This window comes from Melanostigma gelatinosum (genome assembly GCF_949748355.1).
Source record: "Melanostigma gelatinosum genome assembly, chromosome: 8".
Taxonomy (NCBI): Eukaryota; Metazoa; Chordata; class Actinopteri; order Perciformes; family Zoarcidae; genus Melanostigma; species Melanostigma gelatinosum.
In genome coordinates this window covers 20,393,548-20,447,757 of record NC_136641.1, presented here as the reverse complement: position 1 = coordinate 20,447,757, position 54,210 = coordinate 20,393,548, and the positions used below count along the sequence as shown (strand labels likewise).

Sequence of the window (54,210 nt, the reverse complement as noted above, 5' to 3'; positions counted from 1 at the left end):
GTTTTTTCAGCTGAACAGTGAAAAGGCGTTCCTGAAGCACAGAAGCAGAGTGGCCTACATGAGTTTGTACTATTAACTCTGAAGCTGATGGATGTAAACCCATTGTGACAGTGACGTGACCTGTGCCTTTAATGTCAATTTACTGGACTGATACTGAAATGTTTGATACCTCAATTAAAATAAAAAGAGAAATTTATTTTTCTTTATTCTCAAAATGACTATATTCCTGTAGGGCTTGTATATTACACCATTATGTTTCTCACAAAGCGACATTACACAATATTTTAGCAAAATGAGTGCTCGCTGAAGAAATGATGATAGTTAACAAAACAAGGGAAAGTTCTCGCTTCAATAGAAGTCAGCTTACAAAATGCAAACGGCAGTGCTGGTCCCGGCTCGCACAGCAGGTTTCTGCGCTGCTCTCCGTGGAGGGAATCGCTGACTGAACTGCGTAAAGCACCAACCACTGTGACAAATGTCAGTCTGTTGGTCCATATTGGACTCATTTCTTCCTCCTCACTTTGGGTTTCTTGACTGGCCGAAGATACGGGTTGTCGATCACATTGTCCTCGGTGGCCTTTGCGGAAGGAACAACTCCGCCAGGAGGAAGCATGGAGTTCTCTTTGTCAGCTCCTGGATCATCCTGAGTGAGGGGGGGAAATAAATGATTGTTGAACATGCTACCATACAACTTGAACACTGGTATGTCTGTGGGTGTAGCAGCGAGCTAGAGCACAGTGTAAAAATACTAATAAAATACCCTGCATTGAAAATGTTACTTAGGTAAAAGTAAGCAAGTTCCCCTTCAATGTCATGTAGAGCCTCCAAAAGCATTGCACGGAGGCAGAATAAAACTGGATCAACCTTTCAGCTGCTGTGGTTTCTGCTCATCAGTTTAATTAATAATGGAACGGTCGGCAGTACGCAATTGCACCTTCCGTTAATTGTTCTGCTGAAGGAGCGCAGAGGCTCATGGGACTGTGTTATGGACTGTTCTAGTGTGTTTTAAGGATGTTCTACTCATGTTTTGGGTGTGCATGTTGGATTATTGTGTGTTGTTAGTTTAGTGGCCATGACTGACCTGCGTGGAGAATGATAGCTTATGTGCAGTGTATTTGCTAAGCTGTTCAAAAACACGCTTGGAAACTTCAAAACTCTGAAGATTAAATTCTTCCACGGAGCTCACCACAACAAGGAAGTAACTATTTTAAAATCTCTGGAAGTCTGGGAACTTCTAGAGACACTGATGGTAGGAAAACGCAGACCACATCGGACACTGGGCAAGTTCCTGTAGTGGTTAAGACTTACGCTGATAATGTTTCCTGCTGCGTTCTCGCTGTCTGTCTGGTCGTCCTGCTCAGAGGAGTCCGTCTCCTCCAGAGTCTGCAATTCCAGCTCTGAGGGCAGGAGGGCGCTGAGATATGGGATAGTGCTCGGTTGTGCTGCGATCACTGAAAAACACATTCACAGGTATTAGAACTTGCGTAAATACTAGGGGTGTCACGGATCACAAACCTCACGGTTCGGTTCAGGAGTCACGGTTCGGATCATTTTTCGGATCAACAAAGAAAAGGGGAGGAAACAAATATAACTTTGCTTTCCATTTATTAATTAAAGAACTTCAAGAACACTTAGAGCAAAGAACTTTGGGCTATAGTCTTACATGAAAACAAAAATATTGAAGATGTCCAATTTGAAACTAAATGAAATAAATAAATAAAAATACATTCAAGAATTCTGTTAAGTTTAAGTACAACATGGGGTATGTTGATATCCTCGTCCTTTCATCAATATTGAAAGAAATAAACAGCCAGTGAGCTAGCTTCCACTGTTTACACTGAACTGAACTGCTCGGCAACAACTTGGGTCTGTGTTTACTTCCTGTCAGGTTATGCCATTCAAATACACAATAATGTTACATTACTGTGACATTATTTTCAAAAAGATGAGAATATCTCCATTGTCTGGGGAGAGGGTCGACCTTTCTGTGGTGACTGGAATATTATTGGGCCTGTCTAGCTTCACTCTGACACTTCTGTCAGCACCTGAACCAGGTGTGTGTCTGTGTAACTCTCACAGAGGGGGCGTGTCTACAGCACCGGACTAAAAATCACTCCGCCGTGGTGTAAGCGGTCTCTACAGTCTTTTCCTTCTCATAGAGGCCTGGAACAGCTTCACACTGAAGTGGGTGCGTGAGTGGATTTCGTAGCGTGGCTCAAGCATTTTAACCAGATTTAGAAATCCTTTGTTTTCTACAACGGAGTGTCCCCGTCACTGACAGACGGGATGGTGTCTCTTCATATGTGTGGACATGCCCGATGTTTTGCCGTTGTCGTGTGTCTCTCTTTAAATAACGGCTACATACCGTAACGCTTTGTCCACCACCCTCATCCGTCATTATACGTTACAGGGAAGACAAAATGTTCCCAAACTTGCGACTTAAATGACGCCGCGGCTTCTGACGTTCCTCCGCTCGCCATGACTTCACCGTTAAATGCTTCTAACCTGCTCCGTTCACGTGAACACCCTGCTGCTTTATATCTGTTCACTGACACTCTGCATTGATATTCGGGGACTTGTTACTTGAAAAGGAACAGCAGCAGTAGAGCTTTACACACTATGATGATTACACTGTAAAAATAAAATTGAAAAAAATACTCTATTGATCACGAGTGATCCGAACCGTGATCGATCCGTGATCCGTGACACCACTAGTAAATACGACATGCTTTCGGTAGCAAAACAGACATGCAGGCATACAGAGAACAAGACAGACTTGAATGTGTAAACAACGTATTACAAACGGTTTTGGAAATACAGGACCACTTGGTGGACTCGCTCACATGGGAAGGCAGTGATGTCGTCTTTGAAGAGGCTCTGAGTTTCTCCGGTCTTGGCCATGAAGCGCGTGAGCGCTCGCTCCACGTCTCTCCTCTGACTTGCTGCCTTTTCTCTCACCACTTGGTAGTCTGACACAGGCTCCCTGAACGTCTGAGCGGGAAGACACACGGCACACAGTTCACCATCTGAACTTAACCTGTTACACATAATGAAGGGCTTCCTGATTGATGCCCTGATCGCAATGGTAAAAACGGAAAGGTGTTTCCTTGTCATTAATTTAGACAGAGTCCACATTGTACATAATGGTTTATATTCTATCTTCATATATAATATTACGAAAGGAAAATGAGTTCGGGGTTTGTCTCAGGATCTCTGTCACTGCTAGGTTTGGTTACCATTCACATATGAACAGATACTTGTACCCATTGCTACCTTTTTTTGGTACTCTAATAACAAAAACGTAATTTTATTTGGAACATGTTTCACTCCCCTTCCTCCCCTCCATCTCCATCTCCCCTCCCAAACCTGTCCCAGCCTGTTACTCAGGCATAATGTGAGAGCGCTGGACTCACGGGTGTTTTGATGTAGGTGTGAGGGTCAGGAAACTCCGGGAAGTGGCTGGGGATGTGAGCCGGATGTGTGCGTTTTTGGCCGGCTGACAGTGCTTTGGGAGTCACGGGTGGGTTCGTCACTGGAGCTGAAATTCATAAAAACAAAACAAAAAAGAGAAAGTTCACATCTATGTACATTTTTTTTAGTTAGAATATTAGAATTGATGTAGAAAGTGAAAATACCGTCACCAATAAATGACATAATCCACAGTAACGGTTGAAAGTAAAGCGCCTACTCACGGGCAGTTATAACCATCCTCTGGGATCGCTTGGCATACACAGGCAGGGTGTCTGCTTTGAAACCTGCAGAGAAACAAAACAGATTAAATTATGTTCTCTATGTTACCTTGTGATATCAATGCGTAATTGATACGACGGCGTCCTCCAGTACCTACCCATTTCAATGAGTGTGACCACTGTGTCTGACAGGGTTGGAATGCTTCTGGCTGTGTGTTCACAATAAGCTTTAGCACACCGACCTATTTCAGATATATCTAGAAAAGGGACCAAACACATCGGGGTTTAGAAAAGTCTCTCCTCAGGAAGATTAAACATTTTGCAGGTACAACAAAAAGATGGGTCATAAGAGATGAGATTTAACGTCTGATAGTAGGATTCATCAACAAATGCATTCAACCTTTTTTTGTGCTGACTGTGCGAACGGCACAGTCTCACCATAAAGGTCTGCCACTGCTTACACATTAAAACGCATTCATTGATCGATGCATATGCAGGACGTGATGCAGCAGCTGCAGCATATCAGTCACATCTGGATGATGGCCAACACGCATAATACGGTCTGCATTATACTGATCCAATAAATTCCTACAACTAAGAAGTTCAGCCAATTTTCATTCCCCTGCTGATATGATCGCTAAAGATCTGCCAACTGTCAGCAGAGAAAAGAGCTACAAAGGAAATTTAAATGATTTCTACTGCGCAATGCGGACGTGGAGGATTCTGCATTGATGCAGTTAGAGAATATAATGGTGAGTCTGGTGTTTCAGTTCAGCACAGTTGCTTCTCCTTTCATCTCTGTGTTTCACTGTTGTTGCTCTCGCTACCATTAGCTGCTCTGTTTCAAATATATTAGGCTGAAAAACGTTAGAATTCAACCGTGGCGTTGTTCTGTTGGGAGATGCAGTGACTTAAACTGAGTAAGAGAAGAATCGCCACGAGAAAGGAAAAGTCAGCTAGCAGCTGGGCTCAGTCACTCAGTGTAAAATGCAACAGGCATTCAGGAAGTGGCCTGTCTGAGAGCGATACATCGAGATGCATCGGGAATAGTTCTGTATTCAAATCATTGACGGGTGAATTGTAAGCGAATCGTGAGGTCACTGAAGCTTCACACCTCGAATAAATATAGCAGCGAAAAAACTGTTTTGTATGTGAAGATATAGTCTAAATAATATCTACATTTGCATTTATTTAGTCATGACTTTTGACTTGCCTTGATCGAGGATGCTGGGATGGTTGATGCAGCGTGTTGTAATTTATGCCGTTTTAAATTTGTTCTATGTAGTTTTTGTTAGGTTTCTGCCTGGCTGTACTATATGCTGTAACACAAACTTTGAGGTTACTCAAGACTAAACTGATGAAGGCAACTTAGCGGAAAACATTTGGTGAATAAAGCAGGGTACCCTGGAGAAGAACTATGCTGCGCTTAGGAAAATGAACACGGGCGCATCTACTTTAGGATTCATACATACAGCTTTGCATCATCTCAGTGAGCGTCTCCACTGCTGCCTTCTCGGCGCTCTCAAAGCCACACTCTGTCAGGAGGGCACTGACGACAACCTGCAGGGTGCGGCGTCGGGCCAGGTGGTAGCTCTCTGCAGGGCTGGTAGCTGCTTTACTGCCACTCCCACGCTGAAAAACATACATGAAATAACACATATGGTGGGCGAGAAAAAAAAAATACACACACTTAAAAGATCCCCATGAAGAAAGTGCCTCGTCACAGCATGACAGAAAGAAACGAATACAACAACCAAATAGACGCAAGTTTAAAAACATTAACACAGCATTACCATTTTAGGTATATGGGTTGTATCTTTAGGCTGTGAGGAGAAACTCCTAAATATTAATTTAAGGCTGGGTGATAATTCAATATGCAAAAAAAACATCTTCTGAGGGTGATAAAATCACCAAAGATCTTTTGCAACTTATTTTGGAATCAGCAGGCGCATGTCCCACACATGCGTCGACAACTTGATATTGACATGTCTGACTGACCAACAATAAAAAGCCTCATTTATGTAACAAGCAACTATGTTGGAAGAAACATCACAGCAAAAAAAAAAAAAAAAAAAAAAGTTTACTTAAATGGTACGTGGGCTTAGTGATATTTATTGTCAGTAAAGCTGTCACAAAAATATAGTGGTGTAAATAGTACAATGTCAGTCACAATTAAAAAATATTTATATGGCGACGTGGCACATGTTCGTGCTGTGGCTGGAAGCTCTCATCAATGCTGCTACATTTTTCAAGGATTCAAGGATATTATTAAGGATTTATTGTCGTTATGCAACACAGGGATGTACAACAGCATGCAGATGGAGCCCATTTGCAACACAAGAAAAACATGAAAAACAAAACAAAAACAGTAGTGCATTTTTTGAATTTGCATCATGAGGAATGTAAAAAGCAGCAATAAAAAAAAAAAAAAAGTATATATATATATATATATATATATATATATATATATATATATATATATATTTTTTTTTTTTTTTTCATTCATTCTCTGGTCAGATAATAATATGGCCGACATTTAAAATTCAACATCAATTCAATTCATTTTTGTATAGCCCAAAATCACAAATTTGTCTCAGAGGGCAAACATATTTTTTGGAAAACATATTTCATCGACTTTGACTGCGTTTGAGCATCATTGACATAAACGCCTCCTCTAGTCCCACCGCAGTCCGGCTCTCTGCCCGTTAAGTGCAGCTTGATGCAACGATGGAGTCAGATCTCTGTAAGGATGTGGGCTCAACAGTCACCAACCTCCCATTGTTGAGTTTGCCTGAAGTTTTTATTTCTTTCATCTTTTTTTTTCTGCGACCAGACATCAGACACGACAGCCAGGAGTAGGCTAGGTGGTGGAGTATCCTTAGGTCCTAGCTGGGTTAGCTTAGCGTTCACAGAGGCTCTCCTACCTCGGGCAGTTTGGTGGCGTTTGGTCCGGATACACGGCTGGTTGCTCGGCTGTAATTCCACCACCCAATCTGATCCTGGCTAATGTCGGGTCGAAAGAGAATTCAGGCTAACCCAGCAAAGAGCGGTCGTGACTGTTGTGTGCACATCTTTATAGAGACCTGGCTCCATCGTGGCATCCCGGGGTCAAGCGGCCCTCGACAGGCGGACCGCAGGAGAGAGCAGGACTCTGGAGAGACAATAGGTCTCTGTTTACATCAATTATGCTTGGGGCTCAAACATAGTAAATATTGATGGACAATGTTTACCTGATTTCTAATGTTTAATGTCGGCCATATTGCCCAGAAAATGTTTTTTTGTTGATGCAGTGTATATTCCTCCTAAAACAAATGTAAAAATACACAGGAATGTATTCTGTTTTGTGGGTTACAGCCTGTGTTGCATAATGCCAAAAAATGTATCCTTGAATATTTGTAATAGAAGTAAGTTGCATAAAACGGAGACACTCAGTACAGGTATCTTGAATAATGGCAGTGCTTGAGTATGTACATATTTCAGTAAATTTACTCAACACTAGTTACATTCCACCGTTCCTAGTATTTCATCAAATAAATTATTATATTATTCTGTTTTCATCAAGTGCATTTTAATGTAGTTCGTCAAAGAGGTGCCAATTTTAGATCAGACTTTTTATAGTATTGGGTAAATTACTTGAGTGTTATATAACGTTAGCTCACAGGTGCACACGTAGCTACACATTAGCAGGTGTAACGTTGAAGGATAACAAATAAAGACAAATGAACCAAGACCTACAAACGTACCGTAGATACCATGCTAATGTTAGTAACACTTGTTTCGAAACACATTCGGCACAGTTGCGTCTCTTCCAACAGACTGCTAACAGTTAGCTAACAACTAGCTAGCTTAACATTACAACCTAACGTTAATTAAATTAGCTACATTCTGCTAATGACAGTGAGTATAAACGTCGTCTCTTACCCCTCCTGCATTCAGTGAACCTCCCGATGCCACCGCAGGATCTGCCATATGTAATTATTTGTACTCTGCTCGTATTAAAATAAAATAACTGTATAGTGAGAAAAACGTTACTTGTCCGACAGCCGTTTAGCCTAGCCGCAGTTGGTAAACACACTGTGAATTTATGGCGTCATTTCCTGTTACGCAGACGAAAGATGAAATCAACTCGTAGTGCACTCACTTCCATCTAGTGGTTGTTTGTAGAATTACAACAAATCTACAGCAGTTAAATGCAGCATACGCATTAATGCAGCAGTAATATTAATTTCAAAACCATCATATATAATAGTAGAACAGTGACGAGGACCGTTTTTACCTGTGATACATTATGTAAACCTACATTTTGCTGATAATATACATACTTTATTTAAGTATAGTTCTGAATGCAGCATTTTTACTTGTAATGGAATATGTTCACAGTGCTGTGTTGCTACTTTTACTTCAGTAAAAGATTATAATACTTCTTCCCAACACTGCTTGCCAACAATGCTGTTGCTAAAATCCAGCATACAATAAAGGCGGGAAAAATGCATATTGCACAGATCTGAATGTGGGGATGCCTTACCTCTCATTAGTAACATACACAGTGACAACAAAGATGCAAAATGTGTGTACTCAGCATACATTTGTCACACAGAAGGTAAAATTGATCATGGTAAAATGTAGTTTAGTTCATCTTCTCTTTAAATATGTCATGTCATGTGTCAATATGTATGTCATGTCATAAATACGTCTATTTGATCATCTTGCAACATGTGCAAAGGGCTTTATTACTCAAAAAAAAGACCTGAATCAGTTGCTAGCTGAAAAATAGCTTTATTAGAGTGCAAAATGAATTAAATCACACACATTCCATTTTTCCTCCAACACATTCATCAAGTCACATCCAAAGGTATCTGCTGCCCAGCAGCGAGACATTACGGTACCCTCCAGTTTTCAGTCTATTTACTAGTTCTTTTGCCAGTCAAAAGGGAATGTTTAACCAAATCTGAAATAAAAGAATGAGTACAAAGTGACCAGTTCAACGTGGTGTTTTAATTTACCACCATCACCATCAACATTGCAAGTGTCGAGGCCATTTACACCAGGATGGGAGGGTTTCTTTAAGAAGCATGTAAGCGGTTAGAGCTCCTCTGCCCAGCAGTCACCAGATGTTTGGCCTTGACCTCAATCACTACCATATTTAGCACGTCCACAACTTCGGGGCGAACCAAGGTGGTGTGTGACTTCAGCACCTGCTTCTTCTCCTTCTTCACGATCAGCTCTGCCGGTGCGTCCTCAACAGTCTCCTGCTCCGCAAATGGCAGGAAAACTGTTTTCACCAGTCCACCAACAACTCCCAGCACTGCCATAGTTGAGCCAAGCATGTAGATCTTCAGCATGCCTCGGCTTGGCCTCTGGTTTAGCATCTCCTTAGCGAAGGGGATGATCTCGCCAATGGTTTCCATAGTGTGGTGTTTGAGACTGTTGAAGGAAAAAACTGTCAGAGAACTCCTTTGATTTACTGTTTAAAAACAAAGTGTTTAAAAAAAAACTTAAATCAATCTTTCCACTATACACATACAATGTTGTTACTGATAGGCAGATACTCACTTTGAAGCACACCCCAACTCTCAAGTGTTCGGCCCAGTCAAGGATTCGCAAGCAAACAGACGAGGGCAGATCCTGTGATTTAAACACAAGTGGAGTCTGGTCAACTCCCACAGTGGCGATGGAATGCATATTCATGAGGCTATCGCAATTGCTTTTAGGAGCAGGGCCCTTTTTGGGTAAAAGGCCATGGGTTTCTCGGACAAGAAGTGAAGCAAATATTCCCTCTAAACCGTGCATATGACATCACATGAGGTCGATATGTGTTGCAGCAGATGCATCTGAAATACTTTCCATGTTGCTGAACATTGAACCACATGAGTCATTGGTTGGTGTTACTTGGCTTGTCGCTGTAAATATTGATCCTTATCAGGAGAGCTTAGTGTCCAATCACAGTATGTGCAACTATGTTAAGCCAGTCCCATTTATTGGCGGGAAAGGCATTGTGATCATGCCGTCTTGAGCTTCTCTGGCTCATGCTCGCTGTCTGACCATAGAGCTGACCATGAAGCAGCGAGAGATGGCAGAGTGTGCCTTTGTCTGAAATTCTCTGACCTTAGACCTCGTGCACTCACTGCAAGATAGGAGGGAGTGAAGTTGGGCAAGTAAGTTGTGAAATGTGTCTGATCTTTGTCACAGAGAGAAGTGTGATCAAATCTCAGTGAAAATGGCAAACGGCCGAAGTCATGAGATGTCTGCATGTGGGTTCAACATCTGCACACCAGATGTTAGAGACACCAAAACAAATCATCCAGTTGGGTTTTAGCCATGCTGTGGCTCAAGAAATGATGTGTCAGATTGTCTGTAGGTTTACCACTTTGATTCAGACTGAAATACCTCAACAACTATTGAATGGATTGCCATTTTATACACACATTCATGGTTCCCAAATGACATCTCCCACTAATTTTGGTGATCTCCTTAATTTTCCTCGAGCGCCACCATGATGTTGACATTTAGTTTGTTATTAAAATATCTTTGCAAACGTGGGGTGGATAATTGTGAAATTTGGTACACACATTCATTGTCCCCTCAGTATGAGTTGTTATACCTTTGGTGATCCTTTGACTTTCCACTTTCCATAACCATAAGGTCAAAAAAAGAAAAGAAAAGACAAGACGAGACAAGAAAATAAAGGAAAAGGAAAGATAAGAAGCCAAAAAATACCCACAAAGCTTATGGTGTGGCACAGGCCTGCTCTAGAACTGGGACAAACATGGGAGACACAAGGGTATACTTAACAGATAAAGTGAGTTATTAACCAAAAGGTAAGTCACAACAAATGGATGGGAGACATCTGTAAACTTAGTAGGGGTTGAATGAGGGAGAATGTGCTGCATGGATGTTGTGGCGTAGAAAACAAGGAGAGAAAACAAAAGCCATGACACAGAGGTATGGGGTAAGAGCAGATCCACCAACCAAAGCACTTCTGCTGCTCAGGCTTACATGTCGCTGATTCATCTCCTATCAGTTCTGCAGATATAAAGTACAGCCACAGCATAGGAAACAAACAGAAGGGCTGTCATAGGTGCAATGACTTTTTCGGTGGCTTATTGATCAACATTTGAACTCTTGCTCAGCAGTGACGAAATGTGGAAAAAGTCAAGAACGACCTCTCCCTCAGTAGTCAGCTTTGGAGTGAAGACTTTCCACAAATGTTGATGATGAAATCACAATAACTACACCGTCAACAATGTTCCTCTTTGAGCAACTCAGTTTGGATTTTGGGCATTTATGCTTGCAACAGCTACCTACCAGCCAACCCTGTCTCATAAAAATTACGTTCTCCCGAAAATAAAATGCATTCTCAATTACGTTTGACCATAAACATATTTTCTCCCTGATTATGTTTGTGTTTGACGTGTTACAAAATACGTTTCAAAGCAACATTTTGACACGAACCTTTTTTCCCCTCTCCACCACCGCCTCTCCTCCCTATTATGCGGTCAGAATACTACCGCAACACGCCGCCTGTCTCCGCCAGAAATGCGCTGATCCACGCACGGGGGGACGTGGTTATGGTTCGGGTAAGAGTAAGGACAGGCTTAGGGTTAGTAAATAAAGGCAAGGCAGATCACAGAAAAATAATAAAGAGTAGAGTATGGCACAGATATGTTGATTAGAAACGTGTTTGTAATACGTCAAACACAAACGTAATCAGGGAGAAAATATGTTTCAGGGAGAAAATACGTTTACGGTTAAACGTAATTGAGAATGCATTTTAGTTTCGGGGGAACGTAATTTTTAGGAGATAGGGCTCGACCAGCACACCGACGGTACTGCTGTCGGACCACAGGGTCATCATCATTGGTAGATTAACGTGGGGAGCATTCAGTGAATCAATTTGTAATTTGATTTGGACCCATCCAATCACGTTCATAGCGTTGTTAATGTAACGTCATGTTGTGATGAAGTCGGCGATTTGCGCTGCATTCGTAGAACGGTTACGTCACAGCGCTGCTACAAATTCTGGAACACACAAAAGAATTCCGTGACGTCACGAGGCCGTGACGTCACGAATGAATGAATGAATGAATTTTATTTATATAGCGCTTTTCACAGACAGTACTATCACAAAGTGCTTAACAGAGCAGACATTTAAAAGCATAAAAAACACAATGTGACCCTAGGGTCAATAAATTACATACACAGAGTGAATAAAAAATGTTAAAGAATAAAATTAAAATAAAATAAAAATGTAAAACAAATGTTAAGAGCAGGTCTAGGACATGGGTTTACTTTTACACAAACGCCAGCCTAAACAGGTGGGTTTTTAGCTGGCTTTTAAAAGTATTCACAGTATCTGCGAGGCGCAGCGTTGCAGGCAGAGCATTCCAGAGCCTCGGGGCCACTGCCTCAAAGGCTCGGTCACCACGGGTCTTAAATCGTGTGCGTGGGACTGACAGAAGACCTAGAGCGTTTGACCTGAGAGTGCGGGCGGGTGAATAGGGGCGAAGTAGATCAGCTACATAAGTCGGAGCCTGACCGTGAAGTGCTCTGTAAGTGATGGTGAGAATTTTGAAGTGTATCCGAGATGCTACAGGAAGCCAGTGGAGAGATCGGAGTACGGGGGTGATGTGAGACCGTCGGTTTGTCCTGGTGAGTAATCTGGCGGCAGCATTTTGGATGACCTGCAGACGGTTAAGAGCAGATACACTGAGTGATGTGAAAAGTGAGTTGCAGTAGTCAATGCGAGAGGAGATAAATGTGTGTATGATCATTTCTAATTCAGGCGTTGATAATACAGATCTCAGTTTACTGATATTTCTTAGATGGAAGAAACATGACCTGGACAGCTGCTTAACATGAGGGTCAAATGACATGGAGCGATCAAAGAAAATCCCAAGATTGCGCAGGTTGCAATGGGAAGCAGAGGAGAGAGGACTAATAATCTGCCTGATCATGGGGACAAACTCCTCTGGAGCAATAACTAGGACCTCCGTCTTAGAGTCGTTGAGTTGCAGGCAGTTTTCTGCCGTCCAGTCTCTGATGGCATTGACACAGTCCAGGAGCCGAGTTAATGTGAATGCCTCGCTGGGTTTGAATGACAGATGAAGTTGGATGTCGTCTGCATATAAGTGATAGGACACATTATAGCTTTTTATGATCGGTCCCAAAGGTAACAGATAAAGGGAAAATAACAGAGGCCCCAGAACCGAGCCCTGCGGTACACCACAAGACAGTGGAGAGGTAACAGACACAAAAGCACCCACAGAGACATTGAAACTTCTGTCACTGAGGTAAGATGTAAACCAGTCTAACGCTATGCCAGTTATGCCCACCCAATCACGTAGCCTCTTAATCAGGATGTCATGGTCTACAGTGTCAAATGCAGAACTTAGGTCCAGAAGAACTAACACAGAGCAGTCACCTGCATCAGCACACATGAGAATGTCATTTGAAACCCTCAGGAGAGCGGTTTCAGTAGAGTGTTGCTTACGAAACCCAGACTGGAACTTGTCGTACATGTTGTGCCTCTCCAGTGCAGCAGTAAGTTGTTTGGCCACCACTTTCTCTAAAAGTTTGGACAGGAAAGGCAGTTTTGATATGGGCCTGTAGTTCATGGGCAAAGCTGGATCTAAGTTAGGTTTCTTTAATATGGGCTGGATAGTGGCATGTTTGAAATAGGAAGGGACAATTCCTGTAGACAATGAGGAATTGACAATAGATGTTACTGCAGGGCCAATAGTTAACAGAACGTTCTTAAATAGAGAGGATGGAATTATATCCACAGGGCAAGATGATGGCTTTGTTTTGTTAATTAAGTCCATCAGGTCTTGAAGGCTGATAGGCTGGAAAGAGCCCATAACAGCAGGAGATTGCGAGGAGCTACAAGTAGGCGAACAGATCCCAGGCCGAATGCCAGACCTAATACCTGTTACCTTATCATTAAAATAGATCAGGAATTTGTTGCAATCGTCAACAGAATAGCATGGTACAGTGGAGACAGGTGGTGAAACAATTCCTGTAATTGTGTCAAACAGAATCTTGGGATGTTTCTTTGAAGAAGAGATTAGGTTGGCAAAATAAGCAGTTCTAGCTTCCTTTACTGTGGTATTAAAAGAAACTCTTAGGTCTTTGAGATATAAACGATGCACTTCTAGCCCAGTAGCTTTCCAGAGTCGCTCTGCCCTGCGACACTTCTGTCTCACGCTGCACACAGCTTCTGTCATCCACGGAGTAGTGTTATAGGCAGCCCTGGTCCTTTCCTTAAGAGGTGCCACTTTATCCAGCAAAGTGGTGCAATGTTCATTAAATGACTGTATCAAGTGTTCAACATCATTGAGATTTGTGTAAAAGTCACAGCAGAAGTGCATCGAGAACTGATCAGCTGTACTCTGAGTAATAATGCGTGAGTGGAATGTTTGTTTCAGACACAAGGGGTCAGCATTGACAGAAAGATCAAAGAAAATACATTTATGGTCACTGATCAATAGGTCCTCACAACGGGTATTATCAATATCAAGACCCAGAGAAAACACAAGGTCCAAGGTGTGACCACCCCTGTGAGTGGCGCCAGAAACATGTTGCGTGAAATTAAAAGATTCAGTAATATTGAGAAACTCAGTAGCTATACAGTCTGTGGTATCATTGACATGCAGATTAAAATCACCAACCAGAAGCACTTTGTCTAGCTTGATAATAGAGGTCAGAAAGTCTGTGAATTCTGATAAAAACTGACCTGCAGGACCTGGAGGTCGGTAAATTAAAAAACAGTAAAACGGCTTTTGCCGGCCCACTTTAGTCAGCTGTAGTTCAAAAGTAGCATAGGATTCTGTGCTCCCCAAGTGGCAGGAAAACTGATTCTTCCAGACCACGGCGAGGCCTCCACCGCGGCCTGTCAGACGCGGTGTCCCAACATAAGAACAGTCCACAGGGCAGAGTTCATTGAAATGGATGCATTCCATATTCTGTTGCCAGGTCTCGGTCAGAAATAAAAAAGCCAAATTATGACTTGTGAACAAGTCATTTAAAATGTGAGCCTTGTTTGTTATAGAGCGTGCATTAATCAGACACATTTTGATGGGGGAAGACACTGTGTCGTCATCAGCACAGGAAGCTTTGGGGGTATGTGCAATAGGACGGATCACTCGTGCAGCACCTCGAAACCGACCATAACTAGGGCGTGAGCGCGAGTCTGTGATTCTCACGGGAATGCTCATGGGTCGTGGAGTGGAAGTTACGTTAGAGGCTGGAGATCCTCCATGCCGCCAGGGGGAGCTGGTGTTGCTTGTAGGGGATGAATGCGGCTGATGAATTATCGTAGAGGAAGAGTGACAGCGGACAGGGGATCCAGGTGTAAACAGTCAATCATGTGAATGGGAGTGAACAGCATACTGTAAATTAGCCGCTAGCAGGCGGCTACCCAGCTTGTTAAAATGAATACCATCCTTCTTAAAAGCGGAAGAGCGGCCCCAAAACAGATTAAAATTGTCAATGAAGCTCACGTTGTTGGTCCTGCAGGCGGCCTGGAGCCAGGTGTGGAGGCTGAGGACTCTGCTGAACCGCTGTGATCCACGGCCGAGTGTTGGACTTGGACCACTGATAAAAACAGACAGTCCACAGCTGTTTAAAAAGCTTAAAAGATTTGTAAAATCCATCTTGGTCAACTCGGACTGGTGGAGGGCTGTATCGTTGATTCCCACATGAACGATAATTCGCCGAATGGAAGACGGGAGGGCGCGCATCAGGCCAGGCAGTGTCAGCAGGATGTCTGGAGCCGTTGCTCCGGGGAAGCAGTGTGTCTCCGCGTTGAAGAAACGGGTGTTCCTGATGATTGAGTCCCCGACTATCAGCGTCGTCGGGGCGAAGAGGGGACGAGGCGGCAACACTGCGCGTGTAATACGCGTGGATGGAGGCGAGGATTCAACCAGTGGTGGCGGAGCAGACAAGCAAGGACTGAGAGAACGGGCGACCGAAGCTCGCCGCGGTGCTGGTGTAAAGCACGGTATGGAGCGGCGTGTCCTGGGGCGAGAGGAGGGCTCAGGAATGACTGGCGTAGGGATGTCGGTGGACCCGGGGCTGTGGGTCCCCCGAGGCGGCAGCTGGGATGATGTAGGAAGCTGGGAGTCCGTAGTCAGAGGAGGGAACTCGTGCAGGGCAAGGGCGTCAAATCCATTCTTCAGCTGGACATCGAAGCCATGGGGTGTAGGAGATGAGCGTCTCCCTCTCCGGCTGCCGCGAGCACAGACCAGGGACCAGGGCTCGTGATGTGATGGAGTAGAGCTGACCAGGGCTTTGGGCTTAGCTCCGAGCCGTAGCCAGGAGGCCTCAGGAGCTGTGACCGGAGGAGGTGCCGCGGCAGCAGGACTGGAAGCGATGGACTCATGCACGCGGTCGCTGGCTGTGTCAGTCTGTGATGGACCGAAAATGATGGTGTCCATGAGGCTCTCGGCATACTGGATCCTGTAGAGCGTGGATATTCTTCCCTCCAACTCTGTGATTTTATCCACCAGGCCCTATAACCCTAACCCTAACCCTAACCCTAACCCCTAACCCCTAACCCTAACCCAAGATATTCAAGACATATGCACAACCTGCGCAGGAAGAAAGGAAGAAATTCTTCATCAAGATCATCTTGAATAAGCTGGTTTCGCGGGCATTCAGGAAATGCAAAGTGAGCACCATAGAACCCGACCTCACCAACATCATTCAGCGTCTATTTGAAAAGACGTGGGCCGAAGTCGAGGGCATCAACTTTGATGTTGCACCAAAAACCTTGAAGGACCTCGACAAGACCATCTTTAACAAACTCTGCAAGGAGATGGGCAATGCAACAATGGTGCTGCACTCTTTGAGATGTGGGGACACGGCACTTGACAACTACATCGCCTCCGCCATCAAAAAACAGTTGATGCTACCAACAAATAAGAGCTGCAGCATCTGCAAGTTCTTCTCGTGCATAGGCAATTTCTTCTCGCGCATCGGCAATTTCTTCTGGTCCGTGGGCCGAGCCATCGTTACCTTCTGCAGACAAGTAGAGGCCAGCGATTGCTATCGCTGTTTGTATTGCTGTTGTAATACCTTTATGTTAGCCGTGCGTATAATAGAGTGGATACTCACGTTTGTCTAACATTAATCATTCAAGTGTTGTTCTTGATGTCCCCCTCTCTCTCTCTCTCTCTCTCTCTCTCTCTCCGTGACGTCACTAAGCGATGTGCTTGAACGTTCCATGAACCAGGAGTACCCTCTGTGACGGATTTAATCCTAATATAACAGTCAGTCAGTCAGTAAGTCAGTCAGTAAGTTCTCAGAGCTCAAGATCATCGACCACAATACATTAAGAAATCAACAAGAAATCAACAATTATGAATATAAGGAAGAAATTATCCATCGAGATCATCTTGAATAAGCTGGTTTCGCGGGCATTCAGGAAATGCAAAGTTTACACCATAGAACCCGAGCTCACCAACATCATTCAGCGTCTATTGGAAAAGACGTGGGCCGAAGTCGAGGGCATTAACTTTGATGTCGCACCAAAAACCTTGAATGACCTCGACAAGACCATCTTTAACAAACTCTGCAAGGAGATGGGCAATGCAACAATGTTGCTGCTCTCTTTGAGATGTGGGGACACGGCACTTGACAACTCCATCGCCTCCGCCGTCAAAAAACACTTGATGCCACCAACAAATAAGCGCTGCAGCATCGGCAAGTTCTTCTCGTCCGTGGGCCGAGCCATCGTTACCTTCTGGAGACGAGAAAGAGCTACGTGTGTCTGGGTCTGTCTCAATGTAGCTCTCGCACTAGCCCTGTTTCTCATAGCGTTAGCGTTACCTTAATCATTCAAGTATTGTTCTTCAAATCTTTATTGTTGGAGGAGGATCGGGTGATCCGTTCCCCCCCAAACATGTAAATATAAAAAATATAAAAATATAAAATTCCATGTCGGATGAACGGCTTAGCTAATGGTGGCTGAGTATGACTATGATGTCATGTTGGCCCAAATGAATGACCTTCAACAGCAGCTAATGGTGGCTGAGTATGACTATGATGTCATGTTGGCCCAAATGAATGACCTTCAACAGCAGCTAATGGTGACTGAGCATGACTATGATGTCATGTTGGCCCAAATGAATGACCTTGAACAGCAGCTAATGGTGGCTGAGTATGACTATGATGTCATGTTGGCCCAAATGAAAGACCTTCAACAGCAGCAAATGGTGGCTGAGTATGACTATGATGTCATGTTGGCCCAAATGAATGACCTTGAACAGCAGCTAATGGTGACTGAGCATGACTATGATGTCATGTTGGCCCAAATGAATGACCTTGAACAGCAGCTAATGGTGGCTGAGCATGACTATGATGACAACTTTGATGTCGCACCTGAAACCTTGAAGGACCTCGACAAGACCATCTTTAACAAACTCTGCAAGGAGATGGGCAATGCAACAATGGTGCTGCACTCTTTGACATGTGGGGACACGGCACTTGACAACTACATCGCCTCCGCCATCAAAAAACAGTTGATGCTACCAACAAATAAGAGCTGCAGCATCTGCAAGTTCTTCTCGTGCATAGGCAATTTCTTCTCGCGCATCGGCAATTTCTTCTGGTCCGTGGGCCGAGCCATCGTTACCTTCTGCAGACAAGTAGAGGCCAGCGATTGCTATCGCTGTTTGTATTGCTGTTGTAATACCTTTATGTTAGCCGTGCGTATAATAGAGTGGATACTCACGTTTGTCTAACATTAATCATTCAAGTGTTGTTCTTGATGTCCCCCTCTCTCTCTCCCTCTCTCTCTCCCTCTCTCCCCCTCTCTCTCTCCCTCTCTCCGTGACGTCACTAAGCGATGTGCTTGAACGTTCCATGAACCAGGAGTACCCTCTGTGACGGATTTAATCCTAATATAACAGTCAGTCAGTCAGTAAGTCAGTCAGTAAGTTCTCAGAGCTCAAGATCATCGACCACAATACATTAAGAAATCAACAAGAAATCAACAATTATGAAGATATTCAAGACATATGCACAACCTGCGCAGGAAGAAATTCTTCATCAAGATCATCTTGAATAAGCTGGTTTCGCGGGCATTCAGGAAATGCAAAGTGAGCACCATAGAACCCGACCTCACCAACATCATTCAGCGTCTATTTGAAAAGACGTGGGCCGAAGTCGAGGGCATCAACTTTGATGTCGCACCTGAAACCTTGAAGGACCTCGACAAGACCATCTTTAACAAACTCTGCAAGGAGATGGGCAATGCAACAATGGTGCTGCACTCTTTGACATGTGGGGACACGGCACTTGACAACTACATCGCCTCCGCCATCAAAAAACAGTTGATGCTACCAACAAATAAGAGCTGCAGCATCTGCAAGTTCTTTGACATGTGGGGACACGGCACTTGACAACTACATCGCCTCCGCCATCAAAAAACAGTTGATGCTACCAACAAATAAGAGCTGCAGCATCTGCAAGTTCTTCTCGTGCATAGGCAATTTCTTCTCGCGCATCGGCAATTTCTTCTGGTCCGTGGGCCGAGCCATCGTTACCTTCTGCAGACAAGTAGAGGCCAGCGATTGCTATCGCTGTTTGTATTGCTGTTGTAATACCTTTATGTTAGCCGTGCGTATAATAGAGTGGATACTCACGTTTGTCTAACATTAATCATTCAAGTGTTGTTCTTGATGTCCCCCTCTCTCTCTCCCTCTCTCTCCCCCTCTCTCCGTGACGTCACTAAGCGATGTGCTTGAACGTTCCATGAACCAGGAGTACCCTCTGTGACGGATTTAATCCTAATATAACAGTCAGTCAGTCAGTAAGTCAGTCAGTAAGTTCTCAGAGCTCAAGATCATCGACCACAATACATTAAGAAATCAACAAGAAATCAACAATTATGAAGATATTCAAGACATATGCACAACCTGCGCAGGAAGAAAGGAAGAAATTCTTCATCAAGATCATCTTGAATAAGCTGGTTTCGCGGGCATTCAGGAAATGCAAAGTGAGCACCATAGAACCCGACCTCACCAACATCATTCAGCGTCTATTTGAAAAGACGTGGGCCGAAGTCGAGGGCATCAACTTTGATGTCGCACCTGAAACCTTGAAGGACCTCGACAAGACCATCTTCAACAAACTCTGCAAGGAGATGGGCAGTGCAACAATGGTGCTGCTCTCTTTGGGATGTGGGGACATGGCACTTGACAACTACATCGCCTCCGCCATCAAAAAACAGTTGATGCTACCAACAAATAAGAGCTGCAGCATCTGCAAGTTCTTTGACATGTGGGGACACGGCACTTGACAACTACATCGCCTCCGCCATCAAAAAACAGTTGATGCTACCAACAAATAAGAGCTGCAGCATCTGCAAGTTCTTCTCGTGCATAGGCAATTTCTTCTCGCGCATCGGCAATTTCTTCTGGTCCGTGGGCCGAGCCATCGTTACCTTCTGCAGACAAGTAGAGGCCAGCGATTGCTATCGCTGTTTGTATTGCTGTTGTAATACCTTTATGTTAGCCGTGCGTATAATAGAGTGGATACTCACGTTTGTCTAACATTAATCATTCAAGTGTTGTTCTTGATGTCCCCCTCTCTCTCTCCCTCTCTCCCCCTCTCTCTCTCCCTCTCTCCGTGACGTCACTAAGCGATGTGCTTGAACGTTCCATGAACCAGGAGTACCCTCTGTGACGGATTTAATCCTAATATAACAGTCAGTCAGTCAGTAAGTCAGTCAGTAAGTTCTCAGAGCTCAAGATCATCGACCACAATACATTAAGAAATCAACAAGAAATCAACAATTATGAAGATATTCAAGACATATGCACAACCTGCGCAGGAAGAAAGGAAGAAATTCTTCATCAAGATCATCTTGAATAAGCTGGTTTCGCGGGCATTCAGGAAATGCAAAGTGAGCACCATAGAACCCGACCTCACCAACATCATTCAGCGTCTATTTGAAAAGACGTGGGCCGAAGTCGAGGGCATCAACTTTGATGTCGCACCTGAAACCTTGAAGGACCTCGACAAGACCATCTTCAACAAACTCTGCAAGGAGATGGGCAGTGCAACAATGGTGCTGCACTCTTTGACATGTGGGGACACGGCACTTGACAACTACATCGCCTCCGCCATCAAAAAACAGTTGATGCTACCAACAAAGAGCTGCAGCATCTGCAAGTTCTTTGACATGTGGGGACACGGCACTTGACAACTACATCGCCTCCGCCATCAAAAAACAGTTGATGCTACCAACAAATAAGAGCTGCAGCATCTGCAAGTTCTTCTCGTGCATAGGCAATTTCTTCTCGCGCATCGGCAATTTCTTCTGGTCCGTGGGCCGAGCCATCGTTACCTTCTGCAGACAAGTAGAGGCCAGCGATTGCTATCGCTGTTTGTATTGCTGTTGTAATACCTTTATGTTAGCCGTGCGTATAATAGAGTGGATACTCACGTTTGTCTAACATTAATCATTCAAGTGTTGTTCTTGATGTCCCCCTCTCTCTCTCCCTCTCTCTCTCCCTCTCTCCCCCTCTCTCCGTGACGTCACTAAGCGATGTGCTTGAACGTTCCATGAACCAGGAGTACCCTCTGTGACGGATTTAATCCTAATATAACAGTCAGTCAGTCAGTAAGTCAGTCAGTAAGTTCTCAGAGCTCAAGATCATCGACCACAATACATTAAGAAATCAACAAGAAATCAACAATTATGAAGATATTCAAGACATATGCACAACCTGCGCAGGAAGAAAGGAAGAAATTCTTCATCAAGATCATCTTGAATAAGCTGGTTTCGCGGGCATTCAGGAAATGCAAAGTGAGCACCATAGAACCCGACCTCACCAACATCATTCAGCGTCTATTTGAAAAGACGTGGGCCGAAGTCGAGGGCATCAACTTTGATGTCGCACCTGAAACCTTGAAGGACCTCGACAAGACCATCTTTAACAAACTCTGCAAGGAGATGGGCAATGCAACAATGGTGCTGCACTCTTTGACATGTGGGGACACGGCACTTGACAACTACATCGCCTCCGCCATCAAAAAACAGTTGATGCTACCAACAAATAAGAGCTGCAGCATCTGCAAGTTCTTTGACATGTGGGGACACGGCACTTGACAACTACATCGCCTCCGCCATCAAAAAACAGTTGATGCTACCAACAAATAAGAGCTGCAGCATCTGCAAGTTCTTCTCGTGCATAGGCAATTTCTTCTCGCGCATCGGCAATTTCTTCTGGTCCGTGGGCCGAGCCATCGTTACCTTCTGCAGACAAGTAGAGGCCAGCGATTGCTATCGCTGTTTGTATTGCTGTTGTAATACCTTTATGTTAGCCGTGCGTATAATAGAGTGGATACTCACGTTTGTCTAACATTAATCATTCAAGTGTTGTTCTTGATGTCCCCCTCTCTCTCTCCCTCTCTCTCTCCCTCTCTCCCCCTCTCTCTCTCCCTCTCTCCGTGACGTCACTAAGCGATGTGCTTGAACGTTCCATGAACCAGGAGTACCCTCTGTGACGGATTTAATCCTAATATAACAGTCAGTCAGTAAGTCAGTCAGTAAGTTCTCAGAGCTCAAGATCATCGACCACAATACATTAAGAAATCAACAAGAAATCAACAATTATGAATATAAGGAAGAAATTATCCATCGAGATCATCTTGAATAAGCTGGTTTCGCGGGCATTCAGGAAATGCAAAGTTTACACCATAGAACCCGAGCTCACCAACATCATTCAGCGTCTATTGGAAAAGACGTGGGCCGAAGTCGAGGGCATCAACTTTGATGTCGCACCAAAAACCTTGAATGACCTCGACAAGACCATCTTTAACAAACTCTGCAAGGAGATGGGCAATGCAACAATGGTGCTGCTCTCTTTGAGATGTGGGGACACGGCACTTGACAACTCCATCGCCGCCGCCGTCAAAAAACACTTGATGCCACCAACAAATAAGCGCTGCAGCATCGGCAAGTTCTTCTCGTCCGTGGGCCGAGCCATCGTTACCTTCTGGAGACGAGAAAGAGCTACGTGTGTCTGGGTCTGTCTCAATGTAGCTCTCGCACTAGCCCTGTTTCTCATAGCGTTAGCGTTACCTTAATCATTCAAGTATTGTTCTTCAAATCTTTATTGTTGGAGGAGGATCGGGTGATCCGTTCCCCCCCAAACATGTAAATATAAAAAATATAAAAATATAAAATTCCATGTCGGATGAACGGCTTAGCTAATGGTGGCTGAGTATGACTATGATGTCATGTTGGCCCAAATGAATGACCTTCAACAGCAGCTAATGGTGGCTGAGTATGACTATGATGTCATGTTGGCCCAAATGAATGACCTTCAACAGCAGCTAATGGTGGCTGAGTATGACTATGATGTCATGTTGGCCCAAATGAAAGACCTTCAACAGCAGCAAATGGTGGCTGAGTATGACTATGATGTCATGTTGGCCCAAATGAATGACCTTGAACAGCAGCTAATGGTGACTGAGCATGACTATGATGTCATGTTGGCCCAAATGAATGACCTTGAACAGCAGCTAATGGTGGCTGAGCATGACTATGATGTCATGTTGGCCCAAATGAATGACCTTGAACAGCAGCTAATGGTGATTCTGGGGCCCCAATGTCATGTATTGATCACCAATGGGTTCTAACACATATGCCGCACGACATTCGACCTCTGCATGAATTGTGGCCAGGAATGAGATTTGCGGGACTTGACGGCAAGGATATGAACGTGATTGGATGGGTCCAAATCAAATTAGAAATTGATTCATTGAATGTTCCCCACGTTAATCTGCCAATGATTGTACAAGTTAATCGTGGAATGGCTCTCCTTGCAACTGACGTTTTGCAATGCATTAGTGAGCTGAAGCACAGAGAGTCTGAGAAAGACGGCTGCATCGACAGGTTCTTCGCGGCTGTGGGTCAAACCATCACCAACTTCCGCAGGCGAGGAGCGAAAGTTGGTGTCATGTAGCTGTCTGTCTGTCTCTCTCTCTCCCTCTGTCTCTCTCTCTCCCTCTCGGGTTTTCTCCGGGTACTCCGGCTTCTCCCATATTAATCATTCAAGTATTGTTCTTCAAATCTTTGTTGTTGTCTCGCTGTCTGTCTGGTCGTCCTGCTCAGAGGAGTCCGTCTCCTCCAGAGTCTGCAATTCCAGCTCTGAGGGCAGGAGGGCGCTGAGATATGGGATAGTGCTCGGTTGTGCTGCGATCACTGAAAAACACATTCACAGGTATTAGAACTTGCGTAAATACTAGGGGTGTCACGGATCACAAACCTCACGGTTCGGTTCAGGAGTCACGGTTCGGATCATTTTTCAGATCAACAAAGAAAAGGGGAGGAAACAAATATAACTTTGCTTTCCATTTATTAATTAAAGAACTTCAAGAACACTTAGAGCAAAGAACTTTGGGCTATAGTCTTACATGAAAACAAAAATATTGAAGATGTCCAATTTGAAACTAAATGAAATAAATAAATAAAAATACATTCAAGAATTCTGTTAAGTTTAAGTACAACATGGGGTATGTTGATATCCTCGTCCTTTCATCAATATTGAAAGAAAGAAACAGCCAGTGAGCTAGCTTCCACTGTTTACACTGAACTGAACTGCTCGGCAACAACTTGGGTCTGTGTTTACTTCCTGTCAGGTCATTCAAATACACAATAATGTTTAGCATTACTGTGACATTATTTTCAAAAAGATGAGAATATCTCCATTGTCTGGGGAGAGGGTCGACCTTTCTGTGGTGACTGGAATATTATTGGGCCTGTCTAGCTTCACTCTGACACTTCTGTCAGCACCTGAACCAGGTGTGTGTCTGTGTAACTCTCACAGAGGGGGCGTGTCTACAGCACCGGAGTGGTGAAAGCGGTCTCTACATTCTTTTCCTTCTCATAGAGGTCTGGAACAGCTTCACACTGAAGTGGGTGCGTGAGTGGATTTCGTAGCGTGGCTCAAGCATTTTAACCAGATTTAGAAATCCTTTGTTTTCTACAACGGAGTGTCCCCGTCGCTGACAGACGGGATGGTGTCTCTTCATATGTGTGGACATGCCCGATGTTTTGCCGTTGTCGTGTATCTCTCTTTAAATAACGCCTACATACCGTAACGCTTTGTCCACCACCCTCATCCGTCATTATACGTTACAGGGAAGACAAAATGTTCCCAAACTTGCGACTTAAATGACGCCGCGGCTTCTGACGTTCCTCCGCTCTCCATGACTTCACCGTTAAATGCTTCTAACCTGCTCCGTTCACGTGAACACCCTGCTGCTTTATATCTGTTCACTGACACTCTGCATTGATATTCGGTGACTTGTTACTTGAAAAGGAACAGCAGCAGTAGAGCTTTACACACTATGATGATTACACTGTAAAAATAAAATTGAAAAAAATACTCTATTGATCACGAGTGATCCGAACCGTGATCGATCCGTGATCCGTGACACCACTAGTAAATACGACATGCTTTCGGTAGCAAAACAGACATGCAGGCATACAGAGAACAAGACAGACTTGAATGTGTAAACAACGTATTACAAACGGTTTTGGAAATACAGGACCACTTGGTGGACTCGCTCACATGGGAAGGCAGTGATGTCGTCTTTGAAGAGGCTCTGAGTTTCTCCGGTCTTGGCCATGAAGCGCGTGAGCGCTCGCTCCACGTCTCTCCTCTGACTTGCTGCCTTTTCTCTCACCACTTGGTAGTCTGACACAGGCTCCCTGAACGTCTGAGCGGGAAGACACACGGCACACAGTTCACCATCTGAACTTAACCTGTTACACATAATGAAGGGCTTCCTGATTGATGCCCTGATCGCAATGGTAAAAACGGAAAGGTGTTTCCTTGTCATTAATTTAGACAGAGTCCACATTGTACATAATGGTTTATATTCTATCTTCATATATAATATTACAAAAGGAAAATGAGTTCGGGGTTTGTCTCAGGATCTCTGTCACTGCTAGGTTTGGTTACCATTCACATATGAACAGATACTTGTACCCATTGCTACCTTTTTTTGGTACTCTAATAACAAAAACGTAATTTTATTTGGAACATGTTTCACTCCCCTTCCTCCCCTCCATCTCCCCTCCCAAACCTGTCCCAGCCTGTTACTCAGGCATAATGTGAGAGCGCTGGACTCACGGGTGTTTTGATGTAGGTGTGAGGGTCAGGAAACTCCGGGAAGTGGCTGGGGATGTGAGCCGGATGTGTGCGTTTTTGGCCGGCTGACAGTGCTTTGGGAGTCACGGGTGGGTTCGTCACTGGAGCTGAAATTCATAAAAACAAAACAAAAAAGAGAAAGTTCACATCTATGTACATTTTTTTTAGTTAGAATATTAGAATTGATGTAGAAAGTGAAAATACCGTCACCAATAAATGACATAATCCACAGTAACGGTTGAAAGTAAAGCGCCTACTCACGGGCAGTTATAACCATCCTCTGGGATCGCTTGGCATACACAGGCAGGGTGTCTGCTTTGAAACCTGCAGAGAAACAAAACAGATTAAATTATGTTCTCTATGTTACCTTGTGATATCAATGCGTAATTGATACGACGGCGTCCTCCAGTACCTACCCATTTCAATGAGTGTGACCACTGTGTCTGACAGGGTTGGAATGCTTCTGGCTGTGTGTTCACAATAAGCTTTAGCACACCGACCTATTTCAGATATATCTAGAAAAGGGACCAAACACATCGGGGTTTAGAAAAGTCTCTCCTCAGGAAGATTAAACATTTTGCAGGTACAACAAAAAGATGGGTCATAAGAGATGAGATTTAACGTCTGATAGTAGGATTCATCAACAAATGCATTCAACCTTTTTTTGTGCTGACTGTGCGAACGGCACAGTCTCACCATAAAGGTCTGCCACTGCTTACACATTAAAACGCATTCATTGATCGATGCATATGCAGGACGTGATGCAGCAGCTGCAGCATATCAGTCACATCTGGATGATGGCCAACACGCATAATACGGTCTGCATTATACTGATCCAATAAATTCCTACAACTAAGAAGTTCAGACAATTTTCATTCCCCTGCTGATATGATCGCTAAAGATCTGCCAACTGTCAGCAGAGAAAAGAGCTACAAAGGAAATTTAAATGATTTCTACTGCGCAATGCGGACGTGGAGGATTCTGCATTGATGCAGTTAGAGAATATAATGGTGAGTCTGGTGTTTCAGTTCAGCACAGTTGCTTCTCCTTTCATCTCTGTGTTTCACTGTTGTTGCTCTCGCTACCATTAGCTGCTCTGTTTCAAATATATTAGGCTGAAAACCGTTAGAATTCAACCGTGGCGTTGTTCTGTTGGGAGATGCAGTGACTTAAACTGAGTAAGAGAAGAATCGCCACGAGAAAGGAAAAGTCAGCTAGCAGCTGGGCTCAGTCACTCAGTGTAAAATGCAACAGGCATTCAGGAAGTGGCCTGTCTGAGAGCGATACATCGAGATGCATCGGGAATAGTTCTGTATTCAAATCATTGACGGGTGAATTGTAAGCGAATCGTGAGGTCACTGAAGCTTCACACCTCGAATAAATATAGCAGCGAAAAAACTGTTTTGTATGTGAAGATATAGTCGAAATAATATCTACATTTGCAATTAGTTAGTCATGACTTTTGACTTGCCTTGATCGAGGATGCTGGGATGGTTGATGCAGCGTGTTGTAATTTTTGCCGTTTTAAATTTGTTCTATGTAGTTTTTGTTAGGTTTCTGCCTGGCTGTACTATATGCTGTAACACAAACTTTGAGGTTACTCAAGACTAAACTGATGAAGGCAACTTAGCGGAAAACATTTGGTGAATAAAGCAGGGTACCCTGGAGAAGAACTATGCTGCGCTTAGGAAAATGAACACGGGCGCATCTACTTTAGGATTCATACATACAGCTTTGCATCATCTCAGTGAGCGTCTCCACTGCTGCCTTCTCGGCGCTCTCAAAGCCACACTCTGTCAGGAGGGCACTGACGACAACCTGCAGGGTGCGGCGTCGGGCCAGGTGGTAGCTCTCTGCAGGGCTGGTAGCTGCTTTACTGCCACTCCCACGCTGAAAAACATACATGAAATAACACATATGGTGGGCGAGAAAAAAAAAAATACACACACTTAAAAGATCCCCATGAAGAAAGTGCCTCGTCACAGCATGACAGAAAGAAACGAATACAACAACCAAATAGACGCAAGTTTAAAAACATTAACACAGCATTACCATTTTAGGTATATGGGTTGTATCTCCTTTAGGCTGTGAGGAGAAACTCCTAAATATTAATTTAAGGCTGGGTGATAATTCAATATGCAAAAAAAACATCTTCTGAGGGTGATAAAATCACCAAAGATCTTTTGCAACTTATTTTGGAATCAGCAGGCGCATGTCCCACACATGCGTCGACAACTTGATATTGACATGTCTGACTGACCAACAATAAAAAGCCTCATTTATGTAACAAGCAACTACGTTGGAAGAAACATCACACAGCAAAAAAAAAAAAAAAAAAAAAAGTTTACTTAAATGGTACGTGGGCTTAGTGATATTTATTCTCAGTAAAGCTGTCACAAAAATATAGTGGTGTAAATAGTACAATGTCAGTCACAATTAAAAAATATTTATATGGCGACGGTGGCACATGTTCGTGCTGTGGCTGGAAGCTCTCATCAATGCTGCTACATTTTTCAAGGATTCAAGGATATTATTAAGGATTTATTGTCGTTATGCAACACAGGGATGTACAACAGCATGCAGATGGAGCCCATTTGCAACACAAGAAAAACATGAAAAACAAAACAAAAACAGTAGTGCATTTTTTGAATTTGCATCATGAGGAATGTAAAAAGCAGCAATAAAAAAAAAAGAAGTATATATATATATATATATATATATATATATATATATTTTTTTTTTCATTCATTCTCTGGTCAGATAATAATATGGCCGACATTTAAAATTCAACATCAATTCAATTCATTTTTGTATAGCCCAAAATCACAAATTTGTCTCAGAGGGCAAACATATTTTTTGGAAAACATATTTCATCAACTTTGACTGCGTTTGAGCATCATTGACATAAACGCCTCCTCTAGTCCCACCGCAGTCCGGCTCTCTGCCCGTTAAGTGCAGCTTGATCTGGGATGCAACGATGGAGTCAGATCTCTGTAAGGATGTGGGCTCAACAGTCACCAACCTCCCATTGTTGAGTTTGCCTGAAGTTTTTATTTCTTTCATCTTTTTTTTTCTGCGACCAGCCATCAGACACGACAGCCAGGAGTAGGCTAGGTGGTGGAGTATACTTAGGTCCTAGCTGGGTTTAGCTTAGCGTTCACAGAGGCTCTCCTACCTCGGGCAGTTTGGTGGCGTTTGGTCCGGATACACGGCTGGTTGCTCGGCTGTAATTCCACCACCCAATCTGATCCTGGCTAATGTCGGGTCGAAAGAGAATTCAGGCTAACCCAGCAAAGGGCGGTCGTGACTGTTGTGTGCACATCTTTATAGAGACCTGGCTCCATCGTGGCATCCCGGGGTCAAGCGGCCCTCGACAGGCGGACCGCAGGAGAGAGCAGGACTCTGGAGAGACAAGAGGTCTCTGTTTACATCAATTATGCTTGGGGCTCAAACATAGTAAATATTGATGGACAATGTTTACCTGATTTCTAATGTTTAATGTCGGCCATATTGCCCAGAAAATGTTTTTTTGTTGATGCAGTGTATATTCCTCCTAAAACAAATGTAAAAATACACAGGAATGTATTCTGTTTTGTGGGTTACAGCCTGTGTTGCATAATGACAAAAAATGTATCCTTGAATATTTGTAATAGAAGTAAGTTGCATAAAACGGAGACACTCAGTACAGGTATCTTGAATAATGGCAGTGCTTGAGTATGTACATATTTCAGTAAATTTACTCAACACTAGTTACATTCCACCGTTCCTAGTATTTCATCAAATAAATTATAATAAATAATATATATTACATATATATTATATTATATTATTTATTATATATATTATATTATTATATAATAATTATAATAAATAATAAATATTATTCTGTTTTCATCAAGTGCATTTTAATGTAGTTCGTCAAAGAGGTGCTAATTTTAGATCAGACTTTTTATAGTATTGGGTAAATTACTTGAGTGTTATATAACGTTAGCTCACAGGTGCACACGTAGCAAACACGTAACAAATATAGACAAATGAACCAAGACCTACAAACGTACCGTAGATACCATGCTAATGTTAGTAACACTTGTTTCGAAACACATTCGGCACAGTTGCGTCTCTTCCAACAGACTGCTAACAGTTAGCTAACAGCTAGCTAGCTTAACATTACAACCTAACGTTAATTAAGTTAGCTACATTCTGCTAATGACAGTGAGTATAAACGTCGTCTCTTACCCCTCCTGCATTCAGTGAACCTCTCGATGCCACCGCAGGATCTGCCATATGTAATTATTTGTACTCTGCTCGTATTAAAATAAAATAACTGTATAGTGAGAAAAACGTTATTTGTCCGACAGCCGTTTAGCCTAGCCGCCGTTGGTAAACACACTGTGAATTTATGGCGTCATTTCCTGTTACGCAGACGAAAGATGAAATCAACTCGTAGTGCACTCACTTCCATCTAGTGGTTATTTGTAGAATTACAACAAATCTACAGCAGTTAAATGCAGCATACGCATTAATGCAGCAGTAATATTAATTTCAAAACCATCATATATAATAGTAGAACAGTGACGAGGACCGTTTTTACCTGTGATACATTATGTAAACCTACATTTTGCTGATAATATACATACTTTATTTAAGTATAGTTCTGAATGCAGCATTTTTACTTGTAATGGAATATGTTCACAGTGCTGTGTTGCTACTTTTACTTCAGTAAAAGATTATAATACTTCTTCCCAACTTTGCTTTCCATTTATTAATTAAAGAACTTCAAGAACACTTAGAGCAAAGAACTTTGGGCTATAGTCTTACATGAAAACAAAAATATTGAAGATGTCCAATTTGAAACTAAATGAAATAAATAAATAAAAATACATTCAAGAATTCTGTTAAGTTTAAGTACAACATGGGGTATGTTGATATCCTCGTCCTTTCATCAATATTGAAAGAAAGAAACAGCCAGTGAGCTAGCTTCCACTGTTTACACTGAACTGAACTGCTCGGCAACAACTTGGGTCTGTGTTTACTTCCTGTCAGGTCATTCAAATACACAATAATGTTTAGCATTACTGTGACATTATTTTCAAAAAGATGAGAATATCTCCATTGTCTGGGGAGAGGGTCGACCTTTCTGTGGTGACTGGAATATTATTGGGCCTGTCTAGCTTCACTCTGACACTTCTGTCAGCACCTGAACCAGGTGTGTGTCTGTGTAACTCTCACAGAGGGGGCGTGTCTACAGCACCGGAGTGGTGAAAGCGGTCTCTACATTCTTTTCCTTCTCATAGAGGTCTGGAACAGCTTCACACTGAAGTGGGTGCGTGAGTGGATTTCGTAGCGTGGCTCAAGCATTTTAACCAGATTTAGAAATCCTTTGTTTTCTACAACGGAGTGTCCCCGTCACTGACAGACGGGATGGTGTCTCTTCATATGTGTGGACATGCCCGATGTTTTGCCGTTGTCGTGTGTCTCTCTTTAAATAACGGCTACATACCGTAACGCTTTGTCCACCACCCTCATCCGTCATTATACGTTACAGGGAAGACAAAATGTTCCCAAACTTGCGACTTAAATGACGCCGTGGCTTCTGACGTTCCTCCGCTCTCCATGACTTCACCGTTAAATGCTTCTAACCTGCTCCGTTCACGTGAACACCCTGCTGCTTTATATCTGTTCACTGACACTCTGCATTGATATTCGGTGACTTGTTACTTGAAAAGGAACAGCAGCAGTAGAGCTTTACACACTATGATGATTACACTGTAAAAATAAAATTGAAAAAAATACTCTATTGATCACGAGTGATCCGAACCGTGATCGATCCGTGATCCGTGACACCACTAGTAAATACGACATGCTTTCGGTAGCAAAACAGACATGCAGGCATACAGAGAACAAGACAGACTTGAATGTGTAAACAACGTATTACAAACGGTTTTGGAAATACAGGACCACTTGGTGGACTCGCTCACATGGGAAGGCAGTGATGTCGTCTTTGAAGAGGCTCTGAGTTTCTCCGGTCTTGGCCATGAAGCGCGTGAGCGCTCGCTCCACGTCTCTCCTCTGACTTGCTGCCTTTTCTCTCACCACTTGGTAGTCTGACACAGGCTCCCTGAACGTCTGAGCGGGAAGACACACGGCACACAGTTCACCATCTGAACTTAACCTGTTACACATAATGAAGGGCTTCCTGATTGATGCCCTGATCGCAATGGTAAAAACGGAAAGGTGTTTCCTTGTCATTAATTTAGACAGAGTCCACATTGTACATAATGGTTTATATTCTATCTTCATATATAATATTACGAAAGGAAAATGAGTTTGGGGTTTGTCTCAGGATCTCTGTCACTGCTAGGTTTGGTTACCATTCACATATGAACAGATACTTGTACCCATTGCTACCTTTTTTTGGTACTCTAATAACAAAAACGTAATTTTATTTGGAACATGTTTCACTCCCCTTCCTCCCCTCCATCTCCCCTCCCAAACCTGTCCCAGCCTGTTACTCAGGCATAATGTGAGAGCGCTGGACTCACGGGTGTTTTGATGTAGGTGTGAGGGTCAGGAAACTCCGGGAAGTGGCTGGGGATGTGAGCCGGATGTGTGCGTTTTTGGCCGGCTGACAGTGCTTTGGGAGTCACGGGTGGGTTCGTCACTGGAGCTGAAATTCATAAAAACAAAACAAAAAAGAGAAAGTTCACATCTATGTACATTTTTTTTAGTTAGAATATTAGAATTGATGTAGAAAGTGAAAATACCGTCACCAATAAATGACATAATCCACAGTAACGGTTGAAAGTAAAGCGCCTACTCACGGGCAGTTATAACCATCCTCTGGGATCGCTTGGCATACACAGGCAGGGTGTCTGCTTTGAAACCTGCAGAGAAACAAAACAGATTAAATTATGTTCTCTATGTTACCTTGTGATATCAATGCGTAATTGATACGACGGCGTCCTCCAGTACCTACCCATTTCAATGAGTGTGACCACTGTGTCTGACAGGGTTGGAATGCTTCTGGCTGTGTGTTCACAATAAGCTTTAGCACACCGACCTATTTCAGATATATCTAGAAAAGGGACCAAACACATCGGGGTTTAGAAAAGTCTCTCCTCAGGAAGATTAAACATTTTGCAGGTACAACAAAAAGATGGGTCATAAGAGATGAGATTTAACGTCTGATAGTAGGATTCATCAACAAATGCATTCAACCTTTTTTTGTGCTGACTGTGCGAACGGCACAGTCTCACCATAAAGGTCTGCCACTGCTTACACATTAAAACGCATTCATTGATCGATGCATATGCAGGACGTGATGCAGCAGCTGCAGCATATCAGTCACATCTGGATGATGGCCAACACGCATAATACGGTCTGCATTATACTGATCCAATAAATTCCTACAACTAAGAAGTTCAGACAATTTTCATTCCCCTGCTGATATGATCGCTAAAGATCTGCCAACTGTCAGCAGAGAAAAGAGCTACAAAGGAAATTTAAATGATTTCTACTGCGCAATGCGGACGTGGAGGATTCTGCATTGATGCAGTTAGAGAATATAATGGTGAGTCTGGTGTTTCAGTTCAGCACAGTTGCTTCTCCTTTCATCTCTGTGTTTCACTGTTGTTGCTCTCGCTACCATTAGCTGCTCTGTTTCAAATATATTAGGCTGAAAAACGTTAGAATTCAACCGTGGCGTTGTTCTGTTGCGAGATGCAGTGACTTAAACTGAGTAAGAGAAGAATCGCCACGAGAAAGGAAAAGTCAGCTAGCAGCTGGGCTCAGTCACTCAGTGTAAAATGCAACAGGCATTCAGGAAGTGGCCTGTCTGAGAGCGATACATCGAGATGCATCGGGAATAGTTCTGTATTCAAATCATTGACGGGTGAATTGTAAGAGAATCGTGAGGTCACTGAAGCTTCACACCTCGAATAAATATAGCAGCGAAAAAACTGTTTTGTATGTGAAGATATAGTCGAAATAATATCTACATTTGCAATTAGTTAGTCATGACTTTTGACTTGCCTTGATCGAGGATGCTGGGATGGTTGATGCAGCGTGTTGTAATTTTTGCCGTTTTAAATTTGTTCTATGTAGTTTTTGTTAGGTTTCTGCCTGGCTGTACTATATGCTGTAACACAAACTTTGAGGTTACTCAAGACTAAACTGATGAAGGCAACTTAGCGGAAAACATTTGGTGAATAAAGCAGGGTACCCTGGAGAAGAACTATGCTGCGCTTAGGAAAATGAACACGGGCGCATCTACTTTAGGATTCATACATACAGCTTTGCATCATCTCAGTGAGCGTCTCCACTGCTGCCTTCTCGGCGCTCTCAAAGCCACACTCTGTCAGGAGGGCACTGACGACAACCTGCAGGGTGCGGCGTCGGGCCAGGTGGTAGCTCTCTGCAGGGCTGGTAGCTGCTTTACTGCCACTCCCACGCTGAAAAACATACATGAAATAACACATATGGTGGGCGAGAAAAAAAAAAATACACACACTTAAAAGATCCCCATGAAGAAAGTGCCTCGTCACAGCATGACAGAAAGAAACGAATACAACAACCAAATAGACGCAAGTTTAAAAACATTAACACAGCATTACCATTTTAGGTATATGGGTTGTATCTCCTTTAGGCTGTGAGGAGAAACTCCTAAATATTAATTTAAGGCTGGGTGATAATTCAATATGCAAAAAAAACATCTTCTGAGGGTGATAAAATCACCAAAGATCTTTTGCAACTTATTTTGGAATCAGCAGGCGCATGTCCCACACATGCGTCGACAACTTGATATTGACATGTCTGACTGACCAACAATAAAAAGCCTCATTTATGTAACAAGCAACTACGTTGGAAGAAACATCACACAGCAAAAAAAAAAAAAAAAAAAAAGTTTACTTAAATGGTACGTGGGCTTAGTGATATTTATTCTCAGTAAAGCTGTCACAAAAATATAGTGGTGTAAATAGTACAATGTCAGTCACAATTAAAAAATATTTATATGGCGACGGTGGCACATGTTCGTGCTGTGGCTGGAAGCTCTCATCAATGCTGCTACATTTTTCAAGGATTCAAGGATATTATTAAGGATTTATTGTCGTTATGCAACACAGGGATGTACAACAGCATGCAGATGGAGCCCATTTGCAACACAAGAAAAACATGAAAAACAAAACAAAAACAGTAGTGCATTTTTTGAATTTGCATCATGAGGAATGTAAAAAGCAGCAATAAAAAAAAAAGAAGTATATATATATATATATATATATATATATTTTTTTTTTTTTCATTCATTCTCTGGTCAGATAATAATATGGCCGACATTTAAAATTCAACATCAATTCAATTCATTTTTGTATAGCCCAAAATCACAAATTTGTCTCAGAGGGCAAACATATTTTTTGGAAAACATATTTCATCAACTTTGACTGCGTTTGAGCATCATTGACATAAACGCCTCCTCTAGTCCCACCGCAGTCCGGCTCTCTGCCCGTTAAGTGCAGCTTGATCTGGGATGCAACGATGGAGTCAGATCTCTGTAAGGATGTGGGCTCAACAGTCACCAACCTCCCATTGTTGAGTTTGCCTGAAGTTTTTATTTCTTTCATCTTTTTTTTTCTGCGACCAGACATCAGACACGACAGCCAGGAGTAGGCTAGGTGGTGGAGTATACTTAGGTCCTAGCTGGGTTTAGCTTAGCGTTCACAGAGGCTCTCCTACCTCGGGCAGTTTGGTGGCGTTTGGTCCGGATACACGGCTGGTTGCTCGGCTGTAATTCCACCACCCAATCTGATCCTGGCTAATGTCGGGTCGAAAGAGAATTCAGGCTAACCCAGCAAAGGGCGGTCGTGACTGTTGTGTGCACATCTTTATAGAGACCTGGCTCCATCGTGGCATCCCGGGGTCAAGCGGCCCTCGACAGGCGGACCGCAGGAGAGAGCAGGACTCTGGAGAGACAAGAGGTCTCTGTTTACATCAATTATGCTTGGGGCTCAAACATAGTAAATATTGATGGACAATGTTTACCTGATTTCTAATGTTTAATGTCGGCCATATTGCCCAGAAAATGTTTTTTTGTTGATGCAGTGTATATTCCTCCTAAAACAAATGTAAAAATACACAGGAATGTATTCTGTTTTGTGGGTTACAGCCTGTGTTGCATAATGACAAAAAATGTATCCTTGAATATTTGTAATAGAAGTAAGTTGCATAAAACGGAGACACTCAGTACAGGTATCTTGAATAATGGCAGTGCTTGAGTATGTACATATTTCAGTAAATTTACTCAACACTAGTTACATTCCACCGTTCCTAGTATTTCATCAAATAAATTATAATAAATAATATATATTACATATATATTATATTATATTATTTATTATATAATTATATAATAATTATAATAAATAATAAATATTATTCTGTTTTCATCAAGTGCATTTTAATGTAGTTCGTCAAAGAGGTGCTAATTTTAGATCAGACTTTTTATAGTATTGGGTAAATTACTTGAGTGTTATATAACGTTAGCTCACAGGTGCACACGTAGCAAACACGTAACAAATATAGACAAATGAACCAAGACCTACAAACGTACCGTAGATACCATGCTAATGTTAGTAACACTTGTTTCGAAACACATTCGGCACAGTTGCGTCTCTTCCAACAGACTGCTAACAGTTAGCTAACAGCTAGCTAGCTTAACATTACAACCTAACGTTAATTAAGTTAGCTACATTCTGCTAATGACAGTGAGTATAAACGTCGTCTCTTACCCCTCCTGCATTCAGTGAACCTCTCGATGCCACCGCAGGATCTGCCATATGTAATTATTTGTACTCTGCTCGTATTAAAATAAAATAACTGTATAGTGAGAAAAACGTTATTTGTCCGACAGCCGTTTAGCCTAGCCGCCGTTGGTAAACACACTGTGAATTTATGGCGTCATTTCCTGTTACGCAGACGAAAGATGAAATCAACTCGTAGTGCACTCACTTCCATCTAGTGGTTATTTGTAGAATTACAACAAATCTACAGCAGTTAAATGCAGCATACGCATTAATGCAGCAGTAATATTAATTTCAAAACCATCATATATAATAGTAGAACAGTGACGAGGACCGTTTTTACCTGTGATACATTATGTAAACCTACATTTTGCTGATAATATACATACTTTATTTAAGTATAGTTCTGAATGCAGCATTTTTACTTGTAATGGAATATGTTCACAGTGCTGTGTTGCTACTTTTACTTCAGTAAAAGATTATAATACTTCTTCCCAACTTTGCTTTCCATTTATTAATTAAAGAACTTCAAGAACACTTAGAGCAAAGAACTTTGGGCTATAGTCTTACATGAAAACAAAAATATTGAAGATGTCCAATTTGAAACTAAATGAAATAAATAAATAAAAATACATTCAAGAATTCTGTTAAGTTTAAGTACAACATGGGGTATGTTGATATCCTCGTCCTTTCATCAATATTGAAAGAAAGAAACAGCCAGTGAGCTAGCTTCCACTGTTTACACTGAACTGAACTGCTCGGCAACAACTTGGGTCTGTGTTTACTTCCTGTCAGGTCATTCAAATACACAATAATGTTTAGCATTACTGTGACATTATTTTCAAAAAGATGAGAATATCTCCATTGTCTGGGGAGAGGGTCGACCTTTCTGTGGTGACTGGAATATTATTGGGCCTGTCTAGCTTCACTCTGACACTTCTGTCAGCACCTGAACCAGGTGTGTGTCTGTGTAACTCTCACAGAGGGGGCGTGTCTACAGCACCGGAGTGGTGAAAGCGGTCTCTACATTATTTTCCTTCTCATAGAGGTCTGGAACAGCTTCACACTGAAGTGGGTGCGTGAGTGGATTTCGTAGCGTGGCTCAAGCATTTTAACCAGATTTAGAAATCCTTTGTTTTCTACAACGGAGTGTCCCCGTCACTGACAGACGGGATGGTGTCTCTTCATATGTGTGGACATGCCCGATGTTTTGCCGTTGTCGTGTGTCTCTCTTTAAATAACGGCTACATACCGTAACGCTTTGTCCACCACCCTCATCCGTCATTATACGTTACAGGGAAGACAAAATGTTCCCAAACTTGCGACTTAAATGACGCCGCGGCTTCTGACGTTCCTCCGCTCGCCATGACTTCACCGTTAAATGCTTCTAACCTGCTCCGTTCACGTGAACACCCCGCTGCTTTATATCTGTTCACTGACACTCTGCATTGATATTCGGGGACTTGTTACTTGAAAAGGAACAGCAGCAGTAGAGCTTTACACACTATGATGATTACACTGTAAAAATAAAATTGAAAAAAATACTCTATTGATCACGAGTGATCCGAACCGTGATCGATCCGTGATCCGTGACACCACTAGTAAATACGACATGCTTTCGGTAGCAAAACAGACATGCAGGCATACAGAGAACAAGACAGACTTGAATGTGTAAACAACGTATTACAAACGGTTTTGGAAATACAGGACCACTTGGTGGACTCGCTCACATGGGAAGGCAGTGATGTCGTCTTTGAAGAGGCTCTGAGTTTCTCCGGTCTTGGCCATGAAGCGCGTGAGCGCTCGCTCCACGTCTCTCCTCTGACTTGCTGCCTTTTCTCTCACCACTTGGTAGTCTGACACAGGCTCCCTGAACGTCTGAGCGGGAAGACACACGGCACACAGTTCACCATCTGAACTTAACCTGTTACACATAATGAAGGGCTTCCTGATTGATGCCCTGATCGCAATGGTAAAAACGGAAAGGTGTTTCCTTGTCATTAATTTAGACAGAGTCCACATTGTACATAATGGTTTATATTCTATCTTCATATATAATATTACGAAAGGAAAATGAGTTCGGGGTTTGTCTCAGGATCTCTGTCACTGCTAGGTTTGGTTACCATTCACATATGAACAGATACTTGTACCCATTGCTACCTTTTTTTGGTACTCTAATAACAAAAACGTAATTTTATTTGGAACATGTTTCACTCCCCTTCCTCCCCTCCATCTCCCCTCCCAAACCTGTCCCAGCCTGTTACTCAGGCATAATGTGAGAGCGCTGGACTCACGGGTGTTTTGATGTAGGTGTGAGGGTCAGGAAACTCCGGGAAGTGGCTGGGGATGTGAGCCGGATGTGTGCGTTTTTGGCCGGCTGACAGTGCTTTGGGAGTCACGGGTGGGTTCGTCACTGGAGCTGAAATTCATAAAAACAAAACAAAAAAGAGAAAGTTCACATCTATGTACATTTTTTTTTGTTAGAATATTAGAATTTATGTAGAAAGTGAAAATACCGTCACCAATAAATGACATAATCCACAGTAACGGTTGAAAGTAAAGCGCCTACTCACGGGCAGTTATAACCATCCTCTGGGATCGCTTGGCATACACAGGCAGGGTGTCTGCTTTGAAACCTGCAGAGAAACAAAACAGATTAAATTATGTTCTCTATGTTACCTTGTGATATCAATGCGTAATTGATACGACGGCGTCCTCCAGTACCTACCCATTTCAATGAGTGTGACCACTGTGTCTGACAGGGTTGGAATGCTTCTGGCTGTGTGTTCACAATAAGCTTTAGCACACCGACCTATTTCAGATATATCTAGAAAAGGGACCAAACACATCGGGGTTTAGAAAAGTCTCTCCTCAGGAAGATTAAACATTTTGCAGGTACAACAAAAAGATGGGTCATAAGAGATGAGATTTAACGTCTGATAGTAGGATTCATCAACAAATGCATTCAACCTTTTTTTGTGCTGACTGTGCGAACGGCAGTCTCACCATAAAGGTCTGCCACTGCTTACACATTAAAATGCATTCATTGATCGATGCATATGCAGGACGTGATGCAGCAGCTGCAGCATATCAGTCACATCTGGATGATGGCCAACACGCATAATACGGTCTGCATTATACTGATCCAATAAATTCCTACAACTAAGAAGTTCAGACAATTTTCATTCCCCTGCTGATATGATCGCTAAAGATCTGCCAACTGTCAGCAGAGAAAAGAGCTACAAAGGAAATTTAAATGATTTCTACTGCGCAATGCGGACGTGGAGGATTCTGCATTGATGCAGTTAGAGAATATAATGGTGAGTCTGGTGTTTCAGTTCAGCACAGTTGCTTCTCCTTTCATCTCTGTGTTTCACTGTTGTTGCTCTCGCTACCATTAGCTGCTCTGTTTCAAATATATTAGGCTGAAAAACGTTAGAATTCAACCGTGGCGTTGTTCTGTTGGGAGATGCAGTGACTTAAACTGAGTAAGAGAAGAATCGCCACGAGAAAGGAAAAGTCAGCTAGCAGCTGGGCTCAGTCACTCAGTGTAAAATGCAACAGGCATTCAGGAAGTGGCCTGTCTGAGAGCGATACATCGAGGTGCATCGGGAATAGTTCTGTATTCAAATCATTGACGGGTGAATTGTAAGCGAATCGTGAGGTCACTGAAGCTTCACACCTCGAATAAATATAGCAGCGAAAAAACTGTTTTGTATGTGAAGATATAGTCGAAATAATATCTACATTTGCATTTATTTAGTCATGACTTTTGACTTGCCTTGATCGAGGATGCTGGGATGGTTGATGCAGCGTGTTGTAATTTTTGCCGTTTTAAATTTGTTCTATGTAGTTTTTGTTAGGTTTCTGCCTGGCTGTACTATATGCTGTAACACAAACTTTGAGGTTACTCAAGACTAAACTGATGAAGGCAACTTAGCGGAAAACATTTGGTGAATAAAGCAGGGTACCCTGGAGAAGAACTATGCTGCGCTTAGGAAAATGAACACGGGCGCATCTACTTTAGGATTCATACATACAGCTTTGCATCATCTCAGTGAGCGTCTCCACTGCTGCCTTCTCGGCGCTCTCAAAGCCACACTCTGTCAGGAGGGCACTGACGACAACCTGCAGGGTGCGGCGTCGGGCCAGGTGGTAGCTCTCTGCAGGGCTGGTAGCTGCTTTACTGCCACTCCCACGCTGAAAAACATACATGAAATAACACATATGGTGGGCGAGAAAAAAAAAAATACACACACTTAAAAGATCCCCATGAAGAAAGTGCCTCGTCACAGCATGACAGAAAGAAACGAATACAACAACCAAATAGACGCAAGTTTAAAAACATTAACACAGCATTACCATTTTAGGTATATGGGTTGTATCTCCTTTAGGCTGTGAGGAGAAACTCCTAAATATTAATTTAAGGCTGGGTGATAATTCAATATGCAAAAAAAACATCTTCTGAGGGTGATAAAATCACCAAAGATCTTTTGCAACTTATTTTGGAATCAGCAGGCGCATGTCCCACACATGCGTCGACAACTTGATATTGACATGTCTGACTGACCAACAATAAAAAGCCTAATTTATGTAACAAGCAACTACGTTGGAAGAAACATCACACAGCAAAAAAAAAAAAAAAAAAAAAGTTTACTTAAATGGTACGTGGGCTTAGTGATATTTATTCTCAGTAAAGCTGTCACAAAAATATAGTGGTGTAAATAGTACAATGTCAGTCACAATTAAAAAATATTTATATGGCGACGGTGGCACATGTTCGTGCTGTGGCTGGAAGCTCTCATCAATGCTGCTACATTTTTCAAGGATTCAAGGATATTATTAAGGATTTATTGTCGTTATGCAACACAGGGATGTACAACAGCATGCAGATGGAGCCCATTTGCAACACAAGAAAAACATGAAAAACAAAACAAAAACAGTAGTGCATTTTTTGAATTTGCATCATGAGGAATGTAAAAAGCAGCAATAAAAAAAAAAAAAGTATATATATATATATATATATATATATATTTTTTTTTTTTTCATTCATTCTCTGGTCAGATAATAATATGGCCGACATTTAAAATTCAACATCAATTCAATTCATTTTTGTATAGCCCAAAATCACAAATTTGTCTCAGAGGGCAAACATATTTTTTGGAAAACATATTTCATCAACTTTGACTGCGTTTGAGCATCATTGACATAAACGCCTCCTCTAGTCCCACCGCAGTCCGGCTCTCTGCCCGTTAAGTGCAGCTTGATCTGGGATGCAACGATGGAGTCAGATCTCTGTAAGGATGTGGGCTCAACAGTCACCAACCTCCCATTGTTGAGTTTGCCTGAAGTTTTTATTTCTTTCATCTTTTTTTTTCTGCGACCAGACATCAGACACGACAGCCAGGAGTAGGCTAGGTGGTGGAGTATACTTAGGTCCTAGCTGGGTTTAGCTTAGCGTTCACAGAGGCTCTCCTACCTCGGGCAGTTTGGTGGCGTTTGGTCCGGATACACGGCTGGTTGCTCGGCTGTAATTCCACCACCCAATCTGATCCTGGCTAATGTCGGGTCGAAAGAGAATTCAGGCTAACCCAGCAAAGGGCGGTCGTGACTGTTGTGTGCACATCTTTATAGAGACCTGGCTCCATCGTGGCATCCCGGGGTCAAGCGGCCCTCGACAGGCGGACCGCAGGAGAGAGCAGGACTCTGGAGAGACAAGAGGTCTCTGTTTACATCAATTATGCTTGGGGCTCAAACATAGTAAATATTGATGGACAATGTTTACCTGATTTCTAATGTTTAATGTCGGCCATATTGCCCAGAAAATGTTTTTTTGTTGATGCAGTGTATATTCCTCCTAAAACAAATGTAAAAATACACAGGAATGTATTCTGTTTTGTGGGTTACAGCCTGTGTTGCATAATGACAAAAAATGTATCCTTGAATATTTGTAATAGAAGTAAGTTGCATAAAACGGAGACACTCAGTACAGGTATCTTGAATAATGGCAGTGCTTGAGTATGTACATATTTCAGTAAATTTACTCAACACTAGTTACATTCCACCGTTCCTAGTATTTCATCAAATAAATTATAATAAATAATATATATTACATATATATTATATTATATTATTTATTATATATATTATATTATTATATAATAATTATAATAAATAATAAATATTATTCTGTTTTCATCAAGTGCATTTTAATGTAGTTCGTCAAAGAGGTGCTAATTTTAGATCAGACTTTTTATAGTATTGGGTAAATTACTTGAGTGTTATATAACGTTAGCTCACAGGTGCACACGTAGCAAACACGTAACAAATATAGACAAATGAACCAAGACCTACAAACGTACCGTAGATACCATGCTAATGTTAGTAACACTTGTTTCGAAACACATTCGGCACAGTTGCGTCTCTTCCAACAGACTGCTAACAGTTAGCTAACAGCTAGCTAGCTTAACATTACAACCTAACGTTAATTAAGTTAGCTACATTCTGCTAATGACAGTGAGTATAAACGTCGTCTCTTACCCCTCCTGCATTCAGTGAACCTCCCGATGCCACCGCAGGATCTGCCATATGTAATTATTTGTACTCTGCTCGTATTAAAATAAAATAACTGTATAGTGAGAAAAACGTTATTTGTCCGACAGCCGTTTAGCCTAGCCGCCGTTGGTAAACACACTGTGAATTTATGGCGTCATTTCCTGTTACGCAGACGAAAGATGAAATCAACTCGTAGTGCACTCACTTCCATCTAGTGGTTGTTTGTAGAATTACAACAAATCTACAGCAGTTAAATGCAGCATAGTCATTAATGCAGCAGTAATATTAATTTCAAAACCATCATATATAATAGTAGAACAGTGACGAGGACCGTTTTTACCTGTGATACATTATGTAAACCTACATTTTGCTGATAATATACATACTTTATTTAAGTATAGTTCTGAATGCAGCATTTTTACTTGTAATGGAATATGTTCACAGTGCTGTGTTGCTACTTTTACTTCAGTAAAAGATTATAATACTTCTTCCCAACACTGCTTGCCAACAATGCTGTTGCTAAAATCCAGCATACAATAAAGGCGGGAAAAATGCATATTGCACAGATCTGAATGTGGGGATGCCTTACCTCTCATTAGTAACATACACAGTGACAACAAAGATGCAAAATGTGTGTACTCAGCATACATTTGTCACACAGAAGGTAAAATTGATCATGGTAAAATGTAGTTTAGTTCATCTTCTCTTTAAATATGTCATGTCATGTGTCAATATGTATGTCATGTCATAAATACGTCTATTTGATCATCTTGCAACATGTGCAAAGGGCTTTATTACTCAAAAAAAAAGACCTGAATCAGTTGCTAGCTGAAAAATAGCTTTATTAGAGTGCAAAATGAATTAAATCACACACGTTCCATTTTTCCTCCAACACATTCATCAAGTCACATCCAAAGGTATCTGCTGCCCAGCAGCGAGACATTACGGTACCCTCCAGTTTTCAGTCTATTTACTAGTTCTTTTGCCAGTCAAAAGGGAATGTTTAACCAAATCTGAAATAAAAGAATGAGTACAAAGTGACCAGTTCAACATGGTGTTTTAATTTACCACCATCACCATCAACATTGCAAGTGTCGAGGCCATTTACACCAGGATGGGAGGGTTTCTTTAAGAAGCATGTAAGCGGTTAGAGCTCCTCTGCCCAGCAGTCACCAGATGTTTGGCCTTGACCTCAATCACTACCATATTTAGCACGTCCACAACTTCGGGGCGAACCAAGGTGGTGTGTGACTTCAGCACCTGCTTCTTCTCCTTCTTCACGATCAGCTCTGCCGGTGCGTCCTCAACAGTCTCCTGCTCCGCAAATGGCAGGAAAACTGTTTTCACCAGTCCACCAACAACTCCCAGCACTGCCATAGTTGAGCCAAGCATGTAGATCTTCAGCATGCCTCGGCTTGGCCTCTGGTTTAGCATCTCCTTAGCGAAGGGGATGATCTCGCCAATGGTTTCCATAGTGTGGTGTTTGAGACTGTTGAAGGAAAAAACTGTCAGAGAACTCCTTTGATTTACTGTTTAAAAACAAAGTGTTTCAAAAAAAACTTAAATCAATCTTTCCACTATACACATACAATGTTGTTACTGATAGGCAGATACTCACTTTGAAGCACACCCCAACTCTCAAGTGTTCGGCCCAGTCAAGGATTCGCAAGCAAACAGACGAGGGCAGATCCTGTGATTTAAACACAAGTGGAGTCTGGTCAACTCCCACAGTGGCGATGGAATGCATATTCATGAGGCTATCGCAATTGCTTTTAGGAGCAGGGCCCTTTTTGGGTAAAAGGCCATGGGTTTCTCGGACAAGAAGTGAAGCAAATATTCCCTCTAAACCGTGCATATGACATCACATGAGGTCGATATGTGTTGCAGCAGATGCATCTGAAATACTTTCCATGTTGCTGAACATTGAACCACATGAGTCATTGGTTGGTGTTACTTGGCTTGTCGCTGTAAATATTGATCCTTATCAGGAGAGCTTAGTGTCCAATCACAGTATGTGCAACTATGTTAAGCCAGTCCCATTTATTGGCGGGAAAGGCATTGTGATCATGCCGTCTTGAGCTTCTCTGGCTCATGCTCGCTGTCTGACCATAGAGCTGACCATGAAGCAGCGAGAGATGGCAGAGTGTGCCTTTGTCTGAAATTCTCTGACCTTAGACCTCATGCACTCACTGCAAGAGAGGAGGGAGTGAAGTTGGGCAAGTAAGTTGTGAAATGTGTCTGATCTTTGTCACAGAGAGAAGTGTGATCAAATCTCAGTGAAAATGGCAAACGGCCGAAGTCATGAGATGTCTGCATGTGGGTTCAACATCTGCACACCAGATGTTAGAGACACCAAAACAAATCATCCAGTTGGGTTTTAGCCATGCTGTGGCTCAAGAAATGATGTGTCAGATTGTCTGTAGGTTTACCACTTTGATTCAGACTGAAATACCTCAACAACTATTGAATGGATTGCCATTTTATACACACATTCATGGTTCCCAAATGACATCTCCCACTAATTTTGGTGATCTCCTTAATTTTCCTCGAGCGCCACCATGATGTTGACATTTAGTTTGTTATTAAAATATCTTTACAAACGTGGGGTGGATAATTGTGAAATTTGGTACACACATTCATTGTCCCCTCAGTATGAGTTGTTATACCTTTGGTGATCCTTTGACTTTCCACTTTCCATAACCATAAGGTCAAAAAAAGAAAAGAAAAGACAAGACGAGACAAGAAAAGAAAGGAAAAGGAAAGATAAGAAGCCAAAAAATACCCACACAGCTTATGGTGTGGCACAGGCCTGCTCTAGAACTGGGACAAACATGGGAGACACAAGGGTATACTTAACAGATAAAGTGAGTTATTAACCAAAAGGTAAGTCACAACAAACGGATGGGAGACATCTGTAAACTTAGTAGGGGTTGAATGAGGGAGAATGTGCTGCATGGATGTTGTGGCGTAGAAAACAAGGAGAGAAAACAAAAGCCATGACACAGAGGTATGGGGTAAGAGCAGATCCACCAACCAAAGCACTTCTGCTGCTCAGGCTTACATGTCGCTGATTCATCTCCTATCAGTTCTGCAGATATAAAGTACAGCCACAGCATAGGAAACAAACAGAAGGGCTGTCATAGGTGCAATGACTTTTTCGGTGGCTTATTGATCAACATTTTAACTCTTGCTCAGCAGTGACGAAATGTGGAAAAAGTCAAGAACGACCTCTCCCTCAGTAGTCAGCTTTGGAGTGAAGACTTTCCACAAATGTTGATGATGAAATCACAATAACTACACCGTCAACAATGTTCCTCTTTGAGCAACTCAGTTTGGATTTTGGGCATTTATGCTTGCAACAGCTACCTACCAGCCAACCCTGTCTCATAAAAATTACGTTCTCCCGAAAATAAAATGCATTCTCAATTACGTTTGACCATAAACGTATTTTCTCCCTGATTATGTTTGTGTTTGACGTGTTACAAAATACGTTTCAAATCAACATTTTGACACGAACCTTTTTTCCCCTCTCCACCACCGCCTCTCCTCCCTATTATGCGGTCAGAATACTACCGCAACACGCCGCCTGTCTCCGGCAGAAATGCGCTGATCCACGCACGGGGGGACGTGGTTATGGTTCGGGTAAGAGTAAGGACAGGGTTAGGGTTAGTAAATAAAGGCAAGGCAGATCACAGAAAAATAATAAAGAGTAGAGTATGGCACAGATATGTTGATTAGAAACGTGTTTGTAATACGTCAAACACAAACGTAATCAGGGAGAAAATATGTTTCAGGGAGAAAATACGTTTACGGTTAAACGTAATTGAGAATGCATTTTAGTTTCGGGGGAACGTAATTTTTAGGAGATAGGGCTCGACCAGCACACCGACGTACTGCTGTCGGACCACAGGGTCATCATCATTGGCAGATTAACGTCGGGAGCATTCAGTGAATCAATTTGTAATTTGATTTGGACCCATCCAATCACGTTCATAGCGTTGTTAATGTCCCGTCATGTTGTGATGAAGTCGGCGATGTGCGCTGCATTCGTAGAACGGTTACGTCACAGTGCTGCTACAAATTCTGGAACACACAAAAGAATTCCGCGACGTCACGAGGCCGTGACGTCACTAAGCGATGTGCTTGAACGTTCCATGAACCCTCTGTGACGGATTTAATCCTAATATAACAGTCAGTCAGTCAGTAAATCAGTCAGTAAATTCTCAGAGCTCAAGATCATCGACCACAATACATTAAGAAATCAACAAGAAATCAACAATTATGAAGATGTTGAAGACATATGCACAACCTGCGCAGGAAGAAAGGAAGAAATTATTCATCAAGATCATCTTGAATAAGCTAGTTTCGCGGGCATTCAGGAAATGCAAAGTGAGCACCATAGAACCCGACCTCACCAACATCAGTCAGCGTCTATTTGAAAAGACGTGGGCCGAAGTCGAGGGCATCAACTTTGATGTCGCACCTGAAACCTTTAAGGACCTCGACAAGACCATCTTCAACAAACTCTGCAAGGAGATGGGCAATGCAACAATGGTGCTGCTCTATTTGGGATGTGGGGACATGGCACTTGACAACTACATCGCCTCCGCCATCAAAAAACACTTGATGGCACCAACAAATAAGCGCTGCAGCTTCGGCAAGTTCTTCTCGTCCGTGGGCCGAGCCATCAATACCTTCTGCAGACGAGTAGAGGATTCCTGTCACTGTGTGTTGTTCTGTTGTAATATCTTTCACACCATCTCCTGTATACTAGAGTGGATACTCAACTTTGTCGAAGATTAATCATTCAAGTTTTGTTCTTCAAATATTTATTGTTGGAGGAGGATCGGGTGATCCGTTCCCCCTCAAACATATAAATATAAAAAATATCAAAATGTAAAATTCCATGTCGGATGAACGGCTTCGAAACAGAAGCAGTATTTGATTCTTGAACTGTCTGTCTGTCTGTCTGTCTGTCTGTCTGTCTGTCTGTCTGTCTCTCTCTCTCTCTCTCTCGGGTTTTCTCCGGGTACTCCTGTTTCTCCCACATGAATCATTCAAGTTTTGTTCTTCAAATCTTTATTGTTGGAGGAGGATCGGGTGATCCGTTCCCCCCAAACATATAAATATAAAAAATATAAAAATGTAAAATTCCATGTCGGATGAACGGCTTCGAAACAGAAGCAGTATTTGATTCTGGGGCCCCAATGTCATGTATTGACGGCTCTGTGACGGCTTTAATCCTAATGTAACAGTCAGTCAGTCAGTATAAGTCAGTCAGTTCTCAGAGCTCAAGATCATCGACCACAATACATTAATAAATCAACAAGAAATCAACAATTATGAATATATTCAAGGTGAAAAAGGAGTTGAAAAAGAGTCCATGTGAAAAAGAGGTGGTTTGTAATAGATTCTATCTTCATCCAAGATGTCTTTTCTTAGAGTGGATAGAGTTCCCAGACACGAGCCACATTGAGGTCAGAGGCAGCCCGACTGAGACAGAAAGTATTCCTTCTCCTGAGGAAATAATGAGGAAAAGTTTAGTGACATAACTGATCCTCTCTTTGGTGATATGTCAGACTCTGATTATGAGCGTTTGCTATTTTCCCCTGCCCTGCAGGCGAGAAGAGAAGGCCAAAGGCTGTCTGTTTGTCTGTCTCTGTCTCACTCTCACTCTCACTCTCTTAGTACTCCTGTTTCTCCCACATTAATCATTCAAGTATTGTTCTTCAAATCTTTATTGTTGGAGGAGGATCGGGTGATCCGTTCCCCCCCCAAACATATAAATATAAAAAATATAAAAATATAAAATTCCATGTCGGATGAACGGCTTCGAAACAGAAGCAGTATTTGATTCTGGGGCCCCAATGTCATGTATTGATCACCAATGGGTTCTAACACATATGCCGCACGACATTCGACCTCTGCATGAATTGTGGCCAGGAATGAGATTTGCGGGACTTGACGGCAAGGATATGAACGTGATTGGATGGGTCCAAATCAAATTAGAAATTGATTCATTGAATGTTCCCCACGTTAATCTGCCAATGATTGTACAAGTTAATCGTGGAATGGCTCTCCTTGCAACTGACGTGTTGCAATGCATTAGTGAGCTGAAGCACAGAGAGTCTGAGAAAGACGGCTGCATCGACAGGTTCTTCGCGGCTGTGGGTCAAACCATCACCAACTTCCGCAGGCGAGGAGCGAAAGTCTGTGTCATGTAGCTGTCTGTCTGTCTCTCCCTCTCTCTCTCCCTGTCTCTCTCTCTCCCTCTCGGGTTTTCTCCGGGTACTCTGGTTTCTCCCACATTAATCATTCAAGTATTGTTCTTCAAATCTTTGTTGTTGGAGGAGGATCGGGTGATCCGTTCCCCCCAAACACATTTTAACATCAACAAATAAAAAGATTTAATTGAATGTGCTCATCTTACTTATCATTTTTCTTTGAGAGCTGGAATTACTATAAGTTCAGATGATTCATTTGTATAAAGTGCAATAAAGACTTGTTCTATTGTAAAAGTTCAATTATTCACATAAGCTATAAAGCATCACTGTTTCTCTTCTGTATCTTCTTCTATATTCTATATCTATGTGAAAAGCTATTTTTTGCCCTTGTTTTTGGCTGAATCGAATATATTTACCACATATATACATTTTTTGTATGTGTTGTCCACAATAAATCCATCAATAAAGTATCAATGGAGGTTTTCCCATTCACTCCTCTCCAATTGGTGTCCTTGGTGAGGGTGTTTGTGATGAGGTGCTTCATGAGACGCCAAACTATCTTTCACATCACTTCCACCAATCAGGCTGAGGTGGTTTAACTAAAGTATGAAAAAATAATGTATACATGTGCCTCTTGTCAGAAAGAATACACTCTCACTCAAACCTAATAAAAAAAACGATTGGAAATCAGTCTTGGGGAGCTTTCCGGTCGAAAGCTCTGAAGACAACACTCTTGGTAATGGCTGAGTTTGAAGAGCCGATGTGTCATCTAATCTACTGAAGAAGTAAGGCCTGGTAATAGGTTTAGGGGTTAGTTTAGTTAGTGATACCAGGTCAGGTGACATAATCAGCTAAAAGGAGCTATTTTTCCAATGTATTTTTGTTTTCATTTCTCTTAAATTAGCACAAAATAACCAAACCCAGAGTTGCCGGATAGAACAGAAAAAAAAGAAATAATAAACATTTCATTTTCACCTTGTTTCATATGCCCAAGAGGACATTATTTATGATAACTGGGTGCCAACTTTTTTTTTTTTTAATTCTTCATCATTTCAGTCTGTATTGTTATTTTTTTCATGTCACACATTTCTTTTAATTTGAAGCCAATGTGCAGTTTACTGTACATTTACTTGTAAGCAAAAAATGAATGTCAACTGTGAATATCAACAATAATCAGGATTACTCTCGGGATTCCTTTGCTAGGGTAATGATTCATGTCTTGATATTTGTATACATTCCATTCCATGTTTTATTCTCAATACATTCTCTGAGCTCAGATTCCCATTTATTACAGCTTCATATCAGTTTGCTACTAATTTACGATGAATCATTCCAATCGGCCTCAAAAATATATATTGTTCAATGGTTGGTGTGGAGTAATTTTTTGAAGAAGAAAGAGAGAGAGAATTAAGACAGCAGCGAAACTAAAGAAGATTGTGTACAGGCTTTATTTATGAGCATCCCATCATAACACATGGACTCGATCGATATCAAAGCCACTTACAGCTGGAGGGACAAAAACAGACTCTGAAGCATGAACCACTCACAGTAAGTGGAGAAACATCTACAACAGCGTACATGAATGACATTTTACATTCCAGCATTTGATGGCAGTGATAGATGAGTTCAGTAAGTTCTGGATATACTTGTGGTATTTACACCGTTAATGATTTGTCAGTTTGAACATGTATGCTTTTTTTTTTGTCTGTATAGCACTATTTCATCATTATCATTTTTATAAAAAAGGAAAGAAAACACATTAGAAATAAAAATAAATAAATCAGAACAAACAAATAACACAAAGAAGGTAATAAAGATAACAAACAACTTTAACCGGATATATTATACCAGTATGGCTTATTTGAAGCAGCAAGCATGCATTTTTTTTCATACATTCTATTGCACTTACAAATTTAGGTTTGCTAAAGTATACTATTTTACACATGAAGTGTAATAATATTGTATTGTGTGTATTCTCTGACACAACCTGTAACCACAGTCCTAATAAGACTGGACACTGTGCGTTGATGAATTAAACTCCCTGATCAAAAAGCAGTAAGTGTGATATAAAGCCTTCATGAGATCAGAGGTTCTGAAGTTGGGAATTATGTGAAGTCACCAAAACTCCATGTACTTAAAGAAAGAATAAGCATATTGACATTTCACAGTAGGAAAAGCACAGGTTTAAATAATACAATCGATATTGGCCGAATCCCATTAAGCTGCTTCAGGTTCAGGGTCCGGGTATCGCTCATGCTAGTTCACTGTCACACTGCCATGGAGCCCTCCTTAATGTCACCTGTGCTTCTCCTACTATGACACAGTCAAAATGCCTGCCTATCATAAAGATGTAATATAATGATTGCTATGTACAATGTATTTGCAAAATATTGCATGTTATAATGCATTTGTACAATGTATGGAAATCGGTTTAATTGATGCATCCTATGATATAATTCCATAGTTCCACGATACTTTGCAACAATTTTGTTAAATGTATGTGTAGCAACACTTTATATTAATGTATGTGGTCATTTATATGTAAATGTGTTACTTGAACCTACCAAGTAAAATGCTTGTTTCCATGTAAACTTCATGCAGCATTCACATGACCGAGCAAACTCCCGTCCGTAGAGTCTTGCCGTTACGATTTTTACCATACCTGAAAAAAGAAGAGAGATTTTCATCATGTGGCAGTCCTGCTGTGATATCAGAAATAAAAAAATGCATGACATAGGATGAAACTGCTACACACCCGTTGAGGGTGGCGGGCTCTGAGTGGTAGACGTTCTTGCCCTGGTCAGCCATGGTGGGAGTGTGGTGTGAGCCGGCGTGACTCTGAGTGGCCTTCAGTGTGTGATAATGGCTCTTTATTTCAACGGGGCTTGTGGGCAGCGACATGTGAACTGTCTCTTTTACGTTCCCATGGATCTCTGTTTTTGGGTCAAATTTGTCTGGATCGAGGCGTCTGTGGTTTTTCTTTGGGGCGGACACGTCGATCACCTTGATGTCTGGGATACTGGCCTTCCTCAGGGCCACGTCTGAGTGGGCCAGCTGCAGCTTCTTCATGTGGTTGATGGCTACTGCTGCGTTATAAGCTTGCTGCAAAGTGAACATGTTCAAAAAGAGATCTGAGAGCCATATAGACATAGCTTCACTTTAGAACACTTTTAGAACAACACAGATTGTTTATAGATTTATGTTTTAAAGTAATTTTACTGCTGAACAATCAAGTGCACTTTGGTTCCTCTGACAGTGAAAGCCCCACATCGGCCATCATCGGCCTTGATTACTGAACAACATTGTATCAAACTGTCCTTAATCAGGAAGGATTTAGGTAGGCACCTGATTAAGCTACTATAAACTACAGCTCCTAAATGAGCTTACCACATCGAAGCCAAGAAATCGGCAAGGACTAACCTTCCACTTGGACTTGGCAAAGTTCTTCTGGATCTGAACGCTGACGGAATAGTAAATATCCTGACTCCGGGCCGTCTTTCCGATAATCCTGGAGAACAGATGACGCAACGGAACGCTTGAATATATTTCAAGGTAGGCGTTAATCCTAAACCCATCTGTGGGGATACACTCCTGTATGTCACACATACTTCATTAACTTGTTGTGTCACTAAAATGTTATAAATCTAAGGATTATAATACATTTTCGTTTGCTGTCCCTAGATATAACTGCTATTTGGGATTAGTGCTGCATAGTAAAACAGCAAAAACTCACAATGAAATTTGTTAGATTTATACAACTTTCAAGAAAAAAAAGAAAAATGTTACTTGTTATTCTAACTATGGTGCAGTAGCCAATAGACATTTTACAGTGAAGAGAAAAACAGAACTCTGCTCAAGAAATTCAACTATATTGCAGTTTACATTGTTTAATGTTTGTGCCTTTTCTGTGGTGCTAACGAGCGACCGTTACGGCTCTTTTATTTCGAAAAAAATCCGCCCACGGAAGTTCTTGACATCCGCGCAGTGGTCGTCGCTCATTGGCTAGCGGCGAAATTTGAAATGCAACGCGCTCATTGCAGTTGTGGCTGCGGAAGAATGTGGACAAAGGTACGAGGAGGGGGTCGCTAAAAACGAAAAAGAAACAACATTTCTGCGTTAAAACACCACCGACAGGTTTTTTGCGGCTCAACATTTCTCCAGCACCGAATCGGTAGGTAACTGTTGCTAGCTAATCTTTGCTAACATGTGAGCTAAAAATAACCGCCGTGTTGTTTTTCAGTATTAACGTTACAGTTGGAAATGCTAAACTAGCTCGAACAGAAACCAAAGAAAGCAGCTGCACTAAACGCATTGGCAAATGAGGAGTAACATGTGGTACTTAAATGAGTCTGTGGCGGCTAATTTATATTTGTATGCATTGTTATCGTTGCCATTATGTTTGAGAATAACTCCCATTTCCTCTTAACGTTTCCTCAGATATCTTAATTTAACGCTTGCTACGTTGAAAATGAGCCACACACCAGCCCAATCTATACAGAACCGCAACCCCTGTTCTATGAATGAACTGTAATGTCTCTCTTTGAAGGGTCTTCAGTTATAGACCATCATGCAGACTGCTGTGGAGTGCATCCAGAATTTATACGATAAGCTGAGGACGCAAGTTGACCTTCTCAACGAGAATATTGAACCAAGTGAGTACTTTACGATTATTTTGTTTATCTTTACTATCTATCCTTCGAGACATATGATCCTACACAGATGCCTGTCACAGTACTATGTGCATCCTCTTTTCCCAGACTTCATCCAGCTGGCACAAAAC

General features: G+C 42.1%; 6 protein-coding genes across 6 annotated transcripts in view; 1 reads left to right on the top strand and 5 right to left on the bottom strand.

Annotated features, from left to right (window-relative positions):
• The window catches only part of LOC306780597 (ciliary microtubule-associated protein 3-like), a 3,043-nt gene extending 2,916 nt beyond the window's left edge, over positions 1-127 (top strand). The window contains exon 6 of the mRNA XM_079273027.1: positions 11-127. Within this exon, the coding sequence (XP_079129153.1) occupies positions 11-76 (66 nt within the window). The 3' untranslated portion in view covers positions 77-127. The remainder of the gene's footprint in view (positions 1-10) is intronic.
• Positions 128-219: 92 nt separating this feature from the next.
• taf8 (TAF8 RNA polymerase II, TATA box binding protein (TBP)-associated factor) lies at positions 220-7,751 on the bottom strand. The gene is made up of 8 exons (XM_079273026.1): positions 7,611-7,751; positions 5,162-5,321; positions 3,848-3,946; positions 3,693-3,755; positions 3,414-3,538; positions 2,844-2,991; positions 1,309-1,451; positions 220-643 (listed from the first exon to the last, which is right to left on the bottom strand). Exons 1-8 carry the CDS (start codon positions 7,656-7,658, stop codon positions 503-505), a joined length of 927 nt encoding a protein of 308 aa, XP_079129152.1. The 5' UTR covers positions 7,659-7,751; the 3' UTR covers positions 220-502.
• A 708-nt stretch (positions 7,752-8,459) lies between these two features.
• Positions 8,460-14,302, bottom strand: LOC306780869 (G0/G1 switch protein 2-like). The gene is made up of 2 exons (XM_079273382.1): positions 9,243-14,302; positions 8,460-9,113 (listed from the first exon to the last, which is right to left on the bottom strand). The coding sequence occupies exon 2, from the start codon at positions 9,095-9,097 to the stop codon at positions 8,753-8,755; it is 345 nt and encodes a 114-aa protein (XP_079129508.1). The 5' UTR covers positions 9,098-9,113; positions 9,243-14,302; the 3' UTR covers positions 8,460-8,752.
• A 9,058-nt stretch (positions 14,303-23,360) lies between these two features.
• On the bottom strand, positions 23,361-30,219 carry LOC306780386 (transcription initiation factor TFIID subunit 8-like). The gene is made up of 7 exons (XM_079272743.1): positions 30,095-30,219; positions 27,589-27,748; positions 26,275-26,373; positions 26,120-26,182; positions 25,841-25,965; positions 25,277-25,424; positions 23,361-23,904 (listed from the first exon to the last, which is right to left on the bottom strand). Exons 1-7 carry the CDS (start codon positions 30,140-30,142, stop codon positions 23,768-23,770), a joined length of 780 nt encoding a protein of 259 aa, XP_079128869.1. The 5' UTR covers positions 30,143-30,219; the 3' UTR covers positions 23,361-23,767.
• A 3,935-nt stretch (positions 30,220-34,154) lies between these two features.
• LOC306780387 (transcription initiation factor TFIID subunit 8-like) lies at positions 34,155-43,300 on the bottom strand. The gene is made up of 7 exons (XM_079272744.1): positions 43,192-43,300; positions 40,692-40,851; positions 39,380-39,478; positions 39,225-39,287; positions 38,946-39,070; positions 38,382-38,529; positions 34,155-34,308 (listed from the first exon to the last, which is right to left on the bottom strand). Exons 1-7 carry the CDS (start codon positions 43,237-43,239, stop codon positions 34,292-34,294), a joined length of 660 nt encoding a protein of 219 aa, XP_079128870.1. The 5' UTR covers positions 43,240-43,300; the 3' UTR covers positions 34,155-34,291.
• Positions 43,301-44,031: 731 nt separating this feature from the next.
• LOC306781259 (G0/G1 switch protein 2-like) lies at positions 44,032-45,324 on the bottom strand. Its single transcript, XM_079274018.1, has 2 exons — positions 44,825-45,324; positions 44,032-44,695 (listed from the first exon to the last, which is right to left on the bottom strand). The coding sequence occupies exon 2, from the start codon at positions 44,677-44,679 to the stop codon at positions 44,335-44,337; it is 345 nt and encodes a 114-aa protein (XP_079130144.1). The 5' UTR covers positions 44,680-44,695; positions 44,825-45,324; the 3' UTR covers positions 44,032-44,334.
• Between the last annotated feature and the right edge of the window lie 8,886 nt (positions 45,325-54,210).

Excerpts from the sequence above, each read along its gene's own strand:
- taf8 (XM_079273026.1), bottom strand. The coding sequence starts at position 7,658 with ATGGCAGATCCTGCGGTGGCATCGGGAGGTTCACTGAATGCAGGAGGG. Across the intron at positions 3,539-3,692 it reads GAGGATGGTTATAACTGCCC|CTCCAGTGACGAACCCACCC; the intron begins GTGAGTAGGCGC and ends TATGAATTTCAG. Across the intron at positions 1,452-2,843 it reads CGACATCACTGCCTTCCCAT|TGATCGCAGCACAACCGAGC; the intron begins GTGAGCGAGTCC and ends TGTGTTTTTCAG.
- LOC306780387 (XM_079272744.1), bottom strand. The coding sequence starts at position 43,239 with ATGGCAGATCCTGCGGTGGCATCGGGAGGTTCACTGAATGCAGGAGGG. Across the intron at positions 40,852-43,191 it reads GTTCACTGAATGCAGGAGGG|CGTGGGAGTGGCAGTAAAGC; the intron begins GTAAGAGACGAC and ends TATGTTTTTCAG. Across the intron at positions 39,479-40,691 it reads CACTGAGATGATGCAAAGCT|ATATATCTGAAATAGGTCGG; the intron begins GTATGTATGAAT and ends TCCCTTTTCTAG.
- LOC306780869 (XM_079273382.1), bottom strand. The coding sequence starts at position 9,097 with ATGGAAACCATTGGCGAGATCATCCCCTTCGCTAAGGAGATGCTAAAC.
- LOC306781259 (XM_079274018.1), bottom strand. The coding sequence starts at position 44,679 with ATGGAAACCATTGGCGAGATCATCCCCTTCGCTAAGGAGATGCTAAAC.
- LOC306780386 (XM_079272743.1), bottom strand. The coding sequence starts at position 30,142 with ATGGCAGATCCTGCGGTGGCATCGAGAGGTTCACTGAATGCAGGAGGG. Across the intron at positions 25,425-25,840 it reads ACACCTACATCAAAACACCC|ACGTTCAGGGAGCCTGTGTC; the intron begins GTGAGTCCAGCG and ends CTTCCCGCTCAG. Across the intron at positions 23,905-25,276 it reads CGACATCACTGCCTTCCCAT|TGATCGCAGCACAACCGAGC; the intron begins GTGAGCGAGTCC and ends TGTGTTTTTCAG.